The sequence below is a fragment of the Microcaecilia unicolor genome, chromosome 8 (assembly GCF_901765095.1).
Source record: "Microcaecilia unicolor chromosome 8, aMicUni1.1, whole genome shotgun sequence".
In the NCBI taxonomy this organism is placed as follows: domain Eukaryota; kingdom Metazoa; phylum Chordata; class Amphibia; order Gymnophiona; family Siphonopidae; genus Microcaecilia; species Microcaecilia unicolor.
In genome coordinates, this window is record NC_044038.1 from 194,138,377 (window position 1) to 194,209,832 (window position 71,456).

Here is a 71,456-nt window from a genome sequence, read left to right on the forward strand (position 1 = left end):
GTGCTATCTTTATATTTTGCACAGGAGGAAATACCTTTCTTTCTTGTTTCTCTGGTGTTGTACTACATGCAAGGTCTGGTTTCTTGGGGTTTCTGTTTAATTTATATTTCTAGAGTTTGTGGTCACTTATTCTGTATTTGGCATTTGTGTTCTCTGTGACTGAGGTATTCTGTTAGCATGAAGTTTCTATGTAGCATTCTGTAGTAACTTGGCTTGTTCAGCTTTCCTGATAAATGTATTTGTATTTTAGGGTCCCACTATAATATTTAAGGCAGTTCCTTTTCATAGGTAGGATCCTTGTTTTTGGAAGTTAGTTTTGGCATGGTAGATTTGCTGTGGGATGAGTGACTTTTGTTTTTTTAGATTTTTAAAACTAATTTATGTCTGTTATTGAGATTACACTAGAAACCAAAATTTCTTTGAATGATGAGTTTTATGGGGAAGTGTCCTTTTCTATGCTCTCTATCCATTGTTGGTGGAGGGCCAGGAGGTTCTCTGGATGCAGAATGTGTTTGGTTTCAGTACCATATGTGTGCTGGAGGACCATGGCTCAATGGGGTTGAAGTGCAGTCTATTGTACTTCCCTTAGCTCTCAATTGGGCAACCACTGAAGCCTGCACTGCAACCCCCTTTGACGTTATGGGGAGTGAGGAGAGGTTGAGCATGGAGTGGGGTAGGGACAGAACATGGGTGCACCAGGTTGCTGTTTTTTCTCTTTCAAAAAAGTTGTAGTGCCCACCCATCCAACCTGTTGGCCCACCCAAAAAATTGCCTTCTGGCTACGCCACTGCTGGTATGACTAGATGAGGCCAGTTGATTGAGGACCACTGGCCTGTCCCATGGGGGAGATGCACTAAAAAAATCATTAAAGCCCTTCCCTTAGCGATTCCCTTAGCGAATCGGTAAGGAACGGGCATGCATCAAGGAAAAGGAATGCAAATGAGCTGCTCGTTGTAGCTCACTTGCATTCTCTATTCCCTCGGTAAACAGTCGGCTGGTCAAGAGGGACTTAAAACATTTTTTTTTAAGTTATGCCACCTTCGCTATGCCAGTGGCCGTCCCTGCGCTGCCCGGGAAAAGGAAGACGCCGCGCCGCTCACCCACTCCACAGCCTGCTGCAGGAAGGCTCCGATGTTCCTCCCTTCCATGATCCTAGCTCAGCCACCACCCGAGAGCCCACCCCAGGCAAGAAAAGTGCAGGAGAGCGCAGTTGAGGACGTCCATTGTCCACGTCTTCAACTCCTGTCCATCTTCCGCTCCTAGGTCTCTCTCAGCCAATCACAGCGCGTTTAGCTCTCACTGGTGTCAGCTAAATGCACTGTGATTGGCTGAGAGGCCATGGGGGGGGGGGGGGGCTCACAATCGTTCATTAGCCCTCTCTTCAGCTGCCGATGAGGAAGGGAAAATGTCTCAAAGGAAGATTTAAAACAGAAGAGCGAGAGTAAAAATTAAGAAGTACGACGTCCTTTTTTTTGTTTTGTTGTTTTGTGTGAAGGACGTCCATAAAGAATGTCCTGGACGAGCACTTGGACGGTTGGGGTTTTTATTATTAAGTGAAGGACTTCCAAAAAGAGCGTCTTTGGAGTGGGGGGGTTCAGGTGAAGGACGTCCAAAAAAGATGTCCATGACAACATTTTTTTTCTTCCGATTCTTTTCTTTGCCCCAATGAGAGGTGTAGACCTCCCGTTAGGTTTTCCACGGTAAGGGGATTGGAAAATGGTAGTGCATCTCATTATAATAGCCTTGCAATGGTAGTGCAGCTCATTATAATAGCCTTTGGATCATCTGCATTCCGTTTTCGTTAGCTGCTACCGTGATTGGAAAATGGCTTGGAGAAGCCTTTAGTGCATGCCACGGTTTACTACTTGCTCGTTAATGGCTTGTTACGTTTATTACATTTGTACCCCACGCTTTCCCACTCATCGCAGGTTCAATACAATCTGTAGTATTAGAATCAACAAAGGAGGTATATGATAGGACAAATGAATCTGGCCCTATGTGTCCAATGTAGCTGTTAGGCATGTTTTCTGTCACCACAGCAACATCACTTAACAGGGTCTGATGTTGTGTTCAAAAAGGGAATAGGGTCAAATCAGAAGACACATGACTTATCAGAGGCATTGTTTGATGTTTCTCTTATTTGGCTAACAAGCTAACACTTTTCTGCCAATAAGGGAATGGGGACAAGAAGGCTCTGTTACAGTACCTGATGCCACTTTCAGCATGCTTGTCCTTAGCTTCAGGAAACTGATGTGGAATGTGGGGACAGTAGACAGCTGCACCTTCCTCTACAACTCTCACCCTCTGTACTTCACTTATTTTATATGTAATTGTGAGATAAATTTTCTATTATCAAATATTGACTACACAGATTCTTCAACCTGGCCTGAGACATCTTGAGTTCCTCAGGATGTCAGGATCTTGGGTGTTACTGATTTGAGACCTGGTTCAAATGGCTCCATGGCATGCAAATGTAGGTTAGGCCTATTTAAGTGGTAAAGCTGACCACCCAACAGTCTGGAGAATCCCCTAGAACTATTTATGAAACCAGTGGTGCTGTTACATAGTAACCTTACTCCCTGTTTACTATGCAATGCAGCATGCAAACACAGCCCATTTAAAGTGAATGGCATATGTGGCCATTACCAACCCACCAGCCACTAGCGCAGCTTAGTAAATAAGGGGGGGGAGGGTAAAATTCTGGTATCACCAGGACCTGTGCATTTGTTTGATCCTTACAGTTCACTCACATTTCCATGATTTTTGACAAGGGGAGAGCTCTGATGAAGAATCCACACTACTGCTGTTAGCCATCTGTCAAGGTTTGGATGAGGGTATCGGCAGTCTTTGCAAGACTCGCCAGCAAAGCAGTGTGCCAGCAGAAAGGTAGCTGTGCATAGAGATATGATGAATGTAGTGGTGCTCACTTGAATCCTTTGCGATTGCAAAACACACTTAATAAATTTGCAGACACATATGAGTGTCTCTTATACAGTTTGGTCTGGAGATCTTATTTACAGATCAGGCATAAGCATTTCACTAGGGAGTCATTTGGCAAACAAGTAAACAAAAAAACAATATTCTGGGCATCTGCTGTCCATAGGGTGAGGTGACACAAACATTTTCTCACCCTACAAATAAGGTGCAGCTGTTATGGCTTCTTGGTGTGAGCACTAGTAGATGGCCCAGCACATAGAGGTAACATAGTAGATGACGGGAGAAAAAGACCTGCACGGTCCATCCAGTCTGCCCAACAAGATAACTCATATTTGCTGCTTTTTGTGTATACCCTACTTTGATTTGTACCTGTGCTCTTCAGGGCACAGACCGTATAAGTCTGCCCAGCACTATCCCCGCCTCCCAACCACCAGCCCCTCCTCCCAACCACCAGCTCTGGCACAGACCGTACAAGTCTGTCCAGCACAATCCCCGCCTCCCAACCACCAGTCCCGCTGCCCACCACCGGCTCTGGCACAGACCGTATAAGTCTGCCCAGCACTATCCCCGCCTCCCAACCACCAGCCCCGCCTCCCGATCTTGACTAAGCTCCTGAGGATCCATTCCTTCGGCACAGGATTCCTTTATGCTTATCCCACTCATGTTTGAATTCCGTTACCGTTTTCATTTCCACCACCTCCTGCGGGAGGGCATTCCAAGCATCCACTACTCTCTCCAGGAAGTATTTTTTCACGGAGAGAGTAGTGGATGCTTGGAATGCCCTCCCGCAGGAGGTGGTGGAAATGAAAACGGTAACGGAATTCAAACATGCGTGGGATAAGCATAAAGGAATCCTGTGCTGAAGGAATGGTAAAGGAGCTACACCTTTGTTCTGCACAATCTAATGTCTTCTTCCACAGCTATTTGCCTAGCATGCTTAGCCACATTGAAGGTAACAAGTAGGTTCATGTTTGTTTCTGGCGGACCACTCTCGTCTCACACATGAGCACCTGTCCACTTGTCAAGACCTCCTCTACTGACTATACAAAGGAACAACAGTTACACTTTCCATATGGGCTAGCATTTACCTGGGGGGGGGGGGGGGGTCTTCGACCAGACCTGGAAGACATACCCTGGCATCTTATTTTCAGGAACCACCAATAAACTAGCCATCAGGTGTATTTGATTACTATGCTGGTAGGGCATGTGCTTTGCTTAGGCATGGTAATGAAAGGTACTCATACAACAAGGCCTACTTGAAGTCTTCCTATGCACCACTCAAGATGTGGTGGCCTAGGGCTTTGTAGTCATATCTGTAAGTAGTGCTGTGCTAAATATTCTACCTGTTAACCTACGCACATAACTTTTACTCTGTGATCAATGCATCTGCCCTGTAAAATCTAGCTTTGCCATCTAAAAGGGTGCATTGTGGATATGTTCTGGTTGTTCCTAACCTTCCCGGGAACACATTCCAGGGACACAGGGCTGTCAGTGTCAGCCAGGCTGGCAAGTGTCAGCAGGGATGATACTGACAGACCCCCCCCCCCCCCAATCAGTAAAGCCCTGGTTGGGGGGGTTCCCTCCACCACTATGCCACCAGGGAAAACATTCCAGGGGGAGGGCACGTCAGGCACCCTTGTTATAAATCACACTGGACACACAGTAGGGGCAGGGAGAATGAGTCCAGGGGTCCCTAAGAGCTCCCCTCGAAGTGGCCGCATGGCAAGTGCCTTACTTGACAAACGGCCATTTCCTGCAGAAAAGAAAGACCTACCCTTTTACCACCTGTGATAAAAGGGGGCCTCAGCACGTATGAAAAACATGCGCCAACGCTTGGTAAAAGGGGCCCTGAGCTCTGTAGTATTCACTGTCACATATCATTTGTCACACTAGAGCCTTCTGATCATTCTGCACAGGTAAATGCAGGCGCTAGTGTGTCACTAGTCACCTCTAATGCACACACTTACCTTTGATTATCTCCATGACAGAGCATTAGCTCCCATCACACAGTATTCCCAGTAGTACAGGAGTTGCTACTTTTATGCATGCACTGGAACATGTATGCGCATTGAGGCCATTCACACGTATTATTGAGGCACAGGCACTATTTAAGTCAGTAAGGCATGTGTAACGTGCCACAACCATGGTAGCATGTACAAGCGCTATTTCCACCACGTGCTGGATGCTGGCCCGTACACATACGCTATTTTCCTTAGCACACCTTAGTAAACATACCCCTTAGTTATGTTTCAACAAATGATATGTATGAAACAAAATATTTTTATTATTTTGATTTATAAAACCACTTGTCCCTGAAACATGCTGAAACAACAGAATAATCCATTTGTGTATCTAAAATGAAAATTTCTACAAGAGATTATGTGAAGATTTGATTCCATGTTTGGTTCCATTTAATTTCAGTCTATTCCATCTTTATACCACCAGGCTTCCCAGGGCAGCTTACAGCAACAGTAAAGATGAATCCATCAGGAAACAGAATATCCTCACTGAAATTTGGTCATCTGTATTGTATAGAACAGTGTAGAAAAATGAGCACAAAACACAGAGTTTAAAAGTGCTGTTTCTCTACGAGCTACAATAATTTTTGAAGCTGTTTTACTGATATTCCATTTTTATTTTCACTGTCTATCCAACTGGAATAGCTTTTGACTTTTTACAGATGGGCCATAGGAAGTCCTTTATTTCTAATAATCTTTGGCTATTGTTTTCAATAGTGTTTCCTATTGTTTTGGGTGAACTAAAACGACGCCTATTGCTTGGAAGATCCGCCTACTGGCCCGTATAATAGATTAGACAGGCACACACCTGGCTGTCTCCTCCAGTTTTCTTCAACTTCCTCCTCAGGTAGGTTCATAACACCGCTCCTGTCCTGTTCTCAATCTAACCTCCTTGAACTACGCGGCGCACGCCACGCCACTATTATTGTGTTCACCCCTACACCCTCCCCCCCCACCCCATACAAATTATCGCCCCTATTCTCCTCCTCCCTCGTACACACGGACTCACCCGGCCAAGGGTTGCCGCGTTCTGTTTACAGTCGTTAGGATTGGAAGGCCTGATTAATGAGACCCTCAAGGGGGGCGAAGTCAGAACAGCCAATTTTCCCTCTCTGAGGGAACCTTTTGCGTACTCCGGAAGTTGAGGTTCAGAGAAAAAAAAAGTTGCAAGCCCGTTTCCTGCGGGCGCTGGACTTTACGAGTTCCGCCTCGCGCCGTTGTCCCCCGTCACCCTAGTACGAATGGTACGCCCCAGTGGCCGCTCCGCGATCGAACGGCGGTGGTGTTTTTTATTTTTTAGTGCCCTGCGGACTACGGCAGGCTCCGTGCGCGCGAACTTCTTCTCTTTCTATCATTCTATGGTCTCGTCGGTGATGCGAGGGTATGAACAACTGCTTGCCTCCAACCGCCTAAGCACCGCCGTTGCTGGAGGGATGAGGGCGGAGGCCGCCCTCTACGAGCACCATGGAAACGGCCGAGGACGGTAGGCTTAGGGGGCCAAAAAGCAGCGAGAGGCGACGGCGGGGCTGTTGTAGGCCGCGGCATCCACTGGGAGAGCGCCGCTCCGGACCCCGTTACAGCCTGCTGGCGGAGATCGGCCGCGGCAGCTACGGCGTGGTGTACGAGGCGGTAGCCCGCCGCACCGGTGCCCGCGTCGCTGTGAAGAAGATCCGTTGCGATGCGCCCGAGAATGTGGAGCTGGCGCTGGCCGAGTTTTGGGCCCTGACGAGCCTGAAGCGACGGCACCGTAACGTGGTGCAGTTCGAGGAGTGTGTTCTGCAGTGCAATGGCCTGGCGCAGCGCATGAGCCATGGCAACAAGAGCTCCCAGCTGTACCTTCGCTTGGTGGAAACGTCGCTGAAGGGTGAGTGGGCTGGGCAGGGGAGGGAGCGAGAGGGCCACGAGGAGCTTGGCTGAACCACAGACCCTGTCGGGAACTCTTGCTTCTCTATACCAGTTTACAGTACTCAGTGTAGCTGTATAGTTCCCAAGGGAGCTGGCAGAACTATCAGCGGCAAGAACTGAGCCTGATGAACTCTGGGAGTGCCCTGTTTAGGGGTTTATCCAAAAATTTATATCGGTAATGTGTTTAAAACTTCTAATTAACCATATCTTGGTTTATTTGATTGTAGTCTGCTCCGTGGGCCCCTTAAGTAAAAATGTTGACTATCAAGTTTCAAAACAATAGCAGAGGAGTGTGGTAGCTGTGTTCGTCCACTCTTAAGGCTATCAATAGAAATCAAACAAAATAAAACATGGAAAAGAAAATAAGATGATACCTTTTTTATTGGACATAACTTAATACATTTCTTGATTAGCTTTCGAAGGTTGCCCTTCTTCGTCAGATCGGAAATAAGCAAATGTGCTAGCTGACAGTGTGTGGAGGAGTGGCCTAGTGGTTAGGGCGGTGGACTTTGGTCCTGGGGAACTGAGTTCGATTCCCACTTCAGGCACAGGCAGCTCCTTGTGACACTGGGCAAGTCACTGCCTGCCCCATGTAAGCCGCATTGAGCCTGCCATGAGTGGGAAAGCGCGGGATACAAATGTAACTAAAATAAAAAATATATAAGTGAAAACATTCAACAGTCTGACAGGATGGGGGTGGGTAGGAGGTATGCATGTAGCCCATTATAAACCATAAAGCTGTATTTCTCTCCGCCCACAAGTTCAGAAAAAATATTGAAAACAGTGCTTGTGGAGGTGTTAGTACTAGATAACTTAAAGGTGTCAGAATAGCGAAGATTCAAAGCATAATAGTGTTGTAAGAAAGTCATGCAGTTTTTGTCCTCAGTCAATACCCATAACATAGTGTTACAGCACAAAACAGCCATAACTTAAAAAAACACCATGAAACAAAGCTAAAATTGAAAAGATAATATGTAAGAAGCCCATGTTATGTCATGATTCAGCCCAAAATCCTTTCCCAATATGGTCAGCATGAATCTCAAATACCAAACATAACAGTTCTATGACAAGTCACCTGGGATAGAGCCAATTGTTTTCCTTTATCTGGGTGGTAATTTTTATGGACTTCAGAAACTTGCCAAAATCTTTTGAACACTGCTATCTTAGTTACCTTGATTAGATTCCACAGTGTAATTATGTAACATAACAATAGTATTTATATACTGCTATAACCAAAAAGTTCTAAGCAGTTCACATTTCAACAAAAAAAGATCTGCAAGATACTCCCAGGATTTATCAAATCAAAATTAAATAATTAAATACAAATTTCTGAAAAAGACCAAGTTTTAAGGTTTCTTAAAAAAAAAAAATCTGATATGAATATACATGATTGAAATGTACAGAAATCTCCTGCCAATGTTTAGGGGCTTGAAAGGCTAACATTTGGATTTTGCTCACACCTTTTCAGTGGTAGCTCAAGGTAAGTTACATTCAGGTACACTGGTATTTCTCTGTCCCAGGAGGGCTCACAATCTAAGTTTGTACCAGAGGCAATGGAGGGTTGCGTGACTTGCCCAAGATCACAAGGAGCAGCAGTGGGATTTGAACTGGCCACCTAGTGCTCTAACCACTAGGCCACTTCTCCACTCATATGGATGCTAAACTCCAAATGACCTTTTTCTCTTATTTTCATTGCCTTGTACAACCAGATAAACGACCCTAAAGTCATTTATGGCCTTTCATTGACTCCTAGATTTTTCTCTGTTCACCAAAGTATGCATTTATTATTCTTTGGTGAGGAAGGAAGCCTAGTTTATGAACATCATATAGAATACATTAGGATCGGTGTTCAGTAATCATTTTACATTCTTCTGTGTGAGGATTAAAGCAGAATAAAAGGCTTAGTATATACCACAATAATTGGTTTTGCAGCTCCTGAAGCCAGAAGTGGCATATTTTTACTTCAAAATGATGAAAGTTTGGGCATAGTTTTATACAGTATTACTGTAGTCTGATTTTGTGCATGTGTGTGTATGGAGATTAATAATGTTTCTACACACACTTCCATACTTCAAATAAATACTTTCATGTTCCTAATGATACTTGCATATATATTGGAGTGGGCTATCCTAGCTCTTGGGGGCCCAAAATCAATCATATTTTAAGGATATCTTTAATGCATTTGCATAAAATAATTACATGAGAAATGTTTGCGTAGTATACTAATCAATTTCACACATATTAATCAGTGTTATTCTGAAAACCTGATTGTTTTGGGGCTTCCAAGGACTAGAGTTGCACACCCATAATATACATGACAGTATCATTAGTATATATACTACCCAAAAGTGCGTTTCTATACAATATACAAGCTCATTCATGTGTAATAGCTATTGTGCTAGGTTTCTGATTTCCATGTCTGTCTCCTAGTAGTGAATACACATTGCACAATCTTGTGAATGCTTGTGCTCAATGACATAGGTACAATCCAATCATAACACACAGGTAGTAAAAACAATGTACTTTGTTTTTAAGCGTGTTATGATTGGATTGCACACATACTTGCATTGGTTGTGGTGATTAAGGTAAGGATTTCTGTCCCTGTCCACCTATCCTATCTTTTCTACTCTTGCGCAGAGATAGATCTTGTTGTTCTCAATAAGCTCTCTACTTATTTTTTTCTTTGCTCTCTGGAGGTACTCAAGAAATGACTGTACATTTTTGTTGATGTAGATACAAAAGAGGAGGAAATATTCCAAATCCATGTAAGCCTTATGGGGACAGGGCCGCCAAGAGACTGAGCCATGTTCCCCCCCCCACCCCCCCCCAGGACTGCAGCCCTACCCAGGACTGCTGCTGCCCCCCCTCGGACTGCCGCATAGAACACAAAATTGGGGGGGGGGGGGGGCAGAGCCCAAAGTGTGTGGGGGGGTCTGTCTCTCTCCTGCTCCTGATGGGACCCAGGTGATCGTGTCCTGACAGGAGCAGGAGAGAGAGAACTCCGGCACCAGGCCACCCCCCCCAGAGGCTGGGGAGGAGCAGAGACGGGGCCTCCGGCTCAGCCGGTGGGGGTCCAATCCCCGCCAGCATTGCTTGATCTTCAGCCTTTAACAGAAGGAGAAGCAAAAGTGGAATTGTTAACAATTCTACTGCTAGATAGTGAGGCTGTGTGGGAAAAAAAACTTGGTGGTTTCTCAGTTGATTTCTTTCAAGGAGTGTCCTTTGTTTTAGTGTTTTGAAAAGTTAAATTGTTTCTATTTAATTGTTTGTTCCCTCTCATGATTTTATCAACTTCTGTCATACCCCTTCTGTTATTTCTGTTGCAAGCTGAAAAGCTCTGACCTCTTTAGCCTACCCTCATAAGAGAGTTGTTTTTTTTGTTTTTTTTTTAAATCTTTTCCAGTCAGTGGCTATGGAGTGGATAGAACGGCACACAGTATTGAAACTGTAGTTCCACCATGGACTTGTAAGGAAGCATAGGATCTCTCAATTTGTTTTTTTAATTCTTTTTCTGTAATTACAAATGATAAATAGTAATGGCTGGGAATGACAAAACTGGAAAGCATGTTAAGAACATAAAAGAATGGTCAGACCAATCGTCTTTCTAGCCCAATTTCCTGCTTCCAACTGGCCAATCCAGGTCACAAGTACCTGTTAAAAATTCAATTAGTAAACAGAAAATAAGGGGAATACTAAATAGCCTAACTCCTCAGAGTCATAATACAGAGAAAAAGAGAGAGAGACTATAATTAGCATGACTAGTGCGGGATTTTAAGAGATTTTTTGGTGACTAATGGAAACCCCAGAAGCAGGTTTGAGGGACTGGAACACCATTAATACACTAGAGTGGGCGTCAGGTGTTAAATTATCGACTTGGTGCTGTGATTACTTTTCCAAGCTAAGTAGTTCCTTTTTTTCCTTTCCTTTTTGGGGTTATATTGTATAATTATAAAGCAGTGTTGAATATATTATGAACTGACAGTTCAGTGAAAATTGTGTTTTGCACATGATTGAGAATACCAGCAGGCTCCAGATTTGGAATAACATGCTGTAGGAGATCCAGTAGCCTGGTTTAAAAGTTTATCTGATGCATTTACTTTACCTTGGTTGGTTGTGTGAATAGTGGCCACGTTGATTAGATTCTCAGAAATTCGATTAGTTTCAATGTTCCATGCTACCAGTACTGGGGCAGAAGTCCTACCTCTAGTCTGGCAGCTCCTGTGCTGCCTTGGAGGAGGGAGGCCTTCTAAAAGGAGAGCATCACCCTGGTGCAGCTGGAAGTAATCCTGTAGCCAGGACTAACCCACAAGGGGGTGTAATATCATCCTCTTGCACAGAGGATGTGTCTCCAGGAGCCACTGTCCATGAGGAAAGGGTTAGAATGGCTATAGTAGTTGGTGATTATTAGGCATGTAGATAGCTGGATCGCCTGGTTACTTGCCTACCTGATGCGAAGGTGGCAGACCTCACACGTCACCTAGATAGGATTTTAGATAGCGCTGGGGTGGATCCGACTGTCTTGGTACATGTGGGTACCAATGACTTAGGAAAATGTAGAAGACAGGTTCCTAGGTAGAAAGCTCAAATCCAGAACCTCTAGGGTAGCATTTTCTGAAGTGCTACCCGTCACGTGCAGGGCCCAAGAGACAGACAGAGCTCCGGAGTCTCAATGTGTGGATGGTGCAGAGAGGAGGGTTTTAGATCGGTTAGGAACTGGGCAACATTCTGGGGAAGAGGGAGCCTATTCTGAAAGGATGGGCTCCACCTTAACCAGGGTGGGACCAGGCTGCTGGCATTGGTGTTTTGAACTAGAACCTGGGGGAAGGCCGACAGTCGTTCAAAAATACGTGGTTTGGAACAAGGTATCTTTCAAGGATATCACCAAAACAGGGAAGATAGGGTATCCCATAATGGCGTTGCATTAGAGACCATAGTAGACCAGCAGGTGAATTTTCGAAAGACGACGACGCCCATCTTTCGACACAAATCGGGAGATGGGTGTCCTTCTCTCTGGGTCACCCAAATCGGCATAATGGAAAGCCAATTTTGGGTGTCCTCAATTGCTTTTAGTTGCGGGGATGACCAAAATTCATGGGGGCATGTCGGCACCGTACTGAAGGCGGGACTGGGGCGTGATTTAGAGATGGGCGTCCTCGGCCAGTAATGGAAAAAAGAAGGGCGTCCCTGACGAGCATTTGGCCGACTTGGTCCATTTTTTTTCACGTCCAAGCCTCGAAAAGGTGCCCGAACTGACCAGACGTCAACCGGGGAGATTCAGGGATGACCTCACCTTACTCCCCCAATGGTCACCAACCCCTTCCCACCCCCCCCAAAAAAATTTTAAAAACATGAATTGCCAGCCTCAAATGTTATACCTAGCTCCATGACAGCAGTATGCAGGTCCCTAGAGCAGTTTTTAGTGGGTGCAGTGCACTTCAGGCAGGCAGACCCAGGCCCATCCCCCCCACCTGTTACACTTGTGGTAAATGTTGAGCCCTCCAAAACCCACTGTACCCACATGTAGGTGCCCCCCTTCACCCCTTAGGGCTACGGTAGTGGTGTACAGTTGGGAGTGGGGTTTGGGGCGCTCAGCTCCAAAGGTAAGGGAGCTATGCACCTGGGAGCAATTTGTGAAGTCCACTGCAGTGCTCCCTAGGGTGCCCGGTTGGTGTCCTGGCATGTGAGGGGGTCCAGTGCACTACAAATGCTGGCTCCTCCCACGACCGAATAGCTTGGATTTGATCGTTTTTGAGATGGGCGTCCTCTGTTTCCATTATCGCCAAAAACTGAGGACGACCATCTCAAAAATGACCTAAGGTCGACCTAAATTTCATGATTTGGGCTTCCCTTACTGTATTATCGAAACGAAAGATGGACGCCCATCTTGTTTTGATAATACGGGTTGCCCTGCCCCTTTACAGGGCCGTCCTGCAAGGACGCCCTCATGACAACTTGGGTGCCCCATTCGATTATGCCCCTCCACGTGTCCTTAAATAAAAAAATCGACAAAACATAGCAAATTAACACTGTCAACTGTTGAGCAAGATGTAAATAGGAACAACAAACATAGTTTGAAATGTCTATATGCGAATGCCAGAAGCCTAAGAAATAAGATGGTAGAGTTAGAATATGTTGCATTAAATGAAAAATTAGATATAGTAGGCATCTCTGAGACTTGGTGGAAGGAGGATAACCAGTGTGACTCTGTCACACCAGGGTACACATTATATCGTAGTGATAGGGTGGATCGAATTGGTGGAGGGGTAGCATTGTTTTATAAGGAGGGACTTGAATCAAATAGGTTGGAAATTCTGCAGAGACCAAAACACACCTTGGAATCCCTATGAATTGAAATCCCATGTGTAATGGGGGAAAGAATAGTGATAGGAATGTACTACCGTCCACCTGGCCAGAATGAACAGACAGATGTAGAAACGTTATCAGAAATTAAGGAGGCTAGCAAACTGGGCAACACAATAATAATGGGTGATTTCCATTATCCTGATATTGTCTGGGTAAATGTAACTTCCTTGTCATCAAGCAGATGAAGCCATTACGTATGGGTTGTGTCCATCAACCAGCAGGGGGAGATAGAGAGCACTCAACTTTTCTCAGTGCCTCATGGCCAGCCAGCTCCACTGCCTCTTCAGTATTCTCTATTTCCCCAAGCAGGGTGGCTGCAGCTTCTTCGAGCTCCATCAAAAATCTGCCTGGGGGTGGCTCCTGGCTTGCCAGTTGTTAACCGGGGTGTTAGAGGCTATAGCAGCTTCACTTTGACATAGGTCAGCCCTTTCCCTGCCTTACCCATGCCCCCGTGGATGTGGACATAGCTTGCTTTTCCCTGTCCTTTCCCACTCAGTGGATGCAGGCACATTGGTTCGCCTTTTCCTGCCTTTCCCACATATCAGAGCCTCCGGAGTGTTTTTATTTACCTCTTTTGCCTCTGCTTTCCTCACAGCGTTAAAAAAAAAAAAAAAATGGAACAGAGGTTTTCCTTTGATTCTTCTATGGGACCGGAGCTGTGATACTTGGTCCGGTGAGGTAAGAGTGTTTTCTAACTCCTCCGGGGTGGGCCTGCGATCGGGGCGTTTTTGGTGCGAAACTGCCATTTTGATTTTTCCCGCCGTTTTCGGCGATGGCTGCGGAGAATGTAAAGCGCTGTTCTAAATGTGGCAAGCGCAAATCAGCAGCGGGGCTCTGTAAATCGTGCTTTACAGGTGTAAGAGCTGGCCCGAGCATGGCGAGCGATGATTCTTCCCGCTCAGAGCTGGCAACGGACGCCATTTTTAATTCTCCGCATGGCGCGGCCTCCATAGAGACGGAGAGCCCTGAGCCCGGGGGGGGGGGGGGGGGGGGGTTGGACCTCGAATTGAGGCAATTCAGGGAGCGGCTAGCCCCGGATGGGATCTGGGTGCCCAGGGCGAGTTTTCTCCCCTGATTTTGTGTTATTGCATAAAGCATACATGGTGAAAAGAGCTCTCCCTCAAGGGTCGTCTGAGGTCCCTTCTATTGTCCCCCGGCCCCCCCCCCCCCGGTGGATTCTGACCTGGGACTGCCCGCTGAGACTATTTTCCCTGATAATTGGCATAAAGAAAAGCGTAGAAGGGCTAATTCCCCTTCAGATTGTGGTGCACCTCCCCCCCCCCCCCCCCCCCCCCCCCCCCCCCCGTGGTCGGGCTGTGAGGATTCGGAGAGTTCTGGCAGACCTTCGTGGTCTGAGGAGACAGAGTCAGGTGCAGAATTACCACAGGATCTGGATGATCCCTCCGCGGTGAGGATTTTCCACCGTGATGATCTGCCAGCGCTTATTTCAGATGCCCTACAGGTCCTTTCTATTGAAGAGCCTGACAGTGGCACGGCCTCCTCTGTGAATCCTAGGATGGCTAGTACCAAAAAGCCTGCTCGAGCCTTTCCTTTGCATGACTCCATCCAAGAGCTTATTTCCTCTCAGTGGGCTGACCCCGAGGGACCTTTGACAGTTTCCAGGGCTATGGGGCAATTATACCCTCTGCATGAGGAGCATTTGGTTCGCTTTGCAATGCCTAAAGTAGATGCCCTAGTCACTGCGGTGACAAAGAGAACTACCCTCCCTGTGGAAGGAGGAGTTGCCCTGAAGGATATACAAGACCGTAGGCTGGAAGCAGCACTTAAACGGTCCTTTGAAATTGCATGTCTTACTGTTCGGGCGTTGGCATGCAGTTGTTATGCTGCTAGAGCCTGCCTGGCGTGGTTGCAACAGGCAGTGGAACAGCCCGGAGATGGAGCGGAGCCCTTCTCGGATGTGGCTTCGCGTCTGGAGTCGGCCTTGTCCTTTTTGACTGATGCCCTTTATGATATTGTCAGAGCTTCGGCTAAACAAATGGCAGTAGCAGTGGCGGCTCGCTGTCTTATTTGGCTACGACATTGGGCAGCGGACATGGCCTCTAAGCACTAGGCAAAGGTTGGTGAAGTTGCCCTTTCAAGGCCTTCTCCTATTTGGTGAGGAGTTGAAGAAAATTGTTAAAGGTCTGGGAGATCCTAAACCCCAGCACTTGCCCGAAGATAGGCCGAGGCCTTCCTCCAAGGGCCAGGCGGTCCACTCCTCTTAGACCTCGCTTCCGTGAAGCTAGAAGGTACCGCCCGGGGCGTTCTGCTGGGTTCACTTCGCGTGCCCGTTTTTCAGCAGAGGAACTCCTTTCGCTCGGACAAGCGTTCCGCAGCCACCGGCTCTAGGCCTGGAGTTCAGGGGCGATCCTCTCAATGATGGTGCGCCAGCCCCCTCCTCGCTTCCTGTCATCTTTCCCTCTTTGCCGAGGAGTGGGCCAATATTTCCTCAGATCAGTGGGTTCTGGACCTGATCAGAGATGGCTACAGAATAGAATTCAACGCCCCAGTAAGAGATGTGTTTGTGGAGTCCCGATGCGGTTCTGCCGCCAAACGGGTGGCGGTAGAAGAGACTTTGCAAGGTCTGATTCAGTTCGAGGCCGTGTCCCCGGTACCTCCCGCCGAACACAGCTACGGCCGATACCTTATGTACTTTGTGGTGCCGCGAAAAGGTGGGTCTTTTCGCCCTATTCTGGACTTAATAGAATTAAACAAGTCCCTGAGAGTGCGGCATTTCCACATGGAAACCCTGCACTCCGTCATTGCTGCGGTACAGCCAGGAGAGTTTCTCACATCTCTAGACCTGAAAGAAGCTTACTTGCACATACCAAATTGGCCCCCGCACCAGAAGTTTCTGCAGTTTGCGGTGTTGGGAAAACATTTCCAGTTTCGGGCCTTGCCTTTTGGCCTCACCACAGCTCCCCGAACCTTTTTGAAGGTAATGGTGGTAGTAGCTGCTTTCCTCAGGCGAGAAGGTATCAGGGTTCACCCGTACCTAGACAACTGGCTCATCAGAGCAGACTCTGTAACAGAGAGCTATCAAGCTACAGCCAGAGTGGTCTCAGTACTTCAATCTCTAGGCTAGGTCGTCAATATGGCCAAAAGTCACCTGACCCCCTCGCAATCTCTAGAATATTTGGGGGCCAGGTTCGACACAGACTCAGGCTATGTATACCTACCCGAGCTAAGGCGGTGTGCAAGCTTCAGAATCAGGTCCGTCTGCTCCTGAGGATGCCACCCCCGCGAGTTTGGGACATTGTGCAGCTGCTGGGATCGATGACAGCCACATTGGAAGTGGTGCCCTGGGCGAGAGCGCACCTGAGACCTCTACAGTACTCCCTACTTCAAAGATGGTCTCCAGTTTCTCAGGATTATCAATGCAGACTTTCTTGGCTCCCTGCAGCCTGACTCAGCATGGAGTGGTGGCTCTCAGACAGCATGCTGCGGCGAGGAATGCCGCTGGCGCTCCCCGATTGGTGTCTAGTAGTGACAGATGCGAGCCTGAAGGGCTGGGGCGCATATTGCAAGGGGAAGCATGCCCAGGGTCTATGGACACCCGAGGAGTCGGAGTGGTCCATCAACCGCCTGGAGTTGAAAGCGGTGTTTCAGGCGCTTCTGGCCTTTCAAGTGACCCTGGAAGGATTGGCTGTCAGAGTGATGTCTGACAACACGACAGCAGTGGCCTACATAAATCGACAAGGTGGCACTCAGTGCAGAGCAGGCCGAACAGATTTGCCACTGGGCCGAGCTGCATCTTCAGTTTTTGTCGGCAGCTCACATTGCAGGTCAGAGCAACGTGCAAGCGGATTATCTAAGCAGGCATTAGATCGATCCAGCAGAATGGGAACTAGCAGACGAAGTATTCCTGCAGATATGTGCCAAATGGGGCAAGCCTGTGATGGACCTTATGGCGACAAGTTCAAATGCCAAAGTCCCGTGCTTCTTCAGCAGACGGAGAGAGCCTCGCTCGGCAGGGTTGGATGCCTTGACTCAGCCCTGGCCTCCAGGCCTACTATATGTGTTCCCTCCGTGGCCCTTGATAGGGCGTGCTCCTGCGGATTCGGCTGCACCCAGGAGAAGTGGTCCTCATCGCCCCGGATTGGCCCAGGAGGCCTTGGTATGCGGACCTCCGACAGATGCTAGTGGAGGCTCCCCTTCCTTTACCTCTGGTACCGAACCTGTTGTCACAGGGCCCGGTAGCCATGGAGGACGCCTGCCGCTTTGGTCTTATGGCATGGTGATTGAGAGGGCGCAATTGAGAGACAAAGGCTATTCAAACACAGTTATTCCCACTCTCCTGCAGGCCCGCAAGCGTTCCACTTCCGTGGCTTATGCCAGGATTTGGCGCCAGTTTGAGTCTTGGTGTGCTTCAAAAGCGATCACACCCATGCGGGCTCCTGTCTCGCCGATTCTGGACTTTTTGCAGGATGGTGTACAAATAGGCTTGGCCTATAATTCCCTGCGGGTGCAAGTGGCAGTGTTGGCCTCCCTTCGTGGTAAGGTTGAAGGCGTGTCTTTAGCTGCTCATCCAGATGTGGCACGGTTTCATAGTGGGGTGCTTCGGCTCCGGCCTTCCGTGCGAGCACCCTGTCCAGCTTGATACCGGGGGCTAGTTTTGAAGGCCCTGCAGGCTTCTCCTTTTGAGCCGCTTCGGCGAGCATCGGAGAAAGATTTGACACTAAAGGCCGTTTTTCTTGTGGCCAATACTTCAGCGAGATGGGTGTCAGAGCTCTAGGCGCTGTCCTGTAGAGACCCGTTTCTGCAATTCTCAGAGTCTGGGGTCACGGTTCGAACCGTGCCTTCCTTCATGCCTAAGGTGGTTTCAGCGTTTCACCTAAACCAGCCTATTTTCTTGCCCTCCTTTGATAAGGAGGAGTTTCCAGAATCTTTTGGGCAGTTGCACCTGTTGGATGTGCGCAGGACTCTGCTGCAGAATCTGCGAGTTACTATCTCTGTCAGGATCTATGATCATCTGTTTGTTTTGCTATCAGGTCCTCGCAGAGGGTCTCCAGCGTCTAAAGCCACTATTGCCCGCTGGCTCCAAGAAACGATTTTTCAGCTTATCTGCTTGCTGGCCGGTCTCCGCCTGTAGCCTTTAAGGCGCATTCTACCAGAGTGATTTCTTCCTCTTGGGCTGAAACTGGAGCACTCTCTCGTCAAGAGATATGCAGTGCAGCAACATGGGCTTCTAAGCTCTCTTTTGCCCGACATTACAGGCTGGATGTGGCTGCTAGGAGGGAGGCGCGTTTTGACGCACAAGTGCTAACGCGTGGTGTGACCTGTTCCCACCCTATATAGGGATTGCTTTGTTACATCCCATACGTAATGGCTTCATCTGCTTGATGACAAAGAAGGGAAAATTAGGTTCTTACCTTGGTAATTTTCTTTCCTTTAGTCATAGCAGATGAAGCCATGAGCCCTCCCTGTATGATTGTCTGTATGCTGTGAATCTGTTTCAGGTTCTGTTCTTGTTTCCTGAAGTTCCTTCCTTGGGAGAAAGTTGGAAAACAGTCTTCAGGATTCATGTTCACTTATAGGAGGATGAGTCCATTCCCTCCAGTTTGTTTTGAAGGATGAGTTTATTCCCTCCAGGAGGATGTGTTCATTCCCTCCTTTTGAGTTCATGCCCTTATTAAGGGGCCATCGTTCGCTGTGAGGAAAGTTCATGTTATTCCCATTGCGGTTTGCTATACTGCTTTGGACGCTTCAAATACTGAAGAGGCAGTGGAGCTAGCTGGCCATGAGGCACTGTGAAAAGTTGAGTGCTCTCTATCTCCCCCTGCTGGTTGATGGACACAACCCATACGTAATGGCGTCATCTGCTATGACTAAAGGAAAGAAAATTACCAAGGTAAGAACCTAATTTTCCCTTATTTACCTTGCTAAGGATGCTAAAAATAAATTAATAAAATTAAAAATGAATGACCATGTGACATTAGAGCATACATAATGTAACAATAAACTGTGAATGCAAAAACTGTGTGTTTAATGAGTAGTTATAAAGCTAGGCAAAGTCAGTCTTTTACCAGTCTTATTATAAGAGTATTGAAAACTAAAACTGAGTGTTCTAATGGCACATTTTTATTTAACCCTAGAACGCATATTGGGGGCCTTTTAGGCCCCCATGCTTACATTTTTGCTATTATCTGCAAAATTACTTTAGTTAGAATTTTGAAACTCAAGGTATTACTCAAGTATGTCATTGTTGATAATATCCAGTTGTTCATATAATTTTTTTTCATAGGCATTATGGTGTAACAGTGCTTGTTTGGTGAAAACTACATCTGTACGAATTGGGGGCCTTTTAGGCCCCCGCTGTTTTTATCATGTTCTCAGAAGTGTTTGTGTCTCAAGTTACTTTATTTGTACTCAGTAATGCTGGTGGAGGGGCCAGGGTGTGGATAATAACATGTGAGGATGTCATGTGATTTTTGGAGGGAGTGATAAGGCCATGACATCACCTCAGGTCCTCTGAACACTGAGGACAGTATACACTGTGAGCTAATTGCTGAAGGACCTGTGACAGTGGCGTAGCCAGACCTGACATTTTGGCTGGGCCCAGAGCTAATATGGGTGGGCACTAATATATATATATATATCTATATATAGATAGATATAGATATATAGGCATGAGTAGTGCGCCCTACTTCTAGCATTTTTCCTCTCTCTCCCTCCTTTCATCCAGCATTTCTCCTGTTTCTCTCTCCATCTGACCAACCAAGGTCTCCCCCTTGCTCCCCTTCCTTCTCCCCAACAGCTTGTCTCTCCCCTGCCCTTTTCCATGTCCCCTCTTTCCATTCATCTTTCTCTCTGTACCCTTCTTCTATCCAGCATCCCAACTCTTTCTTTCCATCCAGCATGTCCCCTTTCTCTCTCTCCCTTCCACCAACATCTTCTCTCGCTCTCCACCTTCTGTCCAGGGTCTCCCTCCTTTCATCCAGTGTCTCCCCTTTTTCTGTCCCCATCCAACATCTTTGATCTCTCTCCCCCCCCCCCCCCCCCCATGCAACATACACCCTGAAACACTATCTTTCTCCTCCCCTTCCAAACAAAATATTTTTCCTCCACCCCAGCATCCACGTACCTTAGTTCCCCAGGACCCCAAACGGCTGCTGAGATCAGCTCAACTGCATCCCTTCTACACGCTGCCACTGTGAGCAGCCTCAACAAAAGAAGAAAATGAAGCGCGGGGCTGCAGCAGCCTTCAGGCATGCACTGTAGGTCTGCCGGTCCTCAGCCTTTGTCGGAACAGGAAATTGACGTCAGCGGGGGCAGAGGACGGCAGAGCCGACAGCGCGTGCCTGAAGGCTGCTGCGGTCCCGCGCTTCATTTTCTTCTTTTGCTGAGGCTGCTCACAGAGAAGCAGCGGCGGCGGAGGAGGATCATCGCAGCGGCAGCGGGAGACTTTCCCGCTTTGGCAGGAGTGCGGAAGATGACCTGCCAAAGCGAGAGTGTCCCGCTGAATGTGGGAGACTTGGCAGGCGGGCGGGCCTGAGCCAAGATTGGGCGGGCCTTGGCCCACCCAGGCCCACCCGTAGCTACGCCCCTGACCTGTGATAAGATAAGCTGTTGAGAGGAAATCTGTTTCATTTTCTAACATCTAGTCAGCAATGGCACAGTCTTCCTCCAAGTGTCTGACTGACCAAGAGATTGAAGTGATTATGTTTCAAAGCGATGATGAAAGTGAACTATCTTTGTCTGATGAAGAATATCTGCCACCAGCTAATCAAACATCCTCATCCAGTGATTCTTCTGATGATGAAGAAGTGAATCTAGTGGATCCTCAAGAAGTGATAAGTAGAACATCCAAAACGAATGTTTTTTGGGACAGTAATCCTACATTAGTCGGACGTACTCCAATACACAATATTGTGAGACAGGCTCAAGGAGCTGTGGGAAGTCCCAATTACTTTACCCCTAAAGATGTATTCTGTACTTATTTTTCTGACAATATTGCAGAAGAGGTCCTATTATGTTCAAACCTAGAAGGAAGACGTATCGCTTCAGCAAAAAATAAGTCCTGGAAAAATATCTCAAAAGAGGAACTTTATGCATATATTGGACTTTTCCTGCTGGCAGGGAGTCAAAAATCGTATGATGTCCCAATACGAGAATTATTTCTGGACCCACTTTCTGATCCACACTATAAGGCGACAATGTCAGTGGGCAGATATGAGGAAATTAGAAGGATCATTCGCTTTGATGATAAGCGAACTCGTGCAGCGAGGTTTGAAACAGACAAATTAGCCCCTATCAGTTATATCTGGAACATATTTATCAAAATTGCACAAAACTTTACAATCCTAGTATTAATGTTACTGTAGATGAGCAACTTGTACCGTTCAGAGGACGCTGCAAATTCATACAATACATGCCCAGCAAGCCAGCCAAGTACGGTATAAAAATCTTCTGGATGTGTGATTCTGCAAATTATTATGGCATAAATGGCGTAATCTACTGTGGCAAAGAGGTTGGTGCACCAGTACAGTAGGATCTGGGGTCTGAAATAGTCAAAACTCTTGCTGTTCCAATATTCAATTCAGGTAGAAACATCACCATGGACAATTATTTCACCAATGTTGAACTAGGCAATTTTCTGCTTGCAAAAGCTATTACACTTGTTGGTACTATAAAGCAAAACAGACGAGAAATTCCAGCAGCACTCAAACACAATCGTCAGCGAGCACTTTATGAGAGTGTCTTTGGATTCAATAACAAAGCGACTTTGGTATCTTACAAGGCAAAGAAGGAGAAATCTGTAATTTTACTCAGTACCATGCATCACGATTGCAGTGTTGACAGCAATAACCAAAAATTGAAACCAGAAATCATCCTGCATTACAATGCAACAAAAGGAGGTGTAGATAAAATGGATGAGATGGTGGGAGAATATTCGTGTAAGAGGCAAACAAAACGATGGCCTGTAGTACTATTTTCAAATATGCTTGATGTAGCAGCCCTAAATTCATTCATTATTTATACAGAAACTCATCCTGAATTTCATGCACAGAGGAAGGACAGGAGACGCTTATTCTTGAAGGACCTTTGTCATGAACTTGTAATACCTCACATGATAGAGCGAAGCGACTTGAAATGCTTGCCAAAGAAAACTAAAGAAGCAATGAAACGGTGTGGCGTACAGTTTCAGATTACTCCAGAGCCAGGAGAAAGAAAACGAAAGCGTTGTTTCATGTGTCCAAGAAACATAGAGAGGAAAACTGAGCGATATTGTTCCACTTGTAAGGAAACTGTTTGCAAAGAACACTCTTCTGAAAAAATAACATGTCAGAATTGTTTGGAAGACTAATATAATAGAAAAGAAAGTTAGAATAAAAATGTAGCTGCAGCTAGTTTGCTATAGATTTCTATGCATTTTTGTGTGTTTTCATGTCTCTGCGTGAAATTTGGGAAAAAAAAGATTTTTTGGTGTTTTCTGTGAAAAATTATAATTAAAATGTTGTCCACTATTCATATTTTATTGAGCAATTTTGAAATAAACTTGTGAAAGTTATTTAAGTGTGTTTTTCTACATTATGTGCATAGGGGCCTAAAAGGCCCCCATGACGTTAATATGTATATTTTTAACGTCATGCGTTCTAGGGTTAAAAAACAAACAGTAGCAGATGTTTCAAATACATATTAGCTAATGCAGTATATGAAAAACAGTGTTAATGTTTGTTTTATGAATTATATATTTTTAGCATCCTTAGCAAGATAAACAATTATCTTTAAGTGTACAGCATTTTAATAATTTTTGCTAACAGGTTTAAGTTTTATATAATATCTATTTTTCATGGTATTTTATACAGTGAGTTTCTAAATGAGGCTCCTCAGCGGGAGTCTTGTAGGGACAACTCCTAATATATCCTGAGGTACTTAGCTGACAGAACACTACTAAATAGCAATTATTCTGGACTTGTATGTAGGGGAAGCGTACCTTTTTGGCCCTATAGCTGTGCTGGAAAAAGGAACAATGCCACAGATGGAATATATATTATTTATTAGGAATAGAAAAATAATAGTTATATATGTTGCAAATTGCAAAGCAGATTACAAAAATAGCTTAGTTACCAAAAAGAGTATCGCCAAAATATAGATAATGATATATGATTATCCTAATGGACTAACGAAACGAGTGATTACACAACTAATCACAATACTGATATCCTAATGATTATTATGAGAGCTTACACCACACGTCTTATGCAAAATACACAGCAGCTAAATTCACAGTCCATAAGTCATGGCATAAAACCCATCTGTCTCAGACAAAAGCCAAGGACTAATTACCCCCATGACCATAGATAGTATATCCTGTTATTTCACCTTGCCGTCTGTGGCAGACTTCCAATGGTAAAGAAGCAGATTCCTCCTCTGAGACTCAAGCTTATAGGTTTCTATGGAACTTTGGAAGGCTAAGTGCTTTGAAAATGAGCCCCATTGGCATCCAAGGGTCAGATGATGCCTGTGGACCAATCACAGATGGTGTAATAATGTCCAGCCAGCTTCATGGTCATGAAGAGAGGCCTTTGTTAGCAATGAAGCTGTTATTGATGGCATGCAGACCTTCCTGTCGGATCTCATACTCCTGGAGCCAGCAGTGTCTCTCTCCTCCATTCTTCCCAGGAGGTAACTGGGCTAGTTTGCAACAAATATGTCCTTGGATGAAGTCGTCATGGTATGCTCAGGAGTAATTTCCTTTTTGTAACACAGCTGGTTTCTGATGGTTACAGATGCATGCAGGCCATAGGCTGTAAAATCCATATTGTTATAACAGAATGGTTCGACGTGTATAGGCCAAGACCAGCAAAGGTGAGATCTCAGGTAAATACTCCTACAGTCTCTTCTTTAATAGCGACAGTTGGAGAAATCTTCAGTATGTCAGCAGTGGTGCTCCGCTTTACTTCAGTAAACAAGGTGATGTCATAATTTACTCGGATGTATTTTAATTAGATGTTACCATTACATGAGCCCTCTAGTTCATATATTAAGAGCTTCTCATGGCAAAGCATATACTATTGACGAGAACACGTGTGGCAGTTAGTTTGTAAGAGATTTATCTTCATAATGCGGCAGTAAATAACATTTTCTTTTACAAGTTCTTATGCATGGGCTTGCTAGTGCAGGCAGTGTACTTTAGGCACAAATTATATTTTATTTACTTAGTTTTAATTAAAATTTTTAAGTTTGTATCATTTGTCACAAAAGGTTTTTAAATTCTGGTTGATAAGGTGTTTTATCTGGTACAAACAGTACTTGTGTACTGAAAATACCTTGCACCTACTTATATAAAATTACGGTTTTGGCGGGAACATTATGGCTTCACATTAGATAGCCTTGGAGCAAACTTTACTAATTACAAGGTATCAATTATCACTCTAGTGTGAGGTTAGTGTTAGTTCTCAGCAGTCATATGGGGTCTTTTGTTCTCCTTTTGTTCTGCTTTAGTTTCAATTTACAGTATGATCTTGTATAGTCGCTATTGTTTGTTACAGTTAACTGTGGCAATTCATTAGACAATATATCATGTATATATTCGGGTGGTATTTTTTTCATGTGCATTTGTTTTATTTCTTGAGTGTGACAACTTGTACACAACATATCCTTGCGTTTGAGGTGTCTTGATACTTCAATTCCTTCCACTCTTGCGGCGTTTTCACTTTGAAAGGGAGACCATGGTACATAGTATGAGGACCATCTTCATTCACCCTGTTCCATTTGAACACATCTTTTCAGAAATATATCCTGCCATTCATTCAGTGCTTGCACCTGAACTCCATAGTAGCATTTCTCCAGATCAGATAACCCCAACCCTCCCTCACTTTTAGCAAGGCATAGTGTGCTTTGGGCAACTCGGGGTGGCCTACCCCCCCATAGAAATGTGGTGTCTTTAAGACTTGAAAAAATTTGGAAGCTCTGATAAGTGTTCCATTTAGTGTTTAAAAAAAAAAAAAAATTCAAGGCGCAAATTGCTATCATGATTCAATGGAAAAGTAAGAGACTGTTCAAAATAAAGGAAATGCAGATCCAGATGAAGAAAATAGGAAAGAGATATGCACCACCAAGTTAGGCGCAAAACATTTAAATAAAACAGGCCAAGAAGGAATATGAAATTGCCATAGAGGCAAAAACTAATAACTTTTGAAGTGCATTAAAAGTAAGTCTGTGAAGGAGGCAGTTCAACCATTAGATGCCCTCCTTAAATGCCTTTTTTTGCCTCTGGTCAAGGTCATAATAGAAGAGCCAAATGAATACTTTGCTCTGATCTTTACTGAGGAGGATATTGGAGATGGAAACCCATCTAGAACGATTTGACTGACAGAAGATGACCAATCACTAGGACCTGATGATACTCATCTCAAAAATTGTAAAAACTTCAAATGTGATATTTCAGACCTTTGATAACATTCCATAACTATCATTAAAATTCATCACTGTGTTTTTAAAGGGAGTTCCCGGAGTGATCTAGGAAAATTTAGGCCACTGAGGCTGGCTGATGGAGAAAAATTGTAGAAGCTATTCTGAAGAACAAGTATTGTGCAGTTGAATAGAAATGACTTAATAGGGAAGACCCATCGTAGTAAAGGAAGTTTTGCCTTCAAATCTATTATGTTCATAAAATCCTAATGTTTTTATAACCTGCATTATCAAAAATTCTGAGTAACAAATCACATACATAATAAGAATATTAAAAAAAAGAGATGAGGGTGATCTGGTGGTTAATAGTGCCCCTCCCCTAAAGGCATTTGACCCCTTATGAGACTCTGGAAATTAAAAAAGGCATTGAATAAAGATTGGTTTGTTAATTGACAAAAAATTAGAAGGAGAAAATATGTCTAAAGATTCAAGTTTGTCAAATGGGGAAGAATAAATAGTGGAGAGGCTCAGGGATCGATACTGCATAAGTGATAGAGAAGAGAGGGTCATGAGTGAGATGGTCAGATTTGCAGATGAGGCAGTTAGTCAAAGTTAAATATGAACAGACTGAGAAACAGCAGAAGGACCCTGTATGAGACTTTGCTAGAAACTCTTTGGCTTGAAAAGATACTGCTTACTAAAAATGGAAATTAAAAAAGAAACTGTACTACTGTCTCATTGAGAACAGCAAGCACAGATGTGAAAGCATCTTTTAAAAACAGGGCTGGTTAATGTTGGAAGGGGGAGGAAGGCAGTCCTATGTCAGGAATGTTTGCTTTGGTGACCATCAGTCCTCAGCTTTTCCATCCTGTAATGTTGGAAGCTAGCACTGTTATGTACACTCTGGGTGTGCCTATTTAGTGCAGTTGGTGAAGGAACTTAGTCTTGGTTCAGAGATTGTCTTGTTATTCTGCTTTAGGTGGCTTGCTGGCATTTATACTGTTGAGCGGTGGGAGCTTGGCTAAGTCAGATTCCTGGCTCAGTTTAGCTCCTTAGACTCTGGCCCTCCACTGCAGTTCTTATAAACACCTTAATATACCTGCTAGCTGTGCATTGGTGCCTTTTGCTGTTCTTAGCGAACTTCCTGTTTTTATACAGGTGGGATCTGTGGAGTCCTCCTGCTATTAGAGCTAATTGGTAGGATTCCTTTGTGTGTCACAGTAAATTGCTCAGAACGGGGACTTGGAGTATTTTTGTCATAACTGTTTTAAACCAGTACTAGTGTTAAAGACCAGGTCTTGAAGGTATGAACAAATGTTAAGATGAGGGAGGTAAGTGGGTATTAGAGCACTCCAACCCTTGCAGTATGCTTCAGACTCAAATAAATCATACCAGTCCAAACAAAGGATTTTTATGATAAATCTTTTAATTGAATCTCGCGTTTGTAGCTCATACACATTGAGATAAGAGGTTACTTTGACAGGTTTTATGCTAGGCACAGCACAAGCTGAACCTGTGGGAGGCTGTCAAGTTTACAGGGTCTTAGAGTTGAGCAGCCATAGCATTTAGAGGTACATAAGTATTGCCATACTGGGAAAGACCAAAGGTCCATCAAGCCCAGAATCCTGTTTCCAACAGTGGCCAATCCAGATCACAAATACCTGGCAAGATCCCCAAAAAGTACAAAACATTCTATACTGCTTACCCCAGAAATAGTGGTTCCTTGTCATCAAGCAGATGAAGCCATTACGTATGGGTTGTGTCCATCAACCAGCAGGGGGAGATAGAGAGCACTCAACTTTTCTCAGTGCCGCATGGCCAGCTAGCTCCTCTGCCTCTTCAGTATTCTCTATCTCCCCAAGCAGGGTGGCTGCAGCTTCGAGCTCCATCAAAATCTGCCTGGGGGTAGCTCCTGGCTTGCCAGTTATTAGCCGGGGTGTTAGAGGCTATAGCAGCTTCACTTTGAAGGCACATAGGTCAGCCCTTTCCCTGCCTTACCCATGCCCCCGTGGATGTGGACATATTAGCTTGCTTTTCCCTGTCCTTTCCCACTCAGTGAATGCAGGCACATTGGTTCGCCTTTCCCTGCCTTTCCCACATCTGAGCCTCCGTAGTGTTTTTATTTATCTCTTTTGCCACTGCTTTCCTCACAGCGTTATAAATAAATAAATAAAGTCGCGTCGCGCTTTAGCGCAGCGATCTTGGAAAAGATGTTTTCTTTCTTGAGATTCTTCTGCAGGACCGGAGCTGTGATACTCGGTCCAGTGAGGTAAGAGTGTTTTCTGACTCCTCCGGGGTGGGCCCGCGATCGGAACGTTTTTGGCGTGAACCACCATTTTTTAATTTTACCGCCGTTTTTGGCGATGGCTGCGGAGACTGTAAAGCGCTGTTCTAAATGTGGCAAGCGCAAATCAGCAGCGGGGCTCTGTAATTCGTGCTGTACAGACGGTAGAGCCGGCCCGAGCATGGCAAGCGGCGATCTTTCGCGCTGTGAGCTGGCAGCGGACGCCATTTTGGATTTTCCACATGGCGCGGCCTCCGTTGCAACGGAGAGCCCTGAATCCGCGGGGGGGGGGGGGGGGGGGGTCCTCTAAGTGAGGCTAATAATAGAGCTGATAGCCCTGGGCAGGATCCGGGTGGTCAGGGAGCGGTTTTCTCCCCTGATTTTGTTTTAATGCTGCATAGGGCATACATGCTTAAAAGAGCTCTTCCACAGGGATCTTCGGATCCTCTGCCTGCCCCCCCCCCCCCCCCCCCCCCCGTGGTCGGATTCTGAGGGATCTGGCAGAACTTCTTGGGCTGAGGAGCCAGAGTCGGGTGCAGAATTTCCACAGGAGCTTGATGATCTGTCTGCGGTGAGGATTTTCCACCGCGAGGAGCTGCCAGCGCTTATTTTAGATTACTTACTAGCCCTCTCGATTGAAGATCCTGGGAGTGACACAGCCTCCTCGGTTAATCCAAGGATGGCTAGTACCAGAAAGCCTGCTCGAGCCTTTCCTTTGCATGACTCCATCCAAGAGCTTATTTCGGCTCAATGGGCTGACCCCGAGGGACCTTTGAAGGTTGCCAGGGCTATGGGGCAATTATACCCTCTGAGTGAGGAACATTTGGCTCGCTTTGCAATGCCTAAAGTGGATGCCCTGGTCACGGCTGTGACAAAGAGAACTACCCTCCCTGTTGAAGGAGGTGTTGCCCTGAAGGATATTCAAGACCGCAGGCTTGATTCAGCTCTGAAGCAGTCCTTTGATTTGGAAGGTCTTACTGTTCGGGCGTCTGCATGCGGTTGTTATGCTGCTAGAGCCTGCCTGGCTTGGTTACAGCAGGCAGTGGAACAGCCCAGTGATGGAGCGGAGACCTTATCTGAAGTGGCTCCGCGGATGGAGTCGGCCGTGTCTTTTTTGGCTGACACCCTTTATGATATGGTCAGAGCTTCGGCTAAGCAAATGGCTGTAGCAGTGGCGGCTCGCCGCACTCTTTGGCTACGACATTGGGCGGCGGACATGGCCTCTAAGCAAAGGTTGGTGAAGTTGCCCTTTCAAGGCCTTCTCCTGTTTGGTGAGGAGCTGGAAAACATTGTTAAAGGCCTGGGGGATTCCAAACCTCAGCGCTTGCCAGATGATAGGCCGAAGCCTTCCTCTAAGGGTCAGGCGGTCCGCTCCTCTTACAGACCTCGCTTCCGTGAAGCTAGAAGGTACCGCCCGGGGCGTGGTGCTGGGTTCACTTCGCATGCCCGCTTTCAGCAGAGACACTCCTTTCGCTCGGACAAACGTTCCGCAGCTGCCAGTTCAAGGCCTGGAGTTCAGGGGCGACCCTCTCAATGATGGTGCGCCGGCCCTCTCCTCGTTTCCTGTCATCGGAGGAAGACTTTCCCTCTTTTTTGAGGAGTGGGCCAAAATCTCCGCAGATCAGTGGCTGTCCGAGTGATGTCGGATAACACGGCAGCAGTGGCCTATATCAATCGACAAGGCGGCACTCAGTGCAGAGCTTTAGATGCGCAGGCCGAACAAATTTGCCACTGGGCAGAGCTGCATCTACAGTCCCTGTCAGCAGTCCCTGTCACATTGTAGGTCAGAGCAACGTGCAAGCCGACTATCTAAGCAGGCATCAGATCGATCCAGTGGAGTGGGAACTAGCAGACGATGTATTCCTGCAGATATGTGCCAAATGGGGCAAGCCAGTGATGGATCTTATGGCGACCAGTTCCAGTGCCAAAGTCCTGTGCTTCAGCAGACTGAGGGATCCTCGCGCTGCCGGGTTGGATGCCTTGGCTCAACCCTGGCCCCTGGGCTTGCTGTATGTCTTCCCTCCGTAGCCCTTGATAGGGCGAGTGCTCCTGCGGATTCGGCTGCATCCAGGAGAAGTGGTCCTCATCGCCCCGGATTGGCCCAGGAGGCCTTGGTATGCGGACCTCCGACAGATGCTGTTGGAGGCTCTCTTTCCGTTACCTCTGGTTCCGCACCTGTTGTCACAGGGTCTGGTGGCCATGGAGGACGCCTGCCGCTTTGGTCTTATGGCATGGCGATTGAGAGGGCACAATTGAGAGAGAAAGGCTACTCAAATAAGGTAATTTCCACTCTCCTGCAGGCCCGTAAGCGCTCCACTTCCGTGGCTTATGCCAGGATTTGGCGCCAGTTTGAAGTCTGGTGTGTTTAAAGAGCGCTTTCTCCGTTGCGGGCTCCTGTCTCGCCGATTATGGACTTTTTGCAGGATGGTGTACACAAAGGCTTGGTCTATAATTCTCTGCGGGTGCATGTGGCAGCATTGGCCTCCCTGCGTGGCAAGGTTGAAGGCGTGTCCTTAGCTGCTCATCCAGATGTGGCACGGTTTCTTAGAGGGGTGCTTCGGCTCCGTCCTCCCGTGCGGGCACCTTGTCCAGCTTGGAACCTGGGGTTAGTATTGAAGGCCCTTCAGGGGGCTCCCTTTGAACCGCTTCAGCGTGCTTCAGAGAAAGATTTGACACTGAAGGCTGTCTTTTTAGTGGCTATTACCTCGGCGAGATGGGTGTCAGAGCTCCAGGCACTGTCCTGTAGAGACCCTTTCCTGCAATTCTCAGAGTCAGAGGTCACGGTTCAGACTGTGCCTTCCTTCATGCCTAAGGTGGTTTTAGCTTTTCACCTAAACCAGCCTGTTTTTCTTCCCTCCTTTGTTGAGGAGTTTCCAGGTTCATTTGGGCAGTGGCACCTTTTGGATGTGCGCAGGACTCTGTTGCAGTATCTGCGAATTACAAATTCCATATCATCAAGCTGATCAATCCATAGACTGGTGGGTTGTGTCCATCTACCAGCAGGTGGAGATAGAGAGCAAACTTTTGCCTCCCTATATGTGGTCATGTGCTGCCGGAAACTCCTCAGTATGTTCTCTATCTCAGCAGGTGGTGGTCACACACAGCAGCAGCTCTGGCTAGGCCTCCAAGCCTAATTTTTAGGTTTTGTTGAGTGCCTGGGGTTGAGGGCTCTTTTGAGCAAGTGCAAACCTGGTGGTGCCAGGTCCCTCCTTTTCTCCCCCCTCCCGCTGGCTCCGTTAAAAAAAAAAAAAAAAAAAAATTTTGAACGTCCTTAAAGGCGTTTATTTAAGCGTCTATTGCAGCTACTCACTGGGACACCAGGTCGTTACAGCTCGGAGCGGACAGCAGGTAATTTTTACCTTTTTATAGCGGGCAGGGGGTTCCCCGATTCTTCTCCTCGTGGCATATGGCGTCGGAGGGCGAGGGCGCAAAGGGTCGATCCCCGGATCGCTGGAGCGCTTCTAGAGGGGATGCGGGGGTCTTCAAGCCTGATTCGCCCTTGTTGGGTGCCAGTTTCGTGACTGATGTATGTCCCGGCGTGGCGGTTTTTCCCGCCATAAACGCCCATCCCCCGCTCCTCGCCTCCGCCATCTTGGCCGGCCACGCGGCTCGGACGGCTTCTTCTTGGGCCGCCCTTGAGGTTGGAGACATTAATGCCATGAACGCCCTTAATTTGGGCGACGGCACAAAAGCGGCTAAAGTTAAGAGCCGTTCTTCCCGCGCGGCTCCTTCGCGGAGTGTCGCGCCGGACGCCATCTTGGATGCGCAGCATGTCTCTCCCCCGCTCTTGCGAGCGCCGGTTGAGGGTGCGTCTAGGGCTGTTGCCCAGGCTGCGGAAGTGCACAGTCTGGGGGGTTTCTCCCCCGAGTTTGTTTTGCTGCTGCATCAGGCCTTCCTCATGCACAACGCTGCCCCTGCTCCCTCGTCTGGTAAAGAGGTTGAGGTTCCCAGAGGTAAACGCCCTCGGGTTGATTCCCAGGCCTTGGAGGAATTTGTCTCCTCCGATGTAGATGAGGGCAGCGTGTCTGAGGTCTCCCAACGGTCCTTTGCGGATTCCTTGGAGGAGACGGATCCCCGCTCGGTTGGAGCGGATGACCCCTCTGCAGCGCGGCTTTTTAGCCCAGAGGATTTGCCCAACCTGTTGCTACAGGCCATGGACACTTTGAAGATTTCCTCTCCGGAGGACGTCTCTCCCTCAGCCCCTGTTGGCTCTGCCATTATGCTGGGGACGAAGCGCCCGCCTAGAACCTTCCACGTGCATGATGCTATGCACACCTTAATTTCGGCTCAATGGGATGTCCCAGAAGCGAGCCTTAAAGTGGCTAGGGCTATGTCCCGCCTCTATCCTTTGGCTGTGAGTGAACGTGAGGCCTATCTGTGGCCTACCGTGGATTCTTTAATCACTGCGGTGACTAAGAAAACGGCGTTGCCGGTGGAAGGTGGCACGGCCCTAAAGGACGCCCAAGACAGAAGATTGGAGGCGGCCTTAAGGTCGTCCTACGAGGCTACTGCTTTAAATTTGCAGGCCTCAGTTTGCGGTTCCTATGTGGCCAGGGCGTGCCTGACTATGGTGCGGCGGGCTTCCCCCTCTGATTCTTCCTTGAGGGATGATTGGCCGGCCCTGGAATCGGGCTTGGCCTATTTGGCAGACTTGCTGTATGATGTCTTGAGAGCCTCAGCTAAAGGCATGGCTCAGACAATCTCTGCGCGGCGGTGGCTTTGGCTGAAGCATTGGTCTGCTGACCACGCCTCTAAATCCCGCCTGGCTAGATTGCCTTTTAAAGGCAAGCTGCTCTTTGGGGTCGAGCTGGACAAAATCGTGACCGATCTCGGCACGTCTAAGGGCAAGAAGTTACCAGAGGTCAGGGCTCGAGCTAGTGCTCGCCCCGGTACCTCCAGAGGACGGTTTCAGGAAGCCTGTCGGTACCGCCCGGGCAGGTCGGGCTCTTCTGCCTCCTCTTCCTTTAAGAGGACCTTCTTCCCCAAGCAGCGTTCCTTTCGCAGAGACCGCCATCCCGGAGGTGCTCCCTCCGGTCCTCCCCCAGGGTCTCGTACCCAATGACGGGGTCTTGGTCCACGCCCCAGTGCAGATTGGAGGATGGCTGTCCTCGTTTCTGGGCGAGTGGACCACAATAACTTCAGACGCTTGGGTGCTGGAAGTCATCAGAGACGGCTACAAGCTAGAGTTCTGCCGATCCTTAAGAGATGGGTTTGTACTCTCTCCCTGCAAGTCTCCGGTCAAAGCTGTGGCAGTGCAGCAGACCTTGGACAATCTCATCCGCCTGGGGGCGGTCGTTCCGGTGCCAGAAAATCAGCTTGGCAAGGGACGTTACTCCATTTACTTTGTGGTACCAAAGGAAGGAGGTTCTGTCCGGCCTATCCTCGACCTCAAGGGGGTCAATCGGGCCTTGAAAGTTCGGCACTTTCGCATGGAGACTCTCCGCTCTGTTATAGCGGCAGTGAAGGCAGGGGAGTACCTGGCATCCTTGGACATCAAGGAAGCGTACTTGCATATTCCCATCTGGCCTCCTCATCAACGCTTCCTGCGTTTTGCAGTACTGGGCCGACACTTCCAGTTCAGAGCCCTCCCGTTCGGGTTGGCTACTGCTCCGCGGACCTTCTCCAAAGTAATGGTGGTCATCGCGGCCTTCCTGAGGAAGGAAGGAGTACAAGTCCATCCTTATCTGGACGACTGGTTGATCCGAGCCCCCTCTTATGCAGAGTGCGGCAAAGCTGTGAACCGGGTGGTTGCTCTTTTGAGCTCCCTGGGATGGATCATCAACTGGGAGAAAAGCCAGCTGCGCCCCACTCAGTCCCTGGAGTATCTGGGAGTTCGATTCGACACCCAAGTGGGCAGAGTGTTCCTGCCAGACAATCGGATTGTCAAGCTTCAGGCTCAGGTGAACCAGTTCCTAGTAGCCTCTCCTCTTCGGGCTTGGGACTATGTGCAGCTGTTGGGCTCTATGACGGCCACGATGGAAGTAGTGCCCTGGGCCAGGGCTCATATGAGACCACTTCAACACTCTGCTGCAGCGCTGGACTCCGGTGTCGGAGGATTATGCTGTGTGCCTTCCCTTGGGCCCAGCAGTGCGCAAGGCGCTGAGCTGGTGGACGCAGATGGACAAGTTGTCTGCAGGAATGCCTCTGGTGACCCCAGAGTGGATTGTCGTCACGACGGACGCTTCCTTGTCGGGCTGGGGAGCCCACTGCTTGGGAAGGACAGCGCAGGGACTCTGGTCTCCTGCAGAGGCAAAGTGGTCTATCAACCTCCTGGAACTCAGAGCCATTCGGTTGGCGCTTTTGGAGTTCATCCCGGTACTGGCGTTGAAACCGGTACGGGTTCTGTCGGACAATGCCACGGCTGTGGCCTATGTCAACCGCCAGGGAGGTACCAAGAGCGCCCCTCTAGCCAAGGAGGCTATGAATCTATGCCAGTGGGCGGAAGCGAACCTGGAGCAGCTTTCAGCGGCCCACATTGCCGGAGTCATGAATGTCAAGGCGGACTTTCTCAGTCGCCATACCTTGGAGCCCGGAGAGTGGCAGCTATCTGCTCAGGCGTTCTTGGACATCACGAAGCGCTGGGGCCAGCCGAGCCTAGATCTGATGGCGTCATCGGCCAATTGCCAAGTGCCGCGCTTCTTCAGCAGAGGACGGGACCCTCGATCCCTGGGAGTAGATGCTCTTCTCCAACAGTGGCCGACACAAGAGCTCCTCTATGTGTTCCCGCCCTGGCCCATGTTGGGCAGGGTGCTAGACCGGGTGGCAAAGCATCCCGGCAGGGTAATCCTGGTGGGTCCGGATTGGCCCAGACGTCCCTGGTATGCGGACTTGATCAGGCTCTCAGTCGACGATCCTCTGCGACTGCCAGTGGAGCAGGGCCTGTTGCATCAGGGTCCCGTGGTGATGGAGGATCCCTCCCCCTTTGGTCTTACGGCCTGGCTATTGAGCGGCAGCGTCTGAGGAAGAAGGGCTTCTCAGACAAGGTCATCGCCACTATGCTGAGAGCGAGGAAGCGCTCTACTTCTACTGCTTACGCCAGGGTTTGGCGTATCTTTGCAGCGTGGTGTGAAGCAGGCTCACTTTCTCCCTTCACTGCTCCAATTTCTTCAGTGTTGGCGTTCCTGCAAGAAGGTCTAGAGAGAGGCCTGTCGCTCAGTTCCCTTAAAGTCCAGGTAGCGGCTCTGGCTTGCTTCAGGGGCCGCCTGAAGGGTGTTTCCCTGGCTTCGCAGCCAGATGTGGTGCGCTTTCTCAAGGGAGTTAATCACCTGCGCCCTCCTCTGCACTCAGTGGTGCCTGCGTGGAATCTCAACCTGGTGCTAAGAGCATTGCAGAAGCCGCCTTTTGAACCCTTGTCGAGGGCATCTCTGAAAGACCTGACGTTGAAAGCAGTCTTTTTGGTGGCTATCACTTCAGCCAGAAGAGTTTCCGAGCTCCAGGCGCTCTCTTGTCGAGAGCCTTTTCTGCAGTTCACTGAGGCAGGAGTGACTATTCGCACAGTGCCTTCCTTCCTGCCCAAGATTGTTTCTCGATTCCATGTGAATCAGCAGCTCTGTCTCCCTTCCTTTCGTAGGGAGGACTACCCAGAGGAGTACTCTGCTCTTAAATATCTGGATGTGAGACGAATCATCATCAGATACTTGGAAGTGACCAATGATTTCCGGAAGTCAGATCATCTGTTTGTCCTGTGTGCAGGTCCTCGTAAGGGTCTGCAGGCTGCTAAGCCTACAGTGGCAAGATGGGTCAAGGAAGCCATTGCAGCGGCTTATGTGGCCGCGGGGAAGGTGCCGCCTATCCAGCTGAAGGCTCACTCCACAAGAGCTCAGGCGGCCTCGATGGCAGAGGCCGGATCCGTCTCCTTGGAAGAGATATGCAAGGCGGCAACTTGGGCTTCGGCTCATACATTCTCCAAGCATTACCGTTTGACTGTGGCTGCACGGGCGGAGGCCCGGTTTGGAGCTTCAGTGTTGAGGTCAGGGATTTCAATGTCCCGCCCTGGGTGAGTACTGCTTCGGTACATCCCACCAGTCTATGGATTGATCAGCTTGATGATATGGAAGGTAAAATTATGTATAATCATACCTGATAATTTTCTTTCCATTAATCATAGCTGATCAATCCATAGCCCCTCCCAGATATCTGTACTGTTTTTATTCTGGTTGCATTTCAGGTTCAAGTTTAGTCTTCAGTTACTTCAGAAAGACTTCGTGTTCAAGTTTTTTCACTTGGATTCTTCAAGAGTTAAGACGAGTTTGTGTTACAGTGAGCTGCTGCATTCCTCTCCCCTCCGTTTTACGGGGCTGGATTGAGACTTAAAATTCTGCCGGCACTCCCTCCCGCTTCGTGCGGCTGTAGGGCAGCTTTGTACCCCTCCCGCTTCGGCGGTGTTAGGGTCAGTCAGCTCCTCCCGCGGTTGCGGTTGCAGGATAAGCCAGATCCCCCCGCATCGGCGGGTGTGGTGTCCCTCCCCCGCTCCGCGGGGATGAGCTGGACGGATTCCCCTCCCCCACTTGTGTGGGGATGAGCTGGGTTAATTCCCCTCCCCCGTTTCGGCGGTGGTGAGCTGGGCAGAGTGTCCCTTCGTGGGTGTAATTCTCTAAGTGCTGAGTCCTGCGGATGGAGCTTTGATATCGACATACTGAGGAGTTTCCGGCAGCACATGACCACATATAGGGAGGCAAAAGTTTGCTCTCTATCTCCACCTGCTGGTAGATGGACACAACCCACCAGTCTATGGATTGATCAGCTATGATTAATGGAAAGAAAATTATCAGGTATGATTATACATAATTTTACCTTCTTTCAGGACCTCTGATCATCTTTTTGTGCTGTTTGCAGGTGCACGCAGAGGGTCTTCAGCGTCTAAAGCCACTATTGCCCGTTGGCTCAAAGAAGTTATCTTTTCAGCATATCTGCTGTCTGGCCGGGCTCCGCCTGAAGCCTTTAAGGCACATTCCACAAGAGCGATTTCCTCTTCCTGGGCGGAAACTGGAGCACTATCTCTTCATGAGATTTGCAGTGCTGCAACATGGGCTTCTAAGCTCTATTTCGCCCGACATTACAGGCTGGATGTGGCTGCCAGGAGGGATGCGCGTTTTGGAGCACAGGTGCTAGCGCGTGGTGTGGCTTGTTCCCAACTTATTTAGGGATTGCTTTGTTACATCCCATACGTAATGGCTTCATCTGCTTGATGACCAGGAAGGGAAAATTAGGTTCTTACCATGATAATTTTCTTTCCTTTAGTCATAGCAGATGAAGCCATGAGCCCTCCCTGTATGATTGTATTGCAGTGATTCTGATTTTAGGTGCTGTTCTTGTTTCCTGAAGTTATATTCCTTCCTTGGGGAGTCGGAAAACAGTCTTCAGGATTCTTGTTACAGTTATAGGAGGATGAGTTCATTCCCTCCAGTTCATGTTTTGGGAGGATGAGGTTATTCCCTCCAGGAGGATGCAAGTATTCCCTCCGTTTATACAAAGTGGAGGACGAGTTTATTCCCTTCAGGAGGATGAGTTCATTCCCTCCTTTTTTGAGTTCATGCCCTTGTTAAGGGGCCATCGTTCGCTGTGAGGAAAGTTCATGTTATTCCCATTGCGGTTTGCCATAGTGCTTTGGAAGCTTCAAATACTGAAGAGGCAGTGGAGCTAGCTGGCCATGAGGCACTGAGAAAAGTTGAGTGCTCTCTATCTCCCCCTGCTGGTTGATGGACACAACCCATACGTAATGGCTTCATCTGCTATGACTAAAGGAAAGAAAATTATCATGGTAAGAACCTAATTTTCCCATTTTCCCCAAGTCCATTTAATAATGGTGTATGGACTTTTCCTTTAGGAAGCCGTCCAAACCTTTTTTAAACTCCGCTAAGCTAACTGCCTTTACCACATTCTCTGGTTTCGAATTCCAGAGTTTAATTAAACGTTGAGTGAAGAAAACGTTTCTCCAATTCGTTTTAAATTTACTACATTGTAGCTTCATCGCATGCCCCCTAGTCCTAGTATTTTTGGAAAGCATAAACATATGCTTCACATTTACCCATTCTACTCCACTCATTATTTTATAGACCTCTATCATATCTCCCCTCAGCCGCCTTTTCTCCAAGCTGAAGAGCCCTAGCCGCTTTAGCCTTTCCTCATAGGGAAGTCGTCCCATCCCCTTTATCATTTTTGTCGCCCTTCTCTGCACCTTTTCTAATTCCACTATATCTTTTTTGAGATGCAGTGACCAGAATTGAACACAATATTCAAGGTGCGGTCACACCATGGAGCGATACAAAGGCATTATAACATCCTCATTTTTGTTTTCCATTCCTTTCCTAATAATACCTAACATTCTATTTGCTTTCTTAGCCGCAGCAGCACACTGAGCAAGAAGGTTTCAATCTATCATCGACGACGACACCTAGATCCCTTTCTTGGTCCGTAACTCCTAGCGTGGAACCTTGCATGATGTAGCTATAATTCGGGTTCCTCTTTCCCACATGCATCACTTTGCACTTGCTCACATTAAACGTCATCTGCCATTTAGATGCCCAGTCTCCCAGTCTCATAAGGTCCTCTTGTAATTTTTCACAATCCTCCCGCGATTTAAGGACTTTGAATAACTTTGTGTCATCAGCAAATTTAATTACCCTCACTAGTTACTCCCATCTCTAGGTCATTTATAAATATGTTAAAAAGCAGCGGTCCCAGCACAGACCCTTGGGGAACCCCACTAACTACCCTTCTCCATTGAGAATACAAGAGACTTTCATCCAGAGCCAGCCATGGTGTTTGAAAAAGATTTCCACCATCAGTTATCTTACATTTAATAGTGCCCAGTATGTGTAACAAAATGCTATTTTTAAAAATTAAGTTCAAAGCATTCACCCACTGCCCCCTTTTCCCAACAAAATAAGTCTGCCAGTATTCTGCATTGTCTGTTCTACCTTCCTGTGCTCACCACCAAAATCCAGAAAAGAGATCCACATCTACCCAATAGTTTTTCTTCATTGTCCAGTTAAACATTTTATTTTCTACAGACATCACTTCCTCAACTCCAAAATCCATGCTTCAGTAAATGGGAAGAAACATCTGGCTTCCATAGCCCAGATTGTCTCCTAGCTGCCATCAGGATAGTATCTATAAAGCAGTTCTAGTGTATCCATTTCCATAATAAATACATTCTCTGAGGACAGGCAGGTCATAATTCTCATAATTGGGGCAACGCGATCCCGCATTGCCTGGTCTGGAGCTTTTAACAAGCTTTAAAAGGTCATTTGTGGTGTGCAAGGCGTGCTCCACTGTGCATACACGAATGCATTCTCACCCACTGTGAGAGTGTGGTTACTGCAGTTTTTCTACCATGGTAAAGGATGGTCGACACTTTGTCCTGCTCTTCACACTACTTAGTCTGAAGAGCTTCCTGAGTGCCTTTCGGCATTTTTTTGTGTGTTGTTTTTGGCATTCCTGTGTTCAGGTTCCCTCTTCCTTTGTTTTTAGTCCTTTTTTCTCACTTACAGGTTTCTGTCAGGTACTTGTGACCTGGCTTGGCCACTGTTGGAAACAGGATACTGGGCTAGATGGACCATTGGTTTGACCTAGTGTGCCTACTCTTACGTTCCTTTATTTTTCCTGCGTCACTGGGCCGTTTTTTGGCCTTGACTTCAGCCGCGTTCTTTTGTGCCTTGCCCCTTTTTTTGGCATCATAGCATTGTTCGATTTGGCTGCGGAAGTTTTCCCTTCCGTGTCCACAGAGGTTTCCAGTGGTTTTAAGTGCTGTACCAGGTGCAGTCGGACCATCTCTGGTAAGGACACCCATTCTTGGTGTCTTCAGTGTTTAGGGCCTGACCATAGCCCTGCTAACTGTGTCCTCTGTCTTCATATGAAGAAACGGACCCAGTTAGCCAGAGAGGATCTGAGAGAGGATATTTTGAGCCAGATCCAGTGACTCTACATAGGTCTCCACATGCCTCGCTGTCGACTGCTGTGCAGGGCCCCCCAGGACTGGCCGGCATTGGACCCGACCCTGAGACAATGTGAAGATTCAATGTTGTCCTTGTCGGCACCGAGGAGCCTTGACTGATTTTGAGAGAGAGCCAAGAAGCACCTGCATTGATCACCTTTGACACACGGTGCCTAGAGCTCCGGGACGTCAAGGTATTTGGCACCTAAGAAGTATCGACGCTGGGAGGACAGCTCCCCATCCATTCAGGAAGTGCTGATGCGTCAGTCTCCCAGCAGCCAGCGCCACAGCCTTTCCCAATGTCAGCCCTCAATGAGCGTGTCCGGGCCTTGTTCCCAGAGCTGCTGGATTGCTTATTGCAACGGTGTGCATTGGCATCGGGGGTTCTTGTGCCTACCCTGCCTCCCGTTACGACCCTGCTTGGCCTTGGGCCTGCAGTGCGGTCTCCAATGCTGGTGTCGACGGCCACCCAAGCCGGTACTCCCTCGATGTTGGAGGAAGCTTTGCTGGAGTTGAGGCAGGAGCCAACTCCTCGACACCCTTTTCAAGGCCATTGTTCCTACTACTACTACTATTTAGCATTTCTATAGCGCTACAAGGCGTACGCAGCACTGCACAAACATAGAAGAAAGACAGTCCCTGCTCAAAGAGCTTACAATCTAATAGACAAAAATAAAGTAATCAAATCAATGTGTACAGGAAGGAGGAGAGGAGGGTAGGTGGAGGCGAGTGGTTACAAGTGGTTAAGAGTCAAAAGCAATGTTAAAGTTAAGTTGAGGCAGGCTCGATCTAGGCCCTCCCATGAGGAGGTTTTGACTGACTCCCATGAGTGCTCCTCATCAGTGTCGCCGGAAGATGAGTCCTGTGGCATCCCCTGTGAACCCTCCCCTCCACTTGAAAGGAGAAAATCTCCCCCGAGAGCCTTTCTTTTCCCTGTTTTGTGAAGGAAATGGCAGCTGCCATTCCATTTCCTTTGGAGGTGGAGGACGAGCCCAGAGCTAAGATGCTTGAGGTTCTGGACTACTAGTCTCCTTCTAGAGAGGCTGCGGCTGTCCCTTTTCACATGGTATTGCAGGAGGTTCCCATCTGGAATTGGGAGACCCCTTTGTCACAGTACTGCCCAAGAAGATCAATACTGTGTACCAAATCCACAGTACGCCTGGTTTTATTAAGTCCCAGTTGCCTCATCATTCCATGGTGGTGGAATCCGCCCTCAAAAGAACCAGGAGTTCTAGAGACTATGCTTTGGTTAACCAATGCAGAGAAGCTAGGACCTTGGACTTTTGGGAGGAAGATGTTCCAGGCCTCTATGCTCATGTCACACATTGTCATACCAACTGTTCACATGTGTCTACTTGCGGGACTCAGTGCACAAGATGCTGGATTTGGCAGACTGTCTCCTACCGGAGCAGGCCGAGTCACTGCGCAAGTTGACCAAGCAGCAGAAGGTGTGTTTCTTGGCTAGGGGTGCATATGACACTTTTGATGTGGCATCCAGGGTCTCTGCCCAAAATATAGCGATGCACAGACTCTCATGGCTCTGTGTTTGACTTGAAGCCAGTGGTACAGCAGAGGTTGGTGGATGCCCCATGCCAGGGGATAACCTTTTTGAAGAGAAAGTTGAGGAGGTCGCTGACCTAATCAAAAAACATACTGATACCATCTCTTATCTCTCCCACCAGGCATCTTTAGCTTGTGCTTCCTTATCTAGGAAGTGTTTTGGCATGTCGAGAAGGGGTGCCTACTACTATTGGAGGCGTAGGTACGCCACCACCTGTTGCCAGCCTGCTCAGGATGAGCCCCAGTGCACTCGTTCCCATCAGCAGTGTTCACCTAAGGCCCCTGCTGCTCCCCAGTCAATGCAGGGGAAAAGCTTTTGACTGGCTTCAGCGGAGTATAGCCACTGCCAGTGTTCGTCCTGGACAACTTGGGGGGGGGGGGGGGGGGGCTGAAGTTTTTCCATGAAAGATGGCCCCTTTTTATAATCTTCGACCGGTGGGTTTTCCAAATAGTCCGTCTCAGATACGCCCTAAATGGCATCAGAAGCCTCCAAATTGCCACCGAGAGCAGGTATTTGCAGAGGAACTCTTGGCCCTTCTGAAGGCCCAGGAGGGTGCGTACCATCCTAAACCTAAGTGCCCTGAACCAATTCCTTATCAAACAAAGGTTCAGGGTGGTTTCCCTGGGCACCCTTCACCCTGTGTTTCAGGAAAATGATTGGCTGTGCTCTCTGGACGAAAGGATTAATATACACACATTCTGATACTTCCAGCCCGCCGGAAGTATCTACAATCTTCTGTATGCATATCCTCCCATTGCTCTCATGGGGAAGACTTGACTGAAACTCAAGAAAGACTGCGGCACCATGATTCTGATCGCACATTACTGGCCTCGGCAGATCTGGTTCCCCCTTCTTCTGGAGTTATCCTCCGATGAACCGTGGAGATTGGAGTGTTTTCCAACCTTCATCGTGCAGAATGAGGGATCTTTTCTGCATCCAATCCTTCAGTCTCTGGCCCTCACAGCCTGGATGTTGAGAGCCTAGAATTTTTTTCCCTAGGTCTTTCAGAGGGTGTCTACCTGGTCTTGCTGGCTTCCAAGAAATATTCCACTAAGAGGTGTTACTCTTTTAAATGGAGGAGGTTTGCCATCTGGTGTGAAGGCAAGGCTCTAGACATTTCTTGCCCTACACAGACTCTGCTTGAATACTTTCTACACCTATCCAAGTCTGGTCTCAAGACCAATTCTGTAAGGGTTCACTTCAGTGCAATTAGTGCTTATCAACGTGTAGAAGGTAAGCCCATCTCTGGACAGCCTCTAGTTGTTCGCTTCATGAGCGGTTTACTTTTGTCAGTTTCCTGCCAAACGTCTGCTTGTGTCATGGGACCTCAACGTTGTTCTCACCCAACTGATGAAAGCTCCTTTTGAGCCACTGGATTCCTGCCATCTGAAGTACTTGACCTGAAAGGTCATTTTTGTGTGGCTGTTACACTTCAACTCGTAGATTTAGTGAGTTTCAGGCCCTAGTAGTGGATGCACCTTATACTAAGTTTCATCACAACAGATTAGTCCTCCGCATGCACCCTAAGTTCCTGCCGAAGGAAGTTTTGGAGTTCCATCTGAGCCATTCGATTGTCTTGCCAACATTCTTTCCCCAACCTCATGTCCATCCTACTTGCACACCTTAGACTGCAAGTGAGCATTGGCCTATTACATGGAGTGGACAAGGCCCCACAGACAGTCCACCCAATAGGATTGAGGTTGCCATTGGGAAAACGCACAACCTCTAATTGCCTGGCAGGTTGTATTTTTCACTTATGCCTAGGCTTGGCTGACTTGGAGGGTTATGCCAAGGCTCACAATGTCGGAGCCATGGCTGTGTCAGTAGCCAACTTGCAATCGGCCTCCATTGAAGAAATTTGCGACATGGTCTTCAGTACTGCCTTGAGCAGGATACCCTATGCGAAAGTCTGTTCAGGCAGACAGTTTTGCAGAATCTGTTTGGGGCTTACAATCCAATTTCACCCTCCTAGGCCCATTTTATTCTGTTCTCTCTCACTCAGTGTGTATATAGTTTTCAGGTTAATCTGAGTACTGTCCTTGCCGTTGTGAGGCCCAGTTGACCAGTGTGTGTTGTTTTCGATGAGCCTGAGTGCTAGGGATACCCCAGTTGTGAGAATTATGGTCTGTCCTCAGAGAAAGTGAAGATATTTACCTATAGCTGGTATTTTCAGAGGACAGCAGTTTTTTAAAAGCTCCAGACCAGGCAATGTGGGATCATGTTACCCCAATTGTGAGAATATAAGACCTGCTGTCCTTGGAATACCTGCTACAAGTAAGTATCATCACTTTGTCCACAGACGTGCGGGGACTATGCAGGAACGCTTGTTAGTGACATCAGCCACAATTGTGCCAGGGCTGCTGTCCAGCTCAAAAGCATTTTGGCTTCCTGTTCTGCAACATGTCCCTTCTCAGTCTGTCCGTGCTCCTCAGTGGTCACGGCTCTCCTTCGTGGATGCCTACCACAAAAATGTTTAAAAAAAAAAGTAAATACAACTCCCTTTTCTCAAGCAAAACTTAACTTCAAAGCTATGCTCTTACCTCAAGGGACTGTCAGATGAACTCTGGTCTTGGATTTCACCTTCACACACCTCTTGTCTATCTACTCTTGCCTTGCGGCAGTGGCAGCTCAAGCCTTGGGTCCGGTCTCAGTCTTGGTCCCCTCCAGAGACCTATCCAAAGGATGCATCTCCAGCTTCCCCCTTCTACCCAACCGGATGCATCTTTCACTCCACAGTTGAGAGTGGGAGCAGCTCATGGCTTATGTCTGAGTGCTGCTCTATGCTTACACCACCCAGATACCTAGCAGTACCAAAGGCACATTCTGTCAACTCCTGAAGCTGGACAGGGATCATTATGCCCTGTTTCTTGCAGCCACAAAGGCCATATTGGCTCAATCTGCACAACCCAGTAGCAACAAGTAAAAGCCTGTACACCACCTGTCACCAATGACCAAAAGGTGCCTGACCTATGTACAGAGGCAGTCTGGTCTGCACACAAGGCATCAAAACATGATAAGCAACACCCTGAAGCTTAGCAGGCCTGCAAAGTCATCCCCCTCTGACTCTTGAAGTGCCCTTAGGTAATGCCTTTTCTAGTTCCTGAGCCAAGGGTCCCACTCAAGTTTTCCCCTTTCTCTGCAAGGCTATATCTGATGCACATGGTGCCTTGTTGACTTCAGATTTGTGCAGGACACAGCCTTCATCCTTTAAGGAACTGAGCAGCCTACCTCATTCTAACCTGCATCTCTGCAACCTGCCACACCAACATTAGATATAACTTCTCTCCCCATACTCTCCTTCCCATTTCTGTTCCCTGGGTGACACAACAGCCTCCTATTGGAGGAAGGGGAAAGTTGACTAATCGGGTACCTCTGACATACCCCATGACCCATGCCTTCATGGTGAGTCAAAGCCAGCAAAAGGACTACTGCTACTCCTGATTCCTGCAAAAGAAATCAAAAGGATCCTTCCAGTCCCATGGTGACAAGTGAGATTTTTCTTGCCATCCTGAAGTCAAGCAGAATCACCAAAGAATAAAGGTAGTAGGGTGGAAATACAACATTTAAAAATACCTCTGTGGTGCAAATGCACAGGAGGTAATCTTTCAATTGAAAGACGTTCTGGTGAAAGGCGGATATTCTCAGGAGTGACAGTGTGGTGAATTCATGGAATGGCCTGCCAGTGGAGGTGGTGGTGGTTGGAGACGATCATCTGAATTCAAGAAAGCTTGGTACAAATACATAGGAGAGAGGATGGATGGGCATACTTGAGAGGCAATATGGTCTTTATCTGCCTTTATTTTTCTATGTTCTGGCCAGGAACAAAGCATTTTTTTGCAGAGCCATCATCATTTAGGGGGGCATGTTCTCTCTCTCCCCCCCCCCCCCCCCCCCCCCAATGACATACTGCATTTGTGCATCCTATTTGTCTGGACTGGTTTAGCAGGATGAAAAGGAAGGTGAAATGTATTCATACTTATTATTTTTCATTGAGTCCTTCTAGACCAGTCCAGGACTGGCCCTGGAACACTACAGTTTGGGGGGATGTTTCTGGGATTCATTTACTCTCTCCCTTCAGCCTTCTTTTGTGCATAGTTTCCTTGGTGTAAGAGTTTGGTAAGTTGTTCTGCAGTGATTCCTGTGGGGTTTTTAACCTTATTGATCACACTGAGCTACTTTAGCACTGAAGGTTCCCAGTCTGCACCAGTCTATACTAGAGATGCCACTGAAGAGTTCATTCTCCCTACTTCCATCTGCTGGTAGGGAGACACAACCCCATTCATCTGAACTGAGCTAACAGTATTTAAGGAAATTTAACAGGTACAAATAATTTTCTCCTTATACTTTAGCCTTTGTGAGACTGTTCATTATCCTAATCTATCTTTTTGCTTGTTTTCCTTGCTGTTTTGATACCCAAGACCCCCGTATTTCTGCCAAGAGTTAAAAAGTTTTATTTTCAGTAATTGATTTTCTTTTCTGTGCATTTTAAGCAATAGAAACATATCAAGCACACTCTAGGTTGGTAAATAGAAACTCTCACCCTCTGACCTTGACTGACTGCTTGTCTCAGAGCCCCAAGTGTGATGTGCCAGCAGCAAGAAATGAATGATCTTAACAAGTCTATGGCTTCTCACACACCCCTCTGCATGGCTTTTTCTCTGGCAGCAGAACACTGTTACTGTTGCTCTTGGGCACAGTGTATTTGATAAATTCTTAAGCACTGATTGCCTATAAGTCTTCCTTGACTGGGGCAGTTTCCTCCCACTTTTGTAATACTGGAACACAGAGATAGTGGTCTTTTGTCAGCTTGTGTACTTATTGTCCTTCTCAGTCTACTGTGCTGCTTTTCTTTTTCAGGGGAGCGGATCTTGGGGTACCCAGAAGAAGCTTGCTACCTCTGGTTCGTCATGGAGTTCTGTGAAGGAGGGGATTTAAATCAGTATGTGTTATCTCGCAAACCAGACCCTGTAACAAACAAGAGCTTCATGCTCCAATTGACAAGTGCCATTGCTTTTCTGCATAAAAACCATATTGTGCACCGAGACCTGAAGCCTGACAATATCTTAATCACGGAACGCTCTGGCTCCCCTGTGCTAAAAGTGGCTGACTTTGGACTTAGCAAAGTGTGTGCTGGCCTGACTTCCCATAGCAGGGAGTGTAGTGAAGGAGGTGGCATGGAGAATAAGATGGTGAACCTTAATAAGTATTGGCTGTCCTCTGCCTGTGGCTCAGATTTCTACATGGCTCCAGAGGTGTGGGAGGGACATTACACAGCTAAAGCAGACATCTTTGCTCTGGGCATCATCATGTGGGCCATGATTGAGAGAATCACTTTCATTGATGCAGATTCTAAGAAAGAGTTGCTTGGCACCTACATCAAGCAAGGCTCTGAGATTGTACCTGTTGGGGAGGCGCTGCTGGAGAATCCAAAGATGGAGCTGCATATTCCTCAGAAACGGAGGACTTCCATGTCTGACGGGATCAAGCAGCTTCTGAAGGACATGCTGGCTGCAAATCCTCAGGATCGTCCTGATGCTTTTGAGCTTGAAACGAGAATGGACCAAGTCACGTGTGCTGCTTGAATTCAGGGAGATTGTTCACCTACACCTCTTGGTGAGTGTCACTCAGTTTTGGCTGTCTGGGGATGGGGGGGGGGGGAGGGGGTTGGGAGTTATCTTGGTACTAAAAAGAGGGGCTGTGAAAGAGGATCTTTAAGATAGGAGTGATAGTATGTTTCAGCATTGCTGGGGAGAGGGAAAATGGGGTTAGGAAGGTGAGTTAGTTGGATGGAGGATTTTCATTTCGCCAGAGCTGAAAAAATACCAGCAGCTGAAATGTGATTTGTGGAGCCAGTTTATTTTATTTTTAAAAAAATGTTTCTATCCTTCTCTATTGGACTATTCTAGGCCTAGCACTACCCTGTGAATAGTTGGATGTTATGGATGAACCAACCCTTCAGGGTTGTGGAGGGAGAAGCTAAGGGTGAATCTTTTATACAAAAGGTACCCCCCCCCCCCCCCCCCCCCCGGACTCTAAAAACTTGAGCTGAAATGATATGTGAAGCAGGTTAGTTTAGCAGCACTTCTGTAAGCAGAGTCAGAAGTGAAAAATGGGTACATGATTTCAGCTCTCTGAAGAGGGATACTTGTTGAGCGTGTTGTCATGAAATCCCAAGCACTAGAAGTGATTAGTAGTTCTGTTTCAGGTGGGTCCCTCCTTGCTCCGTCTCTGAAGTGAGGGGCAGAAGTATTAGTTCTACTGTGTCTGCTCAATGAAACAGGTTTTAGTGATTTCCCTCCCCCCTCCCATACTCTCTTGGCCTGGTGCTGCCTGGGAGGAAATGCTTTCAGTGCAGAAATCAGAAAACAAATGGCCATGTAGCAGTTTCTAAAGGGCACAACTAGTGGTAGATGAGAACAGTGCTCCTCCTAATTTGTCCTTGAGCGGAATGGCAGCACTCTTACTGTTGTGCCCTGAATATTTAGTGTTATACTACAGCTGTCCTTTTTAAAGCTGTATTTTGAGTACAGTACTAAACAGCCGTTTAAAACTAGTTCTAGGCTTGTGGTTAACCTCTGTTTTCCAGACTTCTTTGGACAAGGGCCACTTTTGATTGCTGCGTGGCCCAGTGGTATATGAGAGGTAAGTGTTGTAAGTAGCTGAGGAAACTTTGAGATTCAGCTCACACCTGTCCATTGATAGTTCTAAGTGTTTTTATGGTGGGTGAAGTGATTTGTCTAAGGTCACGGGGAGCATTAGCAGGATTTTAACCTTGGTTTTCCTGGTTCTCAGTCTACTGCTCTAACCACTAGACAGCTGTTCCACTCGCAGTTCTTATAATTCTCACAGACAAGAGGAAAATAGTGCCCCCCCCCCCCCACCATTTTTAACATTTGCTTATCCCTTTATCATATGTGCTTTGGATAGAAACTGAGTGTCTGGGGAGAGGGGTTTTTGCTTAATGCTGTTTTTGTAATCTGGGATTCTGGAGTTCAGGATGAGGACGGGGGTTGTTGATTGTGGAAGTTGTGAGGGCCCAAGCTGCTTTTTAGAATTGATTGCAAGGGATTGGCTTTGAGTTAGGGCATTTCCTAGTGAAGTGATGCGATATTAGTTTAACCACATGCTTTCAGCATAGGGTAATCATGTAGATAAATGGATTTAAACAGAGTCTAAACAGTAATCGGCAGTAGACAAGTTTTACTCTTAACACACACTTCAGATATGGGTTCCATATGTAGGTGCCTTAGCTGTACTGACTGCAGTTTCTACTCCAAAGGTCCCATATAATTGTAGAGGATGTCTCTAAACAACGCAGAGTAAACCCCTGCAGCAGCTTTATAAAGGAAGATTCCTGTTTGAAGTCATACCATAAAGTGAACATAAGAATTGTCATGCAGGGTCAGACCAGTTGTCCATCTAGTCCTGTATCCTGTTTAACAGTAGCCAATCCAGATCTCAGATTCCTGGCAGAGGACCAAAAAGTGGCAATATTCCCTGTTTCCAACCCCCAGAGATAAGCAATGGCTTTTCCCCAGGTCTGCCATAATAATAGTTTATGCATTGTACTTCTCAGAACTTATCCAAACCTTTTAAAACTCAGATAAGTTCTGGAACTCATAGCTTAACTGTACATTGAGTGAGGAGAATTTTCTCCTATTTCTTTTAAATGTGCAACTGTAACTTCCTGGAGTGTCCTCTAGTCTTTGTACATTTTGAAAGAGTAAGTAATCAATATACATTTAAATCTCATCTGTTCTCCAAGCTGAATAGCCCTAACCTCTTAAGCCTTTCCTCATATGGGAGGAGTTCCAACCCCTTAATCATTTTGGCTGCCCTTCTTTGTACCTTTTCCAGTTCCACTATGGGGCTCATTTTCAAAGCACTTACTTACAAAGTCTAAGTGCTTTGAAAGTATGCCTCCATGTAACTTTGTAAGTCTAAGTTCTTTGAAAATATGCCTCTGTCTCTTTTTTTGAGATGTGGCAACCAGAATTGCACATAGTATTCCTGCGGTTGCACCATGAGGACAGGCATTAAGATATTCTTTTATTTTGTTTCTTTCCTAATAATTCCTGTTTGCTCAGTGGCCATTACTACACGCTGAGCAGAAGATTTCAATGTGGAACATGATATCGTGGAGAGCAGTAGCCGCCTAATGGTTAGAGTAGTGGAATGAGACCTAGGGGAACCTATTTCAAATACTCATGTACAAAATTCAGTACAGGCTGTAATTCAAAAGATAGGTAATCGAATACTTTGCACACTGAAAGACAGCCTAACACAATCACACAGGTGATGTTTAAATTAACAGGAATACTCTCAGAAACCAAGGCTCCCGCCAGGGTCTAGCCAACAAAACACCGTTGTCTTAAAAAAGACTTTGTGTCTGTGACTTAATTTCTTTCATAGGGCATGTTTCCTGTTTCTATGTTTACAAATTTAAAGCTCCCAAAGTTTTAAACACTAATCTTTGGGATAACTGGATCAAAACATATTACAAGCAACAGCATGGTCTATTTTTACTTAGCTCAATCAATGCTGGCTTGACTCTCCCGCAGTGCATTTGCTGATGTTTACTTTTTCTATTTCAACGGGGCCCAATTCGTTTCATCCTAAAAAAGGGCTTCATCAGGAAACAATTGACTAAATCATACTGCCAGGGGTAATAGCTTCAGGGTCGCTCAACCTCTCTCTCTGGCTTGGCCTATAATTCCCTGCGGGTGCAAGTGGCAGCATTGGCCTCCCTGCGTGGCAAGGTTGAAGGCATGTCCTTAGCTGCTCATCCAGATGTGGCACAGTTTCTTAGAGGGGTGCTTCGGCTCCGTCCTCCCGTGCAGGCACCTTGTCCAGCTTGGAACCTGGGGTTAGTATTGAAGGCCCTTCAGGGGGCTCCCTTTGAGCCGCTTCGGCGTGCTTCAGAGAAAGATTTGACACTGAAGGCTGTCTTTTTAGTGGCCATTACCTCGGCGAGACGGGTGTCAGAGCTCCAGGCGCTGTCCTGTAGAGACCCTTTCCCGCAATTCTCAGAGTCAGGGGTCACGGTTTGGACCGTGCCTTCCTTCATGCCTAAGGTGGTTTCAGCGTTTCACCTAAACCAGCCTGTTTTTCTTCCCTCCTTTGTTGAGGAGGAGTTTCCAGGTTCATTTGGGCATTGGCACCTTTTGGATGTGCACAGGACTCTGTTGCAGTATCTGCAAATTACAAATTCTTTCAGGACCTCTGATTATCTTTTTATGCTGTTTGCAGGTCCACACAGAGGGTCTTCAGCGTCTAAAGCCACTATTGCTCGTTGGCTCAAAGAAGCTATCTTTTCAGCATATCTGCTGTCTGGCCGGGCTCCGCCTGAAGCCTTTAAGGCACATTCCACAAGAGCAATTTCCTCTTCCTGGGCGGAAACTGGAGCACTATCTCTTCATGAGATTTGCAGTGCTGCAACATGGGCTTCTAAGCTCTCTTTCACCCGACATTACAGGCTGATGTGGTTGCCAGGAGGGATGCGCGTTTTGGAGCACAGGTGCTAGCGCGTGGTGTGGCTTGTTCCCACTCTATTTAGGGATTGCTTTGTTACATCCCATACGTAATGGTTTCATCTGCTTGATGACAAGGAAGGGAAAATTAGGTTCTTACCATGATAATTTTCTTTCCTTTAGTCATAGCAGATGAAGCCATGAGCCCTCCCTGTATGATTGTCTGTATTGCAGTGATTCTGATTTTAGGTGCTGTTCTTGTTTCCTGAAGTTATATTCCTTCCTTGGGGAGTCGGAAAACAGTCTTCAGGATTCTTGTTACAGTTATAGGAGGATGAGTTCATTCCCTCCAGGAGGATGCAAGTATTCCCTCCGTTTATACAAAGTGGAGAAGGAATTTATTTCCTCCAGGAGGATGAGTTAATTCCCTCCTTTTTTGAGTTCATGCCCTTGTTAAGGGGCCATCGTTTGCTGTGAGGAAAGTTCATGTTATTCCCATTGTGATTTGCCATACTGCTTTGGAAGCTTCAAATACTGAAGAGGCAGTGGAGCTAGCTGGCCATGGGGCACTGAGAAAAGTTGAGTGCTCTCTATCTCCCCCTGCTGGTTGATGGACACAACCCATACGTAATAGCTTCATCTGCTATGACTAAAGGAAAGAAAATTATCATGGTAAGAACCTGATTTTCCCTTTTCAATCTCCTGAAGTGAATCTCCACCAGTGCCAGTGGATCACCTTTCCAAGTCCCACTCCAAAATGTTAGAGGCAGGGCTAAAGACATTGGCTTGTACTGGAGTAGCTGAGAGCATCAGGGCTACGGCAGATCTCTGGAGAACTTGGCCTGGTCTTAAGATGCCCTATTGTCATTCCTGAATAGAGATATCTGAGGGCTTAATCAGAATGCACTAACATACCTTGATTAGGAAGAGAAAAGTTTGAAGTAGTACAGGTTTATTACAAATCTGCCTGCTGTTGTGGCCAGCTCAGGTAGGGAGGTTCTAGGTAGATTTTCCTGGGTTAGGACTTTGTTCCCTGAGCAAGCAATGGCTAAGGATGCTGCATACACTGTATTTACAGCTCCTGGGGAGGAAGAGGGGAGACCACCCCAGGCTTTTAATCCAACCACCTCAGATTGTTAATATAACCACTAGGTGTCACTGATAGATAAGAGGCTGCACTTGCAAGGTTCTAGGGGAAGCCCTGTGGATAAAGATGCTGCACACATTGTATTCACACAATTCCTGAGGTGGAAAAAGAGGAGAACACACCAGGCTGTTATCCATCAGTGACATCTAGTGGTTGGATTAAGAGGCTGCACTTGCAAGGTTCCGGGGGAAACCTTGTTGTCCCCCTTGAATTCTTCCTGCAGTGACTGGGTAAGAAGTGTTATGAATAGCTGAAAATCTCTAAACATATGGGGTTGATGTAGCCTGGTTGTATTTTTGGTTCTGATTTTGAGTTGCTTCCTCTGCCAATGTTTTCCTGTCTTGAGTTTGAAACCTCTCTTCTGTTCCTTTTCCAGGCTTGTAAATTTGGGGTTGCAGCAGTGCATGGTGACCGGTGAAATATATGGCAGTAGAGGCCATCCAGCGTGGAGGACGTGCTTCAGCTCTGGCATGCAGAGAGTCATCCCTAAGCATCAAGAGATAGTGGAAGACTTGAAATTTATACAATGAGCATTGGGGGTTGTGTCTTTTGGGAGAGGGGGGATTACACTGACTGACGATGGAAGATACATTCTGCCTCTTAAACTCCCACACTTACCCTGGGTCCCAGCTGCAATTCTTTTCATAGTCAAGTTACTGTGATTTCCAGAGTAATGAAAGCAGAGGGTGGTAATGGTTCAAGAGGCATCTTTGCCAGAACTTGTTTGGGAATTGAAATCTTCTTTGGGTACAAACACCTCCTGATGGAGGTGGAATTCATGTTAATTCCTCTTTGCCAAGTTGAGTTGCTGGGAATACTGAGGTAGGCTTGTGGGCTGTCTGTGGGGTTTTGTTTACACTCTAATTACTCCCCCCCTTCCCTGCTGCCTACCTCACCCTTTCTTTTGTAGGAATAGGGGGCTCATTTGTCTTTGAAACATTTCTCTAGCATCCTATAGTTCGGGGCTCTGGGGACTCTTCCTGTGTGGCTGATGTATTGCTGTGTGGGTTTTCTGTCTGTTGCATTCCTCTGGTACTTACCCTTGTTCTCACTGACACAGAGGCCACCATTGTCACTTACTGAAAGGTAGACATAACACAGGCATGTGACACTGTGGAGGCAGCACAAAGGGTTTTAGGAGAAGACATCCCAGTGTTACCATAGCACAGTACTGTGCTTTCCCTTTCTGCAGTCTGTACTTCTCATCTGCAGACTATCTTCTGCCCAGTGCTCTTAATTTTTTTTTTTTTTTGACTGGGTGCTTCCTGTGTCTCTTAAAGGGTAAATACGTGCAGAATCTACTACTGGGAGATTTCTCTAGTCCCCACTGGTTGTCTGTGTAATAAACACCTTTCCTTAAAATGAGAACAGGCTTGCTAGGAGCTTTCTGCTGCATGAGCCTGTCTTATTCTAGGAGCAGATCTGGCTGCAGCAGTGAGCCCTACACACAGAAACCAGGACTGACTTCACTGCATGACACGAGGTGCCATGTGCACCACAAATTCCTCCAATCCAAAGAGTATAGCTAGAAAGCTTGCTTGCTGTCTTAAACAAGAGAGTAACGGTGAACTGCATTTATCTGGAGGAAGTCCCAGGGTGTAGAGTGGAGTATGGTGGTTGCTCTGGGTCCTGTGTACAGGTCGTTGTTTATCTTATGCTTTGGAACATAAAGTAAACCACAGTGCCTTATAAATGTTTGATTTCTTTATAAGTATGACATGCTGCCTTTTGATAGGAGAGAGATTTGCTTATACTTGAGATGCCATATGGCTCCCCTGCTCAGAGACCCATTTTTTGGTGTTTGATTTCCCCCTTCCCCATACTGGAAGCTCTCACTATTCCAGTTACCCTAGTAGGAAAATTACACATTTGTATCGTCCTTGAGAAATCCCTGGTACCTGTGGGTGATAGAACATTTGTTGGCACAGGATCTTTCTTGTGGCTGCACCAACTCTCACTGGTTGCATGGTGTTCCTTAAAATTTCCCTACTGGAGTCTGCCATGACCTATACTTAAGATTCCAATTCATCTGTGCAGTGCCTTACTCTAAGCTGGTGGATGATAACAGTTTATGCTTTAAGTTTGTAGCAGGAGTCACTGATAGAAAGGCCCTTATCTGGAGGCTGAGCTGATGGACTACCTAGTCTGGGGGTGGGCAAACATTTTGGTTCAAGGGCTGTTTTGAAAAGTAATTGGGTTGGAGAACTAGTGCAGCCTGAGAAGGAGGAGGGGTCCCCTTGACTCAGTCGTGTCTCCCAAGACAGACATATCTGCCAAAGGGATGGGGGGGGGGGGGGGGGGGGGGGGGGGGGGGGGGGGGGGGGGGGGGAGGGACACAGAAGGAAACACCCATAAAGCCCCTTTGCATGTGTCATCACTCACCTACAGTGGATCCCAGCACAGCCTCTAGCATGTCATCACTCTGAGTTGGCAGGTGTTTTCGCATTGTTATAAGCAGGCCGTGGCTCAGAATGATGATGTGCTAGAGGTTGTGGTAGTACTTGCACCAGCAGCAGTGCTGTATGAACCATTTGCACTTATTTATTGGTGCTAGCGGTCCTGGGCTGTAGTTTTGCTGCCTTTTCATAGATTATAAGCTGGCAGTGATTAACTATTGTCATGCCCATTGTTTGGGCTGTTTTTGATTAAAAAGCAGCGTTCTCTGCACTTTTACCTCCCATGGCAACTATGTGGGTGGAAAGCTTGCTGTGCTGGCTTTGCTGTTTCCTGATGCTCTCCCTGTTTTTGAGACTGAAAGGGGATAGGGTGACAGTCATTGTGGTGTGGCTGTGCACCCTACCCTGACCTTCACATCAGTGGTTACAAGCCGCCTACTCCTGAGGACAGAAGCAGAGTGAGGCTTGCTAGTGTGTAATCTTTTTGAGTGTATCCCTGGTTTGGTTTAAGAAGGCCAAGCAGATGAAAGCCAAGCAGTAAATTCAGCCTTAAGAGGCTGCTGGAAAAAGCAGGAAACCAGCCAGAGATGTGCCTCAGGTAATCTGCCTACTAAGGGGAGAGCTCTAATTACACAACTTTGCCCTTGGTGATCTAATTAAGGAAGTAGATTCCAGTTGTCTGAGCACTTTGGAGCATGGTGTTTTTCCTTACACAGTGACAGGTTTGGGTTGTACAATTACCTGGAATAAGGGGGAGGAAGGTTTTCAGATTCCCACATTAGGGAGCACCCGGCTGCTTGGCTTTGTTTACTTAGTGTAGTGCTAAAGTGTGAGGGAGGTGGTGTACTTTCCAAAAAAAAGTGGTGTCTTGGTCCTCCAGACTTCCTTTTGGAACAGGGTAGCCATTTTAAACAATATTTAATGTTTTATTTCTCACTTCTGCCCATTGGGGGGGGGGGGGGGGGGGGGGCTAAGCTTGAACACTTAAGACTGCTGCCATTGAGTGGAAATAAGGACACACCCATCCCCTTGCCTGGTGTTTGTCCTGTGCCTCCTGATGTGTAATTTCTCTTCTCTTATTTGAGGGCTAAACCGCTCCCTGCCCCTTTCTACTGTGATGTTCCGTTTTATGTTCTTTCCATTTAAGGGTCTGAGCAGGTGGATCCTTCTACCATTGGGTTTGGTTGGAGCACAAATGATTTCATTAGTGTCCTGTTCCTGGTGAAGCTGCGTTATGACATCTGTCACATCTCATTATCATACTTCTTCCTTGTGACTTATGTCATGTAACTCACCTTCCTAAGAATGTGCAAGTCTTGGATACTGAATGTTGATTTTTGTGCATGCTAGCACGCAGGAAACCCTGCATATAAATCTGCATAACACATGAGTTTACCAGACTGCTAACATACTCTGGGGAATGAGATTGTACTGGGTGCTTATGTAATGGTGTAGAGGGAGGGGGAAGAATGCAGGGTCTCATTTCACCATCCCTGCCAGCAACCAGCCCCCTTGCTCTGTTTGACAGCAGATGCCATGGCATATGTATGACCTAGGAAAGCCCGCACCTAGTCAGTGTATTTACATAACACCAGAGAACATTTTTTGCATAGGCTGATTGTATTAAACTCATGTTTATATACATTGTAATAATGTTGACGACCATGAGGGTTTTTCGACTATGCAGTTTACAAATTCTGCAAATAAGACTTGACATTGAACACATGCATGCACATACTTGCAGAAAGAAAGTATAGGAGAAAGGGACATTTGTATAAGCGGAGTGACACTAGTGAGTCTGGGGTTTGCCCCCTGGCAAAGCCTTTGCAGCATTTTGGGAAGAAAGGCCTACATCCCAAATGCCAGCAGAGCAGCTTTCCAGCATGAGTAGATTCCCTGCTCTTTTCCTTGTTTTGCACAGAAGCTGGTAATAGGACCTATGTGTGAACTGCTAAAGTATTTCTTTTGTACTTGGTTTACTGAATTTGATATGACATATTTAAATTTTTTTCTTGAACACTGTGGATAGCTAATATGTATGAATGGCAGAGACAGTGTAAATTAAGAGATGTGTGAATAATAAAAATTTTGGGTTTTAAAAGCCATACATAATTTGAAAAATTAGCTTTGTGATTTCTTTTGAAGGCTGGTTTATTGATGTTCTCCAAGGACAAGCAGGCTGCTTGTTCTCAGAATTGGGTCGATGTCCGCAGCAGCCCAGGGATCGGCAAAAATTTTGCAAGCAAAATAAGTCTTTCTGTTTTGTTCCCTTGTGCGAGCAACACGAACCACGCATGCGTAAACGTGCCTCTCTAGTTTCTTTTTCTCCGTGGTGAGGTGTGGTTCGTTTTTCGTGTCGCTCCTCAGGCCCAGGAAAAAGTTCTGTGAGACTTATTTTGTTAATTTTTGTTTTTCATTTCAAATATATATATATATATATATATATATATATATATATATATATAATATATAAGTAGATTTAGTTCCCGTACTTCTTTTACTTTTTTTTCTCCTGTTAGTTTCCTTTCTTTTTTGACACAGCTGGCCTTTTCCCCTTTTTTTGTACTTTTCTTTTTTGGCACAATCGCGTCATTTGATTTTGCCGAGGCCGTGTTTTCTTCCATGTCATCATGGGTCAGGATCAGAGTGCCTCAATGGACAAAAGCAAGGAGCTATAGAGTGTGATTTGTTGCCTGAATTCAAGTTTAATACAGAACAATGAGTCCGTGATGGGTATGGATACCTAAAAGGAATGCATTCTACAGCTGTGAATTGAGCAGTGATTAGCCTCTACACAAATGAAAAGAACTTAGGAAAAAGAAGAAAAAAATGCTACAGCATCGTTAATATTGAACATATGTGTTAATGAGATAGAGAATAAGTGCTGATATGATTATTCTGCTTATTTACATATAAGAGATTGGAATGCAGGAATATGTGAGAAATCTCATATGGGATAATTGTAATTGCTGAATACATGTGAGAATTTTTTTGGGTATGACATCCATTTGGAGTCAAAAATATTTTGTATAGGAATATTTTGAAAGTGTGATTGTATGGATTGAATGAGTTTGGATATAATTGGGGGAATTTTAGATAACAAGGAAGTATATATATTTATGTTAAGAAAATGTATTAATAAAGATTTGTAAAATTTAGTAACAGTTGTGTATATGGATTTATAAGTACAACTAGTTATAGAGGGTAAACTTAAATCAGTATTGTCTTCCATGTCATCAAAGACACCCAGCGGCTTCAAACGTTGTACTCGGTGCAACCAGACCATCTCAGGTACCGATACCCACGCTTGGTGTATCCAGTGCCTTGGGCCCGACCATAGCCCAGCCGCTTGTAGTATGTTTTCGTATGAAGGAACGGACCCAAGTGTCTTGAGAAGCCCAATGGGAAAAGATTTTTGGGGCTTAGTACGGACCGTCGACGTCAGGGAGCAAGGTAATGGCTGAGAGACCAACTCACGCTGGGAGTCTCCACCTGTCTCGAGGCTTCCTCTTATGCAGGCCCCTCTGGGACCGACCTTCGTTGGACCCGGCCCTGAGGAGACGGGAGGATTCTACGTCTTCCTCTTCGGTACTGAGGAGCCTTGATGACGGGCGTCGAGCGAAGGCTAAGAAGCACCTTCATTGTTCTCCTTCAATGCACGGTACCGGGAGCTCCGGGGCATCGAGAAAGTCGGCACCCGAGAAGCATCGGTGCCGAGAGGACCGCTCCCCCTCGGTACAGGAGGTGCCGATGCGTCGGTCTCTTGGCAGTCCAGTACCTACTCCTGAGCCTCCACGGATTCTGACACCGCCTGCTCCACCAGCCCCGCAGCCTTCTCCGATGGCGGCTCTTGAAGAGCGTATCCGGGCCTTGTTTTCAGAACTTCTGGAAGGCTTACTTTGTCAATCAGCTTCGGTGTTGGGGGTGCTTGCACCCTCTCTGCCATCTGCTGCAGCGGTGCCTGGCCCTTCACCTGTGGTGAGGTCTCCGACTGCAGTGCCGCCTGCGGCATCTGCGTCGGCTGCCACCCAGGTTGACTCCCCTTCAACGTCTGTGGAGGGAGCTTTGCCGCAGTCGGATAGGGCATCGACCTCTCGACACCGCCACAGAGGACATTGTTCCTCTTCGTCGAGATGCTAAATAGTAGTAGTAGTAGTAAGTACTGTCTGACACTGAGCAAGAGCGCTCGTGGAAATCAGAGGAAGATCCCATGTACTTCTCTTCTGATGAGTCCTTTGGGATTCCCTCTGACCCTTCTCCTCCGCTGGAAAGAAGACTATCTCCACCGGAGAGTCTGTCTTTTTCCTCTTTTGTCCGGGAAATGGCTACGGCTATTCCTTTCCCTGTGGAGGTTGAGGATGAGCTCAGGTCTGACATGCTGGAAGTCCTGGATTATTATTTGCCACCTAAAGAGGCTGTGGCAGGCCCTCTGCATAAGGTATTGAAGGAAGTCCTTATGAGAAACTGGTCCACCCCTCTGGCCCTGTGGTTCCCAAGAAAGCTGAGTCCGAATACTGGATCCACGGTGAACCTGGATTGACGAGGTCCCAATTACCCCCTAAGTCCATGGTGGTGGATTCCGCTCTCAAGAGAGCTAGGAGTACTAGAGACTATGCTTCGGCGCCCCCAGGCAGAGAAGCTAGGACTCTTGACTCTTGTGGGAGAAAGACGTATCAGGCCGCTATGCTCGCTGCCAAGATCCAGTCATACCAGCGCTTCATGAGCGTACACTTGCGGGACTCGATATGTCAACTGTCCAGCTTGGTTGATGCACTCCTTGCGGAGTTGGCCAAGCCTTTTCACCAGGTGGTCAGGCAGCAGAAGGCATGTCGCAAGTTCATGGCCAGGGGTACTTTTGACGTGGCATCCAGGATCGCTGCTCAGGGTATAGTGATGCACAGACTCTCTCATGGCTGCATGTCTCTGACCTAGATCATTCGGTCCAGCAGCGGATGGTGGATGTTCCTTGTTGGGGGGGGGGGGGGGGGGGGAGGGGGACAAACCTTTTGGAGAAAAAGTAGAGGATCTTGTTAATCATATTAAGAAGCATAATGATGCTATGGATTCTCTCTCCCACCGGGCGTCTTCTGCTACAGCCTCCTCCTCTAGGAGGTTTTTTTTGAGGGAAGAGAAGTGCTCCCTATTCCTACTCTAGGTGTAGGTATGCTCCTGCTTCTCGGCAGCCTGCCCAGGCTCAGCCCCAGCGCGCTCGTTTTTGGCAACAGCGTGCGTCTAAAGCCTACTCTGCTCCCCAGCAAAAGCAAGGGACGGGCTTTTGACTGGCTCCAGTGCAGCATAGCCTCAAGTGTCTGTACCGGACGACTTACCAGTAGGGGGGGGGAGGTTGTTTTTCACCAAAGATGACCTCTCATAACCTCCGACTGGTGGGTTCTTCAAATAGTCCGGTTAAGATACACCCTCAATCTGGAATCCAAACCTCCAAATTGCCCACCAGGAGTTCATTCTTACAGCTCCCAGCACAGGCAGGTATTTGCAAAGGAACTCTCCACCCTTCTGAAGGCCCATGCGGTAGAACCCGTTCCAGCAGGGGAAGAAGGGCTGGGATTCTATTCCAGGTACTTTCGTGTGCAAAAGAAAATGGGGAGGGGGGGGGGGATCTGTCCCATCCTGGACCTAAGGGCCCTGAACAAATTTCTAGTCTGAGAGAAGTTCAGGATGGTTTCCCTGGGCACCCTTCTTCCCATGATTTAAGAAAACAATTGGCTATACTCACAGGAAGTATCTTCAGTTTCAGTTAGGAACACAGCACTTTCAGTACTGTGTACTGCCCTTTGGTCTGGCGTCTGCACCCAGCGTATTCACAAAGTGTCTGGCTGTAGTTGCAGCCTCGCTACGTAGACTGGGAGTGCACGTCTTCCCTTATCTCGATGATTGGCTGGTGAAGAGCACATCGGAGGCGGGTGCTCTACAGTCCATGCGAATGACTATTCAGGTGCTAGAACTACTGGGGTTCGTCATCAATTATACCAAGTCCCATCTCATCCCAGTTCAAAAATTGGAGTTCATTGGAGCACTGTTGGACACAAAGACAGCTCGAGCTTTTCTCCCCGAGGCCAGAGCAGACAATCTCCTGTCCCTAGTGTCTATGGTTCGAGCGTCTCAACAGATCTCGGCTCGGCAGATGTTGAGACTTCTGAGGCATATGGCCTCCATGGTTCACGTGACTCCCATGGCACGTCTACACATGAGATCAGCTCAGTGGACCCTAGCTTCCCAGTGGTATCAGGCTGCGGGAAGTCTAGAAGATGTGATCCAACTGTCCACCGACTTTCGGAATTCCTTGAGGTGGTGGACGATTCGGCCCAATTTGACCTTGGGACGTCCATTCCAAATTCCTCAGTCGCAAAAAGTGCTAACGATGGACGGATGCATCCCTCCTGGTGGGGTGCTCATGTAGGGCTTCACACTCAAGGAGCTTGGTCCTTTCAAGAAAAAGGTCTTCAGATCAGCCTCCTGGAATTGCGAACGATCTGGAACGCTCTAAAGGCTTTCAGAGACTGGCTGTCCAACCAAATCATATTGATTCAGACAATCAGGTTGCCATGTATTATACCAACAAGCAGGGGGGCACCGGATCTCACCCTCTGTGTCAGGAAGCCGTCCTGATGTGGCTTTGGGCAAACCACCACGGCATGTTTCTCCAAGCCACTTATTTGGCAGGCGTAAACAGTCTGGCCGACAGATTGAGCAGGATAATGCAACCTCACGAGTGGTCACTGAACATGGACGTAGTCCACAAGATCTTCCGAGCGTGGGGCACCCCCTCAGTGGATCTTTTTGCCATTCAGATCAATCACAAGGTTCCTCAGTTCTGTTCCATGCTTCAGGCCCACGACAGACTAGCGTCAGATGCCTTTCTCCTGCATTGGAGAACGTCTCCTGTAGGTGTATCCTCCCATACCTCTAATAGGGAAGACTCAAGCAAGACTGCGGAACCATGATTCTGATAGCTCCTTTCTGGCAGAGTCAGATTTGGTTCCCTTTTCTGGAGTTGTCCTCCGAGGAGCCGTGGGAGATTGGAATGTTTTCCAACCCTTATCACTCAGAACAAGGAGTCGCTTCTACATCCCAGCCTCCAGTCTCTGGCTCTCACTGCCTGGATGTTGAGAGCTTAGAATTCGCCTCCTTGGGTCTTTCGGAGGGTGTCTCTCGAGTCTTGCTTGCTTCCAGGAAAGATTCCACCAAGAGGTGTTACTCTTTCAAATGGAGGAGGTTTGCCATCTGGTGTGACAGCAATACCCTAGATCCTCTTTCTTGTCCTACACAGACCCTGCTTGAATGCCTTCTACACTTGTCAGAGTCTGGTCTCAAGACCAATTCTGTAAGAGTTCACCTTAGTGCGATTAGTGCTTATCATCACTGTGTAGAGGGTAAGCCTATCTCTGGACAGCCTTTAGTTGTTCGCTTCATGAGAGGTTTGCTTTTGTCAAAGCCCCCTGTCAAACCTCCACCAGTGTCATGGGATCTCAACGTCGTTCTCACCCAGCTGATGAAAACTCCTTTTAAGCCACTGAATTCCTGCCATCTGAAGTACTTGAACTGGAAGGTCATTTTCTTGGTGGCTGTTATTTCAGCTCGTAGGGTCAGTGAGCTTCAGGCCTTGGTAGTTCATGCACCTTATATCAAATTTTCTCACAACAGAGTAGTCCTTTGCACGCACCCTAGGTTCCTGCCAAAGGTGGTGTCAGAGTTCCATCTGAACCAGTCAATTGTCTTGCCAACATTCTTTCCCTGTTCTCATACCAGCCCTGGTGAAAGCAGATTACATACATTGGACTGCAAGAGAGCATTGGCCTTTTACGTGGAGCGGAAAAAGCCCTTCAGACAGTCCGCCCAGTTGTTTGTTTCTTTTGACCCCAACAGGAGGGGAGTCGCCATCGGAAAACGCACAGTTTCTAATTGACTAGCAGACTGCATTTCCTTCACTTATGCCCAAGCTGGCCTGACTCTAAGGGGCCATGTCACGGCTCATAATGTTAGAGCCATGGCTTCGTCAGTGGTCCACTTAAAGTCGGCCTCCATTGAATAGATTTGCAAAGCTGCAACGTGGTCATCAGTCCACATATTCACATCTCACTACTGCCTTCAGCAAGATACCCGACACGACAGTCGGTTTGAGCAGTCAGTGCTGCAGAATATGTTTGAGGTTTAGAATCCAACTCACCTCCCCCCCCCCCTTACACATTTTGATTCTGTTCCAGGCTGCACTCTCAGTTGATTTTGGTTTCAGGTCAATCTGTGTTATGTCCTTGCCTTTGCGAGGCCCAATTGACCAATGTTCATTGTTCTGAGTGAGCCTGGTTTCCAGGGATACCCCAATTGTGAGAAAAAACAGCCTGCTTGTCCTCAGAGAAAGCGAAGATACTTACCTGTAGCAGGTATTCTCCGAGGACAACAGGCTGATTGTTCTCACAAACCTGCCCTCCTCCCCTTTGGAGTTGTTCTTGTGTTTATACTTTTTGATTAAACTAGAGAGGCACGGGTGGCGGGAAGACTTTCGCGCATGTGCGGTTCGCATTACTCGTGCGAAGGAACTCTCCAGAAAGACTTTGTTTTATTTTGCTTGCAAAATTTTTGCCGATTCCTGGGCCGCCGTGGACGTTGACCCATGTGAGAACAATCAGCCTGCTGTCCTCGGAGAATACCTGCTACAGGTAAGTATCTTCGCTTTATGAACTGGTGGGCAAATGTGGAGATGTTCTGGATCTTTGGTCTTGTAATGAGAATGACCTGCTCTTGGGGACTCCTGAAGACATGTGGAAAACAAGTACTACTACTACTACTATTTAGCATTTCTATAGCGCTACAAGGCATACGCAGCGCTGCACAAACATAGAAGAAAGACAGTCCCTGCTCAAAGAGCTTACAATCTAATAGACAAAAAATAAATAAAGTAAGCAAATCAAATCGATTAATGAGAACGGGAAGGAAGAGAGGAGGGTAGGTGGAGGCGAGTGGTTACAAGTGGTTACGAGTCAAAAGCAATGTTAAAGAGGTGGGCTTTCAGTCTAGATTTAAAGGTGGCCAAGTACAGGGTCTTCAGTATCTGTGTCCAAGTGTGTTTGTAATCAAATGCTAAGAAATGCTCCTTCCTTATCCATACCTGAACAATTGGGTGTTGTGTGCATTGACCAGTAGATGGAGACAGAGAGAAAATAGTTCCAAGCGATTCACTCCTTAAGGGTTTTGTGCAGCTATAGAATGCTCAGTATTTGTCTCCAAGCGGAGGGTGGATGGACCATGCAGTTGCTCTTGGTGCTTCTCAGCCAGCACCTGACCCAGTTAATAGCTTTGTGTCAGTAGAGCAGGGGGTTCCTACAGAATGGAGAATAGTGTTTGTTTTATTGTGGCTGGGGAACACACAGTGGTGCTGAGTCCCCATTCCCTTCCCCCCTTCAATCTTGCACTCCATAATTTTTCCTTTTTATTAGTTTTGTAATGATTCAATAGACAACTCTGTTTGGGGAAATATACCAGGCACCCACCACTCTTTCCATGAACAAATAGTTTCTGTGATTCTGAAGTCTATCCTTATTGTGGCCCCTAGTTCTTTTCTGAAAAAGTTTTCTTCTTGGGCTTGGTAATACCATTTGTCATAACGCCCTCTTTCCCTTTCCTCTAGGTGATATATAGAGCTTATATTAGATGTTATGATTTGTATACTTAGATGTGTTATTTTTTTCCAGTTTCCAGAGTTATTGCTATATAATGCTAGGTTCCATATTATGAGTCACCACTAAAGAACAAGATCTAGATATCATTGTGGATAACGTGTTGAAATCTTTTGCTCAGTGTGTGTGGCAGTAGCCAAAAAAGCAAATACAATGTTAGGGAAGGAATAGAGAATAAAATGAAGAATATCATAATGCTTCGGTGTTGTACCTTGAGAATTTTATTCAGTTCTGGTCACCATATCTCAAACATATATTGCAATTAGAAAAGGCACAGAGAAGGGCAACCAAAATGATTAAGATGAGTCTCTCTCATATAAGGACATATTTAAGAGGTTGGGGGTTCTTCAGCCTGGAGAAGAGACAGCTGAGTGGAGATTGGAACAAGTAAACACAAATCGATTGTCTGCTCTTTTCAAAAGTACAAAGACTAGGGGCCATGCTATGAAGTTAAATAGTTGAGAACTAAGGCTAGAGTTGGACAGACTTCTATGGTCTGTGTCCCACAAATGGCAAAAGATAGATGAAGATCAAGTGTGTGTATTGTATATCACTTTATCATGCTATGAGTGAGAGTGCTATGCATCTCAAGGGGGAGGGGAATACCATCTTAATGTTGAAATTAACAAGTTAAATGCTGTTAGTAATATTTTTGGTTATAAGATATTGTCCCAAGACTGATACATAACTACCTATATGTGGTTGACATTATGGCAAATTGCCAACCAGTGTTTAAGCACAAGTGACTAGAACCTACACAGAGTGGCAGGTGCAGCTTCGCATTTGTTGGACAGACTGAATGGACCATGTGAGTCTTTATCTGCTATCATTTACTGTTACCGTGTAATACATATTGAAACAAAATATTTTTCTACTCACCACATAAGCTCTGGAGGAAAAGTCTATAAACTGTTGTCTGGGTCGACCTAGGGAAAGGCACTGTTTATCCATGAGAAGAGTAATAGTGTTTTTACATACCACCGTCTTCATCTAAAAAGCTCAAGAATGGTTTGCAATTAACATTAAAACCATTTTAAGTGAATGTCTTTATTAACCTATGGTAAATATTTAACAAATAGTTGTGGCAACTGCATTAAAGAGTCTTACTTCTAGAAGATACTCCTTACCAAAGAAGGAACTAGTAGAGTGGAGGAGTAGTCTAATGGTTAGTGCAGTGGCCTGGGAACTGGGTTCAATTCCCACTACAGCTCCTTGTGACTCTGGGCAACCCACTTTAACTATCCATTTCCACAGGTGCAAAATAAGTACCTGTATATAATATGTAAACCACTTTAATTGTAACCACAGAAAGGTGGTATATCAAATGGAAGACACTATCAGAGGTGGAGGAACCAAGTCACCACTAAGTCACAAGGAAAACAGGAGTAGGGTATCTGGCACTTCCAATACAAAACCAAGGAGGCGTAAGAGCCATATCGGTAAATAGTTTATTGTGGTAAAAACCTTTGACTTGGCACAGCGCCATGTTTTGGCATTGTCAGGAGTCTGTTTAGACAAACACAAAAAAATAAATATATAAAATACTTCCATAATAGTGGCATAAAAACATGGCATATATAGCAGGCAGTAACACAAAGAATTGTACATAAGTGACAGAAAAGCAATATCATCAATGTGAGAGAAGGAATCAAAATGGTTTGTGCGTCCCTGTGGAAGGTGTGGACCCCCCCGTTTTTCTTCAATATGTATAGTGAACCAGTAAATGTGACGGTTAATTTTTTTTTTTAACTCTTTGAGATTCAATCTTTGCAGGTAAAATCGTAAACAAAAAGTACATTCTAAGTATTCTAAAAACAAGTGACAGCTGCATATAAAGAAAGACAAACCTGAGGAATTGTAGCCTCGAAAATGTCAGAAAACAGACAGTGGGCCTTCCCATTTCCCTTTATTAATGTGCACAAAATGACTACATCTGAAGTTGGAATGATCTTAAAAAGTTTGGATGAATATAGAGGACAATTACCACGTAAAGTTTTAAAAGCAAGTTCCATTGCGTCCCCAGATCAATCCAGAGACTTATGGGTTATGTCCCTCAACCAGCAGATGGAGATAGAGAGAACGAGATTGTTATATGTGGTTCTGTGGAGCCAGCTCAGTATTCTCTCTAGCAGGTGGAGGGACATACCTGTGCAGCTCCAGATTAATCTGACTCCTATCCCGTTCCCTCAGGGGTTGTTGAGTCTTGTGGGGTTGAGGTGCCATTTGGTGTGGTGGGGAATACCGGGTGGAGCTAGGTTCCTCCCCCTGGCAGCCTACCTAGCCAGTCCTTTTGGGCGCATTGGCGTGCAGTCTGAGTGTGCCTGGATCAGCTTTCTCCTGCCTCTTCCAGGTGAAAAAAAAGGCATTTGCGCTGTGTGCAGGCTGCTCATTTAGGCTGATTAGAAGGGCACTGGACTGGAGCATAGTCTGAGCGCATGGGGAGGCTGGTTTTGCTCCACTTCGGGGGTCAGGCATGTCAGCGCTGTTGGAATCGGCGAAGTGCTGTTTGCGCTGTGGCAGCAGAAGGGCAGTGTTGGGGGCATGCGAGGAGTGCGCCAAGGCTGGATCCCAGGGCAGGAAACAGTGGGAAGCCGCCGGTGCGTTTGCCGGCTGGGGAAAGCTCTGACGCTGCTCTTCTGTCTTTGGCAGGAAATCAGCTGACAGGCCCGGCACCATTTTTTCTGCCCATGCGGTCGGCCCCGCAGTGGTGGGGTTGCAGGCTGCCTGACTCCACTGTTGGGAGGAGGTGAGTGCTGCGGGTTCTCCCTCAGGAGATGCTGCTATTGGGGGGGGGGGGGGGTCACCCTTTTCCCCAGAGTTTGTGCTTCTTATGCACAGGGCTTTTTTGTTAAAATTGTCAGCTTCAGAGGCTCCGTTGCCTGGTCCTCCGAGTCCTGTCATGATTCCAGGCTTTCAACAAACAGTCATGAACTCTGGAACAACGTCAGCCCTTGGCCTACTGTCGTCGAGCGGCAGCAGGAGGCAAAACTCCCCAAGCAGGACTGGACAGGATTCAGGATGCACTTGGCTTGACTGGAATCGGATTCAGGAACGGACTTGGCTGGAAGCGGATGCAGGAACGGACTTGGCTGGAACAGGATTCAGGATATTCAAACAAGTTTGGCAGGAACAGGATTCAGGATACTCAAGCAGAATTCAGGATACTCAAACAAGCTTGGCAGGAACTGAAGCTGAAAGCAAACAGGGCAGAGACAAGCAGGAAGGGAACTGAAGCTGAAAGCAAACAGGGCAGAGACAAGCAGGAAGGGGACTGGAGCTGAAGACAAACAGGGCAGACACAAGCAGTATACAAAGCTGACCCACACAGACAAACAACAGAACTAAGGCTGAAGCTAAGGTAGAGGGGACTAGAACAAGCAAGGCAGACTAGGCAGGACACAAAGCTGACCCACACAGACAAACAACATAACTATGGCTGAAGGCTGAACCTAGCACACAGACTGAAAAGATCAGAAGCAGAAGTGCACACAGGCACCCTAAACAAGGAATCAAGACAGAAGTGCACACAGGCTATGAACAAAGCAACAAGAAATCAAGGCAGAAGTGCTACACTGCACACAGACTAACCTGGAGACCTTTGGCATTGCAAAGGTACTGAATGAACGTGCACCACTTCCTTATAAACAGGACAGAGGCAGAAAAGACACACTGAACACCAAAGTGAGGCCTGAAACATAGAGGAAGTGGAAACCCTACAGGACAGAGGCAGGAAATACACAGAAGCCAAAGTGAGGCTTGAAACACACAGGAAAGAAACCATGCAGACAGTAGCCATCACAGCAGCTGACCATGGAGACAAGGTGAGTCAAAGAGGGATCACGACCACAGTCGTGACAAGTCCTCAGCCTGTCATGCCCCAGAGTCTCCCTAAGAGGCCTCATTTGGAGCTTCCTCTCATGGAAGAGGATTTTTCGGATCCAGAGGAGGGCCAGCTCTTGGGGGACTCCCTGCTGGCTGCTCCTGAAGGGCTGGAGGAGGGGGAGCTACCGCCAGGCGAGTGAGATGGCCCTACGGCGGTACGGCTATTCCACAAGGAGGAGCTCCCTGCTTTTATAGTGCAGGCACTAGAGGTGTTAAACATCTCTCCGCCAGATTCGGCGCCTACTGCGGTCGCTACCCCTTCCATTATGATGAGTACCAGAGATCTGTCTAAGGCCTTTCATATCCACGAGGCCATGAGGGTGCTCATTGCGGCACAGTGGGATACCCCGGAGTCAAGCCTACGGGTGGCGGGGGCATGTCACGGCTTTGTCCGCTGCGCTCGGAGGACTTGGACTCCCTGCGTATGCCGGTGGTGGATTCTTTAATCACGGCAGTCACGAAAAAGACCACCTTACCAGTGGAAGGAGGAACGGCTCTTCGAGACCCTCAGGACCGAAAGCTGGAAGCGGCCCTGAAGCCAGCCTTTGAAGTGGCTTCTTTGGGCCTGCAGGCGTCTGTGGTTCTTACGCGGCACAGGCTTGTCTCTCCTGGGTCCAGAAGGCTTCCTCTTCAGAGGAACTCATTGATTGCCTACCAGCTTTGGAGTCTGGGTTAGCCTACCTGGAGGATTTGCTGTATGATATTTTCTCCGAGGACAAGCAGGCTGCTTGTTCTCACGACTGGGTTGACGTCCACGGCAGCCCCCACCAACCGGAAGAAAAACTTCGTGGGTGGTCCCGCATGCAGGGCACGCCCACCGCGCATGCGCGGCCATCTTCCCGCCCATGTGCGACCGTTCCCGCTCAGTTTTTTTCCGTTCCACGCTGGAGACGTGTTCCCGTCTCTCTCTTAGCCCCGGAAACCGGATTGCGGCCTAGCCTGTGGTTTTTTCTTGCTTTGTACGCGTTCGCGTTTATTTTTCTTTAAAGAAAAAAAAACGAGTGTTCCTTGTCGTTCTTAGTCGCGAGGGCGCGTCGTCGCGGCCTTGTGGCCGCGCGGTCGTTTTTCTTTTTTGGGTGTGCTTTTCACCGCCACCATCGACGATTTTGACTTCGCCGACGCGATTTTTCCGTTGATGTCCTCGAAGGTCCCGAGTGGATTCAAGAAGTGTGGTCGGTGCGGCCGGCAGATCTCGCAGACCGATACTCACGCTTGGTGCCTCCAGTGCCTCGGCCCGGAGCATAATTCCAAGACGTGCACCTTGTGTCTCGGCTTAAGGAAGCTGACGCAGGTGGCGAGGCAAGTTCTGCGGGACCGTCTTTTTGGAACTTGTGCCGGCCCTTTGACGTCTACCTCGATGGCATCGGTGTCGACGGCCGGGTCTTCGGTGCCGATACCAATGTCGACGACGTCGGCGCCAACTATGGCATCTACCCCAGGAGCACAGGTACCTTTGGCCCGCCGGCCTACCGGTGACGGCGGGGGTGAGCGGCCGCACGGGCAGTCTGCCCCGGCCACTCTCGCTGCTCAGGGCCATTGGGACCGAAACCTGTCGGATCCAATACCTCGAGGCCGGGGGGGGGGGCTCCACCTCCTCCTTGTCTCTTCCGCGGAGCGCCGATGACGGGCATCGCAAGAAAGCCAAGAAGCACCGTCATCGGTCGCTCACGGCGCACGGGACTGGCAGCTCTGGGACATCGAGGGACGACTCAACACCCAGGAAGCGGCAGTGCCGGGAGGAGCGTTCCCCCTCGGTCGAAGAGGTGTCGCTGCGTGGGTCTGCGGGTATCTCGGTACCATCTCCTGGACCCGAGCAGCCACCGGCACCCACACCGGCCCCCCTGCCTTTCCCGACAGCGGGCCTTGACGAGTGCCTCCGAGCCATCCTTCCCGGGATCCTGGCAGGGCTGATGCGCCAGGCTCTGCCGGCACCGGGGGTGCTTGCGTCCCCGGCGCCGTTGATGGAGGCGCCGGTGGGCTCTGGCCCGATGTTGAGGCTGCCAACGCCGCTTGCGGCACCGGTGTCAACCGCCACGCAGGTGGAGTCCCCAACGACGTCGATGGAGGGAGCTTCGTCCCTGCCGGCGCGGGAGTCCATCGCTCGACGCCATCATCGAGGACGTGGTTCCTCGCAGTCGAGACGGGCCCGGTTGAGGTCTGAGCTGAGAGAGCTCATATCCGACACCGAGGAGGAGGCTTCGTGGGGGGAGGAGGAGGACCCCAGATATTTCTCCTCAGAGGAGTCTGTGGGCCTTCCCTCCGACCCCACTCCTTCACCGGAAAGGAAGCTCTCGCCTCCTGAGAGCCTCTCCTTTGCCTCTTTTGTCAGGGATATGTCCATCAGCATTCCCTTCCCCATGGTTACTGTGGATGAGCCGAGGGCGGAGATGCTCGAAATCCTCGACTATCCATCACCACCTAGAGAGTCTTTCACGGTGCCGTTGCACAATGTCCTTAAGGAGACACTGCTTCGGAATTGGTTGAAGCCACTATCTAATCTCACCATCCCCAAGAAAGCGAAGTCCCAATACAGAAACCACTCAGACCCAGAGCTGATGCGGCCTTAATTGCCTCATGACTCGGCGGTCGTGGACTCTGCTCTCAAGAGTGCACGGAGTTCGAGGGATACCGCCTCAGCACCCCCTGGGCGGGAGTCTCGCACTCTGGACTCGTTTGGGAGGAAGGCCTACCAATCTTCCATGCTCGTGACCCGTATCCAATCATACCAGCTCTACACGAGCATCCACGTGCGGAATAATGTGCGGCAACTGGCGGACCTGGTCGACAAACTCCTTCCGGAGCAGTCCAGGCCTTTTCAGGAGGTGGTCAGGCAGCTGAAGGCGTGCAGAAAGTTCCTGTCCAGGGGTATCTATGACACCTGTGATGTGGCATCTTGAGCTGCGGCCCAAGGTATGGTGATGCGCAGACTCTCCTGGCTGCGTGCCTCTGACCTGGACAACCGCACCCAGCAGCGGCTGGCGGATGTCCCTTGCCGGGGGGATAACATTTTCGGTGAGAAGGTCGAGCAGTTGGTGGACCAACTACACCAGCGGGAAAACGCTCTCGACAAGCTCTCCCACCGGGCGCCTTCAGCATCCACCTCTGCAGGTGGATGTTTTTCCCAGGCCCGGCAGGCTGCACCCTACGCTTACAGCAGGCGTAGGTACACTCAGCCGGCCCGAAGGCCTCCTCAGGCACAGGGACAGTCCCAGTGCGCTCGTTCCCGTCAACAGCGTGCGCCTAAGCAGCCCCCTGCGCCTCCACAGCAAAAGCAGGGGACGGGCTTTTGACTGGACCCTTGGGAACATAGCCGCCATCAAAGTATCCGTGCTGGACGACCTGCCAGTCGGGGGGAGGTTGAAAGTTTTTCACCAAAGGTGGTCTCTTATAACCTCCGACCAGTGGGTTCTCCAAATAGTGCGGTGCGGATACACCCTGAATTTGGTCTCCACTCCACCAAATTGCCCACCGGGAGCCCAATCCTTCAGCTCCCATCACAAGCAGGTACT

At 47.6% G+C, this 71,456-nt stretch overlaps 1 protein-coding gene across 2 annotated transcripts; it reads left to right on the forward strand.

Annotated features, from left to right (window-relative positions):
* The first annotated feature begins 6,403 nt into the window (after window positions 1-6,403).
* STK35 (serine/threonine kinase 35) lies at window positions 6,404-54,265 on the forward strand. Of its 2 annotated transcripts, none has more exons than XM_030211394.1 (3): window positions 6,404-6,819; window positions 46,218-46,973; window positions 52,354-54,265. In XM_030211394.1, the coding sequence occupies exons 1-2, from the start codon at window positions 6,420-6,422 to the stop codon at window positions 46,940-46,942; spliced, it is 1,125 nt and encodes a 374-aa protein (XP_030067254.1). In that variant the 5' UTR covers window positions 6,404-6,419; the 3' UTR covers window positions 46,943-46,973; window positions 52,354-54,265. The 2 variants fall into 2 exon arrangements, with proteins under 2 accessions (XP_030067254.1, XP_030067255.1); XM_030211395.1 differs by having other exon boundaries at window positions 46,218-46,967; window positions 52,353-54,265.
* The last annotated feature ends 17,191 nt before the right edge of the window (window positions 54,266-71,456 follow it).

What these genes read in the sequence shown, in the direction of transcription:
- STK35 (XM_030211394.1), top strand. Translation starts at nt 6,420, where the DNA reads ATGGAAACGGCCGAGGACGGTAGGCTTAGGGGGCCAAAAAGCAGCGAG. An exon ending in GGTGGAAACGTCGCTGAAGG is followed by an intron (nt 6,820 to 46,217) that starts GTGAGTGGGCTG and finishes TTTCTTTTTCAG; the next exon opens with GGGAGCGGATCTTGGGGTAC.